At 43.6% G+C, this 71,897-nt stretch overlaps 1 protein-coding gene across 2 annotated transcripts; it reads right to left on the reverse strand.

Annotated features, from left to right (window-relative positions):
* Nucleotides 1-43,459: 43,459 nt before the first annotated feature.
* On the reverse strand, nt 43,460-53,916 carry LOC116243120 (maestro heat-like repeat-containing protein family member 2B). 2 transcript variants are annotated; one of them, XM_090125266.1, is made up of 31 exons: nt 53,837-53,916; nt 53,428-53,549; nt 53,166-53,288; nt 52,865-53,030; nt 52,611-52,709; nt 52,292-52,443; nt 51,810-51,953; nt 51,186-51,278; nt 50,829-50,898; nt 50,600-50,713; nt 50,441-50,514; nt 49,992-50,111; nt 49,765-49,872; nt 49,429-49,588; nt 49,261-49,301; nt 48,946-49,087; nt 48,501-48,553; nt 48,063-48,170; nt 47,667-47,786; nt 47,418-47,540; nt 47,149-47,304; nt 46,811-46,933; nt 46,432-46,511; nt 45,892-46,027; nt 45,684-45,776; nt 45,246-45,341; nt 44,950-45,073; nt 44,638-44,747; nt 44,154-44,306; nt 43,743-43,897; nt 43,460-43,617 (listed from the first exon to the last, which is right to left on the reverse strand). In XM_090125266.1, exons 1-31 carry the CDS (start codon nt 53,859-53,861, stop codon nt 43,566-43,568), a joined length of 3,435 nt encoding a protein of 1,144 aa, XP_089981392.1. In that variant the 5' UTR covers nt 53,862-53,916; the 3' UTR covers nt 43,460-43,565. The 2 variants fall into 2 exon arrangements, with proteins under 2 accessions (XP_089981392.1, XP_089981387.1); XM_090125261.1 differs by lacking the exon at nt 53,837-53,916 and having other exon boundaries at nt 53,428-53,818.
* Nucleotides 53,917-71,897: the final 17,981 nt, after the last annotated feature.

A 71,897-nucleotide genomic window follows, 5' to 3' on the forward strand; every position in this document is an offset into this window, starting at 1 on the left:
AACTCACTGGAGTGCCTCCCATTTCCAGGCCCTGAGCGGATGCAGCTGGCACAAAAACACTTGCAGACAGCAGGAGTATTATTTCTGATAGATGTAGATGATTAAGTTTTGATCACATCACCTCCTCATGTACTTCCTGCTGTTCCTCTGCTTGAGATTAATGCCTCAGTAACAGAGCTGCTTCACTCTGTGTAGCTCAGTGAGAGAGTTTATACCTGGAGCATATTGCTGCAGTGAAGACAACACAGCCCATAGCCTCACTCCTGAAAAACTGTTTTGTCTTCTGGGCTTGTGCTAGAGGAGGTGGGATTGGAAACTCCAGTCAGCCTTCAAGGTTACATCATTTTCTTTGAGACCATGAGGGCATTTAAAGATGGGGTTTTCTGTTTGTTAGTTTCCTCTAGAAGTGAATAATTATCCTATTTGCAATTATAGTGCAGATTCACTGCTATCATACTCAGCTTTGGCAGATTTGCCTCTGCAGCTGTTTTCCATTAACTCAGGAAACACTCTGTAACCAAGACTCCCTCTATGCAACTGACCTCTTAAAGCTTATCCGATAAGAAGTAGCAGTGTCACTTATCAGTGGGTGCCAGAGTCTTTAGACTTTCTGTTCATAAATTTACAAGGAAAACGTATCCCATTCAGGCAGAGAGAAGATTGCAGAAGTGGGTGTTTCTTGAACTCTTCATTTATATGGGCCATCTGATTTCCCTAAAATCCCGCAACAAGATTTGGAGTCTTGATCCAAGTTTTGCTTCCATCACTGGTCTCCCATGCCAGTGGGTTTCTCATTAATATTGAGGAGGAGAAGGTGTTTGGGAAGGGAAAGAGATAATATGGTGTCAGAGAAGATTTTAGCCTGTTTCCACTGTCAAACCTGCATACCTAATTTGTTCTGTTAATTGCATATTAGAAGTGTTGGCACACTGAAACATCTTTTTCCATGTGATCACTCTGCATATTCAGTGCCTACAATCTCAATGACACTTAAAATCACATGCCCTTAGCTTTACATATTTGTCATCAAGTCGCTACTCAGACTGGGAAAGCCTCTAATTATACCTGCTTCTTCGATATCAGCATTTCTCCCTAGCATACTGAGAGCTCAGCTGCCCACTGGCAATATGGAGCTGATCAGGTGTGCGAGCTGAGGCAGCCAGGGCCCTCTCAATCTCAGAAACGAGGAGGGTGAGGAGGCCTGGCATCTGAAAAGGCCACTTCTGTGCTTTCTGCTGGGCAGTGTCCCTGCAGCAAGGTGTCATATGTCTCAGGACCCTCAGAAAGGAGGGCTGTGAGGAGGAGGAAGGTAGAGAGACACAGCCTGCAGACCTTGGCATGGCGGCTGTTTCTGTGGTGACTGGGCAGGTCACTGTGGCCTGCTGGAGTAGAATGCAGTTCCCTCTCTGCCCTCAGAAACATTTTAGATCAAATTGGCGTTGCGAGTGAAAAAAAATGTCCTGGGGGCTGCTGTGCTGGTTAAAAACAACATTTGGGGGTTACTGTGTTGGGAAGGGCCTGACCTGGTTGTGCAGCTCGGAGCCCCCAGGTGGCACAGTGCTGCCTTTTCACCATCCCGGGGAGACAAAGCAAACAGAAGCAAGGCTGTCATAGCTTGTGAGAAAGTGACCAATTTCTCCCTATTTATTTTCATCCTACAGCGACAGCACAAGTCAAGGGATCCACATTAGTGCTTCTTACTGGTAATGCTGACAGAAAGCAGCTACATGAGCCTCTTGAAGATACCGTGCCATTGTTGCTGTGCCACAGTATGTTGCATCCCTCATCATGCAGCTGAAGGAAGGGCCATTTTAATGACATTTCAACACTGTGTGGCTGCCACAGCTCCCGTACCATCCAGCCACAGCCTCCCTGATCTATCCGGATGAGAACATGCCAGGTGTACACGTTCCCCGGCAGCACATTAATTAAGTATCAAGGGGCAGCAGTGGTTGATCGGTGAATGGAGAACACTAGAAGTCAAACCACAAATCCAAAACACTGCTTAAAAAAATGCTGCCTGAGTAAAAAGCTAAGGTTGTGACTCTTCAGAGTTTGCGTTTCATCTCTCCTCAGAAATCATGTCAGGCCAGCTGGGAAAGCAAAAAAGAGGCAGCTAGCCCTGTAGGATCCCACACATCTGACATGGGTACTCACTGGGTAGAGTTTTTCAAACACTGAAAAGTGTGTGGCTAGTTTCCTGAAGTGGACATATAATGTTCTGTTTATTTTTTGCAACATGATCAAATGATCCTGTGATCAAATAGCATGTCCAAAATATCCATTTTATTCTACATACAATTTTAAGAAGGATTCTGAGAGGATATTTTTGTAAAGCTATAAACCTAGGAATATTTCCTCTTGTTATTTATAGCAGGTATATAAATCAACGTAACAGTATAAATTATCTCAAAGCTACTCTACCCATATGCACCAGTACAGGTTAGGGGCTGACCAGCTGGAAAAGAGCTCTGCAGAGAAGGACTGGGGTTTCCTGGTAGACAACAGGGTGACCATGAGCCAGCAGTGTGCCCTTGTGGCCAAGAAGGCCAGTAGTATCCTGCAGTGCATTAAAAAGAGTGCAACAAGCAGAGTGAGGGAGGTGAGACCACATCTGGGATAACGTGTCCAGTTTGGGGCTGCCCAGTTTAAGAAAGAGAGAGATATCCTAGACAGTGTCCATTGGAGGGCCAGAAATATGATTAGAGGCCCCACACATCTCTCTTATGAGAAGGGCTGAGAGACCTGGGGCTGGACAAGAGAAGGCTGATGGGGAATCTTATCAATGCTTATAAATATCTAAAGGGGGGAATGGATATCAAGAGGATGAAGCCAGGCTCTTTTCAGTAGCGTTCAAGTGACAGGACAAGGGGCTATGGGCAATGGGCACAAACTAGGACACAGGAAGTTCCAGATGAACATGAAGAAAAGCTTTACTTTCAGGGTGACAGAGCACTGGAACGGGCTGCCCAGAGATGCTGTATGGAGTCTCCTCCTCTGAGGATGCTCCATTGCCTCCTGGACACTTTCCTGTGTTCCTGGGAAGCTGCTTTAGCAGGGGATTGAACTAGATGATCTCTTCCAATCCCTTCAATTCTGTGCTTCTAAAAAGATGCAATATCCTTAAATATTGTGGGAATTGTCACTGACAATTTTCCCTGCAGAACTCACACAAGGTTCAGAATTCATTAAATTTGTGTAAACCAGGTGAAACTATAACTCTACTTAGAACAGAGGCATCCCTGCTCCTGATTTGGGTAGTTCAGATATCATCCTAGCCTTGTGGTCAGACAAGCCAAGAAAGGCTCCAGTCCTTGGCATATCTATCTCAGCTATGCACTTCATATAATTACTTAAACTAATGCTTTTGAGTCAGAAAACTGCAGAGGATGCATTAGGAAAATGAGAAACCTATTCCAAATGATACAGAATAAAATACTCACTTTTGCAAAGATTTTTTTTTTTTTTTTTGAGTGACAAATATGAAAGTTCAACTTTTTTTTTCTTTTTTTAAACTAAATGATGAGCACATACAGATTTTGGCTGACATAGCTCTTTGCCTCTGCTGCCCTAACAGCTCTTCCCCAGATCCTTTTCTTTGTGGCAGTGTAACATGGTGGATGAAGTTAATCTCATGTATGTGGTGCCGATACGCACAGCTAAGCACCCTTTTCTCCTTTTACAGTCAACAGAAAGCAAACAATTCCTATTTCTCTCTGTTGATTCTTAAAGCAGACTACTGTGCCAGTCTCAGAGGCAGGCATCTATGCTTGCTGATATCAAAAGCTAAAATGTACTAACAATGCAATTATGGTGAAGTCACATGCAATGACAGTTGATAGTCAGCAGTGACTTTGCACTTTAAAAGTTTCTAGAATGCTGTTTGAAAAGATTTTGTGGTAGTAATCATCATTGTCATTTTGCAATATTGAACACGCTACCAGGAAACTGAAACAAAATGGCTTTGTGGGACAGTGGCCTGAAACCCATTTCTGAGCGGGTACACAAGTACCCAAAGCAACACAGAATATTGGATCCTACAATAATAGGTGATACACCAGAGAATAATAAAGATCATTTTCATGGAAAATGTCACAAAACCCTGTTTTCAGAGGAAGCCTTAATATATTTTGTCTGTTTGCATTCAATTCCCTGGAAAGATATTAACCTATTTCAAGCTCTGTTTCTTAGCAGTGAGGATAGAGCACAATACTGCACTGCAACACCAGGCAATTCTGAACTAACAGGAAAAATCAGATATTTAGCTGTGTTATCCATGATTTCATGCTTCTTGGTCAGAGGTAGATTAGAAAAGGATCCCAAAGACAACTAGTCTTGTTTTGAGATACTAATGTTATTAATTTGGTGGAGGCATGTGGTGAGGTTCAGCTATTCCCCATTTTCTCTCTGTCTTAGGTGTTACATTACCATTTGAGCTGTAGACAATGTCAATGCTGTTTATCCTGATGTAGGCTAGGATGTGTAAGGGAATTTGGGAGACCCTGTCATATTTATCCAAAGGAGCAGCTGCTAATGTGAGTCTACTAGAAATCTGGAAGCATAAGTCACTCACGGGCTTGTAAACACCTCATTTATCCCAGCACGGTGTCAGAGCACTCTACCTTTAACCCTTGTCTCTTAAAGCAGGATGTCACACTAGCTCAGCTAAATGCATGATAAGTTCATTCCTTGTTCCTTCTCTGTCACCAACTAATGTTTATTCCATTCTGTGCTTCTTTTCACAGACATCAATAAAATATTGATCATGGTAACTGTGAGAGTGAGGAAGGTATATTGTCCTGAGCCTTAAAGTGACACAACTGAGACGCAAAGCAAATGGGCAGTAGACATGAGTTCACTCTTTGAGATTAGGAAAGAACCTAAATCTCTAAACTTTTATTTCTGTAACTTTGTACATCTATTTTTTTACTCACATGACCTAACTGCAAGGTATTATCTAAAAGTTGAGAATCTAAAGGGACAATAGTCCTTCAATCCATAAGTTCTGAGTGCTTTGTGTTTGCTGTATCACATGAGGTACAAGGAGGTGGGCAGTTCATCTGCTCCTTCCTTCACTGTCATTTCTGCACACACACAACATTTGCAAAGCTCCTGGACTTGTAAGTGCTTGCAGAATCAAAAGTTTATCCTGCTTATAAGTAATGCACTGTTTACGTACTAAGTTCTGTGAGTAGGAATAAATTGAGAGGGATGGTATTTGTATGTTCTGCAGCTGAGAGGCTGAAAATTATGGACACGTTCATCAGAAAGACAAAGTCATGTGTCTGCAACTGAAGAGGCAATTCTCTTCTGCGGTTGTCATGACAACACTGGCTATATAAGGAGACATATCAGAAGAAAGATCATTTGCACTGTGCTCTATATTTCAGAGTAGCAATGTATCCTCTCTACAACAAAACTGTTTTGTTATAGACAAAGCTTATGTTTCTGAAGCAATAAGTAATGTGCCAGAAAGCTGCTTGCTAGAAAGAAACAGTTCATGGTGCAAAAAAAGCTGCAAAACAAATAAAACACCTCATTTGAAGACTATTCAATAATCTAAGGATCATGGGGACAAGTTCTAGTGAATGTGGAGGTGATTTAAAATGTTCAAATAAATTCTCATTGCATATATATCATCTAGTTTTATGAATAAAGACAAACTCAGGCTCAATAACATCACAGGATGTAATAAAGTACAAATAAATTGCTAGTCTCAAAATAACCAAAAAACTACATCACCTTAAAAATTTCAGCACATCTGTGTACGTGGCTAAAAGACAAAAAATACAGACCATATCCACTACTCAGCTAAAAACTTAAAGAAAATCAGCCTGTGATTCTGCAACCTATTCACCTGGACAAAAGATAAAATTAGCAAAACAGTTTAATGGTTGCATCTGATCTTGTTTTAGATCTAAGATCCTTTTAAAGGAAAGAGGCCTGGGGGGGGAGACGGGGGGGGGGGGGAAAGCAGTAAGCAACCATACTAAATCAATAATTCCTTCTCCTTCCAAAAATGATAATCTTCATTAATGGAGGAACCTTTCACCACAACCAAATAGTAATGCAGTATGAAGAATCACAAACATGTTAAGCTCCATACGAGCCAACAAGATTGCAAATGAATTGAAAGTTCACGTCCACCCGCATAGCTGGAACCATACATCTCCGAAAAAGTTTTTTTCAGATGTGCACTGTTCTTCTGAAATTCACCTAGCCAACTTTTGTAGCAAAGAATATTTCATGACACTTTCTGGTAAAAAGATGCCTATAATAATTGAACCTGTACAATTTCTCTGCTCTTATAAATCAGAGGGAGGGTATCTGGGACTCCAGTATGTTCTGAATTAAACCTTTATGCCTACTATCTACTATTTTTTGTTGAAATAATTTCATCCAACAACAGAAATAGAGTTCCTAGACTGTGTCCAGGCCTGGAGCCACCAACATAAGAAAGATGCAGAGCTGTTAGAGTGGATTCATAGCTATTGGAGAAGGACCACAAAGATAATCAGAAGGTTGGAGCACCTCTCTTATGAAGAAAGGCTGAAGGAGCTGGGCTTGTTCAGTCTAAAGAGAAGGCTCCAGGGCAACCCTACTGTGGCCTTCTAGTACTTCAGGGAAGATCATAAATAAGAGAGAGTCAGATTTTTTATACTGGTAAATAGTGATAGGATGAGGGGAATGACTTTAAACTAAAAGAGGGGACATTTAGGCTAGACATTAGGAGGAAATCCTTTACTCAGAGGGCAGTGAGATGCTGGCAAAACCACTCAGGGCCAGTTGGATGGGACCTTGGGCAGCTGGTGGGGGGCAGCCATGCCTACAGTAGGGGTTGGGGCTGGGTGGGCTTTGAGGTCCCTTCCAATCTAAGCCATTCTATGTATGTTGCTCCAAAAGTAATGCCTCCTGTTTTTTGGGGTGGAAAACAGATACAACAGATACAAAGAGCACAATAGCACTACTTGAGAAACAAATTCTGAGCTACAACACAGTATTTTTCAACATAGTCGCCATGATTAGCTGTTCATGTTTTCTAGTAACATACTAAAGCCTGCATGTCGCACTTGTAAAAATCTGCTTGGCCATCTGGAACTTGGCTTTCATGTTGTCATCACTGTTGAAAAACACCACTCCCCCTCACTGTGCACACTCACACTGTTTGGTCTCCATCCAGGTTCAGCAAGTGTCAGTGTCAAAGGGTGCATTTTTTTCTACACGGAGGAATTTATTGACACACACACTTAATTGGCACTTCCATGTCAGACACCATTTTGTCAGACTGCCCATCTGCTGCCACCTATCACACGGCAACAACATGTAACCAAACATTTGTGGTAAAGTTCAACCTCTACTGCCGTACCACCAACATTTGCCTCTGATGTCATGGATCAACATAATAAAATAGGAGGTATTACTTTTGGAGCAGCCCTCAAATGATTCTATGATATGATGATTCTCCTTCAAACCCTGTTTTTCATGTAACAACTGAGTCTTTGTACTCAGGATCTTTGTCCATATGAAAGATCCCAGCATCCTACTCCACAATGTCACTACTTACTCCCTTGTCATGCCTACTGTCCCACAAACTTCATCTCAGCCCTTTTCCGACCACACACATTTAGTCCCTTCTCCTGCCTCTCCCTCTGGTGACCTCCTAGTATGCTCCTTTCTCCACTTTTATTCCTGAAAAACTAGCAGAACAGAATGCCAAGCAAGGTTAGATTTCCCGTGAGACACAAAATAGGAGTCCACTGTCTTAGCTCATAAAAAGAAAATAGAGGAGTAATAACTGTGTTTGCAACAGAATTACATGATTGCTTTTAACTTGAGTGATTCAATTAACTCTTAAAATGAGAATTACCCAGCAGATTGCAGATGGAAAATTACTCAAGACTCAGTAGAGCAAGTTGTGTTTTTGAAGAGTGAAATTCATGGACTTACATCTATGTCACGTGTACTGTGCTCAGCAAACAAAGGGATATTTTACTTCTAAAGCTTTAATGTACACAACAATAAGATCTCTGAGACATGTTTAGCAGTTGACGGACCAAAGTGCCTTCAGTGTTCTCTCTTTTTTGCTACCTGTAATAACTCTCTTTGTCATATATAAGCACTTAAGAAAAATGCATGGCATTAACTGCACAGCATTCCTGTAAAAGCAAGCAGTATTAGCTGCCAGTTTTACAAAAATGGGAAATGAAGCACAATAAGTAAATGCTCCATCAAAAGGATTCTTTGAAAGGTATGTCCTCACAACAAATGAGAAATTAGGAAACCAAACGGGGTCCTAGGAAATTAGGAAACCAAACCTAAGAGTCTCTTCCAGTGTCATACAAGAAGCCCTCAGCAGTCCCAGTTTTGGGAACCTAAAGGTCTGACAGAGTTCTTAACCCAAACTCATCCTTCCCTAAAAAAAAACACACCTTCAAGGATTTCTTTTTACTCTTTTCCTTTTACTCTTTCTAACTCATATACTCTTCTCTGCTAACATTTCCCCCTTTCTATCCTGCAGGTACGGAAATGGAGATAAAATAGCCTATGTTTCTACTTTGAGGAGGGAGAAGGTTGTTGGAAGGAGATTTCCTGCCTGTCACCTCTGTAAAGCATCTTATCTCTGCATTAATAACCATGGGCTAAAATTTTAAAAAGTCACAAAATCTTTAACCAAAAAGTGAGGCTTGCCAGAAGCATTTCACACAGCTTGCACTTGAAGGATTTTAACCATTCATCAGAGAAAAATCTCAGACAAGTCTGTGGAGAGTTGTCTCTATCTAGCTTTCCCTCTCATTTGCCTTCAGTATGACTCACTCACTGTATTATCATAAATCATGCCATCAAGATGCGGGAAAAAGCATGTCTTATTCTAACAAGAAATATGGAGTTTAACATCTTCATTCACCTACATATCTCTGCCATTAGAAATAGTTAAAATGGAAAAGGAAGAAAGGAATTCAAAAACTAGTCTATGCCGAAGTTAGTAAAATTTGTTCCTCTTGTACAAAAATAAGATGTAGGCATAATGCAGTTGAGAAATACTATAGCCATAAATGTGAATTTATTCTCAAGTCAGGAAAATTTAGATATGGGGAAAAAAAAAGATAGAAGCTGTTATCGAATGTCCTGGGGACATAAAAAGTATCTCAGCCTCTCCGGAAATAAAATACCTCCAGGATTCAAATGTGCTTTGTTCTCATTACCTTGAACCTTTCATCTTCCATTAGACTTCTGCAAAGTGAAAGAAGAGTTTGAATGAACCTTTTAAATCAAAGCGGTAACCTTTTACATCCACTTGAAATAGCTATGAACACCTGCTAAATTACTGCAGACACTACTTTATTATTGCCACTAAGAAAATCACAGCAGTTTGCTGCATATGCAAATCAATTCAGCAATTATATTAGGAAATGAAATTCTGTTGTTTTCATAAATTTCCACACTATTTTAAAGCATCATTTCATTGCTTTCTAGACATTTCCAGAAGACATAAAAGTAAGAAACAACTCAGTCAATTAGACCTTTTTCCATCATTCTTGGAGTGAGTTATGGCACAGTTTACTGAGTTTAACAACAAAACAAATTCAGAAGTGCTGAAATGCTGTGGAAGGCTTTGCAGGTCATATCTGAGCTTGGAGACTTCATTGTGCATCAAAGTTTGTGATTTACTTGCACACTTTACATTGCTAAATGTCTTTCAGATGACCAAGCCTTTGCAAGATGACCTTATATACATACACATATGCTGTCTCTAAGCCCCCTACTTTGCAAATCCTCATGACGTTCCAAGATATAAGGGGCAATAGCAGCCATGATCATGTTAGTACCCAGCCAATTGCCAGTTGTACTACCTGCAGCCTCTGCTGCTGTCAGTGAGTAGATGAAGCCTGCCTCAGGCTCTCCACACTTGTATGATACGAGCACTGCATTATGAAGCAATGTGTTGACTCCTGAGCTACATGGAAAATAGCAGTCTGTTTTGCCCTTCTTACTTACTGTCCCAAACAGGTTGGTACCATCTGTAGGTTAAATGAGTATATTGTGTTTCATCATCTGGGACAGCAGAAAAATGCTAAATAGTACGAGATTCAAGACAGACCAAGATTAACCACTGCAGAACCTCCAAGCTATGGCTTCTCAGAGTACCTCTTTGAAAGTATGTGACACATGTGACCACAGGGGCTGCAGTGGTTTTCATATTTCATGTCTGGCAGATGGGATTTACTTGCCTTCTGTTGCTGTAACTGTGTCTGTGTCCCACCAGTGTCCCATCTCTGCATGCCATTTACAAGCATTGCCAAAGTGCCAGCCTGAGTGATATCATTCTCACAGAGTAGCGTTCCCTGGAATTCTAGAGTAGCTTTTTTAATATCTCTGATATTTTCCTTACTTAATGGCCATTTAAGTCATGGCACTGGAAAATCACACTTCTTTAACTCCATATTCTGTGGATATCTGTATTGCAATACCAGCTGTGCTTACAGTAGGATTAGCCAGTGATGCCAAAGTTTGCCTAGGGTTTATCCAAATCCCATACCATGTGCCCATCCATCTTTCTTCACACTTACCTCCTTGTACCTTGTACCTTGTACCTACCTGCACACAGTTGAAGAATGTTAAAATGAGCTCCACCAGTCCCTTGATTTGGAAAATCAGAGGACTAGGAGAACATGCCAGGAATCAAACCCTATGTGCCAGTTATACACAAAACAAAGAGTAAAAGAGCAATCTGCTCCCCTCATTTGTCTAAACAGTCTTCCATTAGTGCATTCTGTAGCACACTAGTAGGAGAGAAGGCTTTGTGTTGATAGTGTTCTTTTCTTGTTGTAATCAATTCACAGGTTTCACAGCCTATAATTTCATAATGTTTTCCTGCTGTTAGAAATTTTTTCAATTCAGGGCTTCTAACTTGAGGCTTAGTGCCAAAGATTTTTTGCTTTCTAAAAGCGTGTCGTCTGTAAGACAGCAGCTGACAGATATCCCCCAGGATAAAAAATGCCACAAATGGTCTCATCTGTTCCAAACCTTTTCCTGCAAGTCATTTATTTCAGACAATTCACTTTTCATCTCCTATAAAGCAAAGGCAGTCTCTGCATTTAAGGGTCAGTCAAAATAATGTTAAATTGGGTTTTTCAGCATTTATTGCTGTGTAATGTAGCAGAGAAATGTCTCTACTAGTCTCTGTTGGAAGTTAAAGCCCTGGAGGCACTTATGCAGATGAATGTAAAGACCCTTGATACAAATCATCAGTGAACCTGGATAGACAACATGGGCCAGTGATGGGTAGGAGGACAATGAATAGATAAAAATGAATATGGGAAAAGAATTAAACCTCAACTTGAACAAGCATCTGTACTAATCAGAACATATACAGAGCTAAGTGACAAAGAACCATAGAGAATCTTTTTTCTTTGCCTGTTTGTTCATTTTATTGTTTTTGTGGCAATTTTTTTGTTGTTGTTTCTGTATGTTTTTGTTGTATTTAGAGCTTGTAGTTTTTCCAGTATGTTTTTGTTTGTTTGTTTGTTTCCTTGTTTGTTTTGTTTGTTTTTACTAAAAGATTTGAGAACTGAAATTTCTTTTGCTGCATGGTAGGAGTTTGTGAACAGCTTACAGTAGGAGGGCTACAGAGTTCCTCTATCCTCCAGGGCTGGACACACTGACACTTCCACAAGAAACCTCAAAAGTAGCATTGGATCATCCAGATAGGTGACCAGAAGCTGTATGACCCCACTGGGCAGGGGCTACAGCTTTCTTCTTGCTGCCCTGTGCCTGTGTCATCCCCAGACAGGGAGATTAAATAGAACTTTGAAAACTCAGAATTCAGCAACTTTCAAGTTGTCTCTCAATTCCTTAAATTCTAATTGTCAGAGATAATTTCGTGTACTCTGATCCAACAGAGACTGAAAACAGGCTGAAGTTTAGGATGTTCATAAGAGAACCGAGACTTTCTCTAAACCCAGTTCCCACTTGATTGTTACTATTATGGGCCTACATTCGCATTTCTCACTAAAAATAAACATATTTGTTTTGCACTGAGAAAGCAGATGACATATTGAGAGGTAATTAGCGGTTCTATGCTTCTTAGTCGAATTGTTTTCATTTTATATATATTGGAAAAAAAGGCAATCAAAATCATCTTCATGAAAATCTGTTTGTCTCTCATCTGTCATATGATTTCATACTGAAATTACACCCCCAAGCAAAGTGCCTCATGGCAGAAAACTGAAAATCTAAGCTGTTAACACATATGTATGAATCTTGCAATAATCTTTCTGAATACAGCGAAAGACTCCAGAAGAGCTAAACTCCAGTCTTGAGTTGTTAGTCTGATTTGATATAAAATTTGGTCTGTTGCTGTAGCTTTCATATTTCTGTATAATTATTTTGCTAACTGTCCAAGGAAAGGTTATTCAAATTCCCTGAAACTTGTTCTGTTTAGCAGAAATGTCATGAATGAAAACACTAGCTAAAGCTCCATGAAAGCAAAAAATATCTTTTCTGCATTTCCTTGTACTTGCAGAGCTGGAGATGCACATACAGCTCAGTAAAATTAGTGAAAACCTACAAACATGTACTGCAGGCTCAGTCTCAAGAACAATTTTTATGCTGATATCTACAGATGAATATAAGCTTGTTTGCATTCCTGTGACAGAGAACTACTCTGTAGTAAGTCAAGTAACAAGTTACTGTAATGACCCATTACACACAGGGAAAATAATTTTTTCTTTCCAATTAAATTCAGACTTTTCTGCAGGGTGATAGTGTCAAGAAAACACCAGTCTTAAAACTGGTGTATGCTTCTAATTTCTCCATTGTGCAATGGAAGAAGAGTAGGATGTTTAGCATGTACCACACTAACTCATCTCACTGAAGCAATTATATTTTTGATGTTTAACTATGTTATCAGTACAAAGTAAGCTGCAACCCAGCTTCAAAGATTCATCATAAATCCTGTACATAAATGCTTGTAAAAATTTTTGTTCTGGTCTCTCTCTGTTTTGTCTCACTTCCAGTAAAACCATTGTATCTCTCTCTCTCTCTCTTTTTTTTTTTTTTTTTTTCCCCAAACTCTTTCTTCTATTTCTTCTCTCAGTAGTCTTTGCAATAGTAAATAGGACTTCAGTCTCACACTTCTCTTTCTTGGGGTCAGTATTACCACAGTGAGTTAAGCATCCATGTAGCTTTTCTTCTCAATAACAATTTTTTTTTTCCCTCACTCAATGGGAATTTTATCTCTCACCTCTGCATTTACACCCAGACCTAGCTGTGGCAAGAAGTAATTAATTTTAGAAAATAGGAAAGTTAGGTAAGTGAGAATGAGAGGTGCTTCTGGGTCTCTTGGCACTTGATATGCATATGTGCCAAGGTGATTCTCACTTGCCTGCACCAGCAGAGCAGACTCCCATACCATCTCCTTCTTTTTTCTGCTTTAAGTCTTTGTGTTTCTCCTCCCCAAGAGTGGCCAAATCCAAGCTTTTTTATATTCCCTCCCCATCTGGTTACCACTTGTATACTATCCACCTGACATAACTGCAGTGTCATTTCCTTACTTCAGAAAAATAGAAGAAATCAAGAGGTAGTGAGCCCCTGCTCATACCTCTTCCCACCCCATTCTCAAAGGGCTAACATAATCTGCAAGTAATGGTGAAGAACTTAGAATCAAGCTCAATGAATGATTGGCTGATTAGAAGAGATTTCCATTTAAAGTTGTGACATTTCAGAAGCACAAAAATCACAGGCCATATACATATAAAGTGCATTCTAAGACTAAAACAACTTAGAGTTTTCACATAACAGAACTGAAAAGACAGTTATGGCATATTTTGTATACGCACAAAAAGAAGGAGATTAAAGTAACTGGAGGGCAGCAATTATGCTCTTTGAAACTTATCTAACTGATGAGCTGAAATTCTCATCTGTAGCAAACTCTGTGCCAGTCTGGGTGTCTTGCTACAATGATGTGTAATAACAGTATCACCATAACGAAGGGCAGTTAACTAAGACACACCAAGTGAGTTGCTGGTACATGACTCATTATGTTGTGACTAGAGAAGCCTGTGAACATCTTGTATTAATTTTAGCAATTCAGAATTTTCTTTCATTAAAAAAAAAAAAGAAAAAAGAAAAAGGAAATTCTGAGGACAATTATGAGCTAATGACACTTTCACTAATTTTTGGATTTGCTTAAAAGCCTTGTTCAGCTCCTCTGTATTTCAAAGGCTACATGTGTTTAATTGAATGTGAAGCTGACAGCAAGATCTTGAGAAGAAATCATAGCTTTGATGTGTAAGTAAGTGAAACAAAATGAAACTCAGTGAAATTATTTCTCATTTACATCTGCTTTAATGTGCTCAGTATTAGTCCCATTGTCCTCAAAAATTAACATGAGAAAGTAAAAAGAGTCAAGCACTGAAAAAAAAAACCAACACAATTTAATTGGAAACAATAAGGCTGTGCCTTAAGTTCAACCTTCCATCAGTATCAGGTCCCTGATTTTGCATCTCAGTGTGCTTGCCTAGATAGATGATGTGTGTATAAGCAGGCGTCATTTGTCCTTAAATAAATGCAACAGGCTAAAATTAATAGGCATCAATAGGAATAATCACTCTTACCTTCCATCTTGGGGATTGTTTCATGTCCAGTTCAACATCAGAAGACTGCATAAAACCCATCCTTAAGTTTGCATGTAATTACAGTCCCAGTTCCAAGTCAAATTTTTGTGACTGAAAGTCACCAATACTGATGCCAAGGTTTGGGACAAGGCTGTTTCCCTCCTCATCCTGTCAAGGAGCTTACTTCCACTCATATTTATAACGTGGACATTCTGCTGTAATTAAATAACTACAGCAGCTCCAACTCAGAAGACCAAGAGGATATTCTGTCTCAGTAGAGGCACCAGTTCCATTTCATAGAATCACAGAATGGCCTGGGTTGAAAGGGACCACAATGATCAACTAGTTTCAACCCCCCTGCTATGTGCAGGGTCGCCAACCACCAGACCAGGCTGCCCAGAGCCACATCCAGCCTGGCCTTGAATGCCTCCAGGAATGGGGCATCCATAACCTCCTTGGGCATTTGAACTTCCATTTGATATGTCCAGTGCTATATGAGACATCCACATGAGACCAAATTTGATACAGGATCTCTGGGAGACCTGGACCTTTCTGCTCTGCTACATGAGATGTAACATTTGATATAGTATCAGAAACTTACATTAAGGAAACTGAATTGCATTCACAGAGTAATAATGAATTATATTTTCCTTTCATTATGCAGTGGATAACGTATCCAGTATGTCTGAGAAACTTGAATAGAATTCCTCTTCTATTAGAGAGGATTTAAACTCATTTTTCACATTCTAGTACTTTAAGCACTAGGATATATCATTGTCTAATCAAGATTAATCTCGAAATTCCTCCAAGAAGTTATTGCATCTTACTTTGTTGGGCCAGTGAGAGATTGTAAGCGTACATGATTGTACCTGCAGTGCAATATGTCCCAGTAGCATGTAGCTTGTTGCAATCAAATCTTTATCTTGTACTCTGGCTTTCTGCTAGAGGAAGTTCTCTGCGACCTGCTCCTTCTTAAAAAAATGCACATTGGTTTTTGGTGTGGAATTAGTGTATAAGGCAGCTGATGAAGAAAAGAGATGTTAAGACAATTAATGTTCTCTGTTCTACCAGCAATTTAATAATAAAATACATGAGGTCTCTGGAAGAAGAGACTGAGGTAATGATTCTAAAAACCTCACTGCTGCATTTCACAGTCAGAGATGTAGGTGACAGAGAATGTTCAATCTTCTGAAGGAAAGGTTGGACAAGAGCTCTTCTATGTTACTGCAAAAGTGAATGTTCTCATTTCACTGATGAAAAATAGCCTATTATGAAATCTCACCTTTCTGGCTTTCTTCTAAGAGTAATTGGGAGAGCAAACAGATATTAACAATCAGTGAAAGGTGATTTAGGAAGTTATTGTCTTGAAGCCAAGATGGCAACTGTGAGGAGTAATATAAATAGTGCTATCATGTCATATGTGATATGCTGCCAACCATCCCATGAATGCAATGAGCAGCGTATTTTCGTGATGAATGTGAAGATTAATCTAACTCACCAGCTCATCTTCTGTTACCGGAAGTGCTTGTATGGATCAGTGTACTAAAACCACATCTGAACTTCCAGTGAAAGATGCCTTGCTGTTTTAAGAAATCAGAAAAAAGGAAAAGTTATATTGCTTATGTAGACATTTCATATAGTATAATTTCATATCATAAATCACAAATCAGTAGTTCACCAGGGGGAGGTCATGCTTGACCAACCTGGTAGCCTTCTACGATGTTGTCACTGGCTGGGTGGATAGGGGGTGAGCAGTGGATGTAGTCTATCTTGATTTCAGCAAGGCATTTGATACTGTCTCCCACAACATCCTTATAACAAAACTGAGGAAGTGTGGGATAGATGAGTGGACAGTGAGGTGGGTTGAGAACTGGCTGACTGGCAGAGCACAGAGGGTTGTTGTTGGCGGTGCAGAGTCTGGTTGGAGGCCTGTAACTAGCGACGTTCTTCAGGGGTCGGTGCTGGGTCTGGTCTTGTTCAACATCTTCATCAATGACCTTGATGAGGGGATAGTGGCCATCCTCAGCAAGTTTGCTGATGATACGAAGTTGGGAGGATTGGCTGACACGCCTGAAGACTGTGCTGCCATTCAGCGAGACCTGGACAGGCTGGAGAGCTGGGCAGTAAGAAACCAGATGATGTTTAACAAAAGCAAGTGTAGAGTCTCGCATCTGGGAAGGAATAATTGCATGCACTGGTACAGGTTGGGGGATGACCTGCTGGAGAGGAGCTCTGCGGAGAGGGACCTGGGTGTCCTGGTGGGCGACAGGTTGGCCATGAGCCAGCAGTGTGCCCTTGTGGCCAAAAAGGCCAATGGCATTCTGGAGTGCATTAAAAAGAGCGTGGCCAGCAGGTCGAGGGAAGTGATCCTCCCCCTCTACTCTGCCCTGGTAAGGCCTCATCTGGAGTACTGTGTCCAGTTCTGGGCTCCCCGGTACAAAAAAGACAGGGATCTCTTGGAAAGAGTCCAGCGGAGAGCCACAAAGATGGTGAAGGGCCTGGAGCATCTCTCCTATGAGGAAAGGCTGAGTGAGCTGGGTCTGTTTAGCCTTGAGAAAAGAAGACTGAGAGGGGGCCTGATCCAAGTCTATAAGTATCTAAGGTGTGGGGGGCAGAGTGGCGAGGCCAGACTCTTTTCAGCAGTGTGTGGAGACAGGACAAGGGGAAACAGCCAGAACCTCCAGCATAGGAAGTTCTGCACAAATGTGCGCAAGAGCTTCTTTACGGTGAGGGTGACGGAGCACTGGAACAGGCTGCCCAGGGAGGTTGTAGAGTCTCCTTCTCTGGAGATATTCAAGACCTGTCTGGACACCTACTTGTGCGACCTGGTGTAGGGATCCTGCTTTGGCAGGGGGGTTGGACTCGATGATCTCCTGAGGTCCCTTCCAACCCCTACGATTCTGTGATTCTGTGATTCTGTGATTCTGTGATTTAGACACATGTATCATATCCATGTGACTGTGGATGTAAGAGCACATAATGAAAGGCTAGGAAGGTAATCTTCAGTGTTAGAAGTGTAAAACAGATTAATCTTGCTTCTTAGATACTGTGCTGTATGTACCCCCACAGTTTGTTACCTCAAAACCTAAGTATGGTATATTGATGTCACAATTTGTGTGTACTGTTTATTATCTATACTTCCATAGCACTTATAAACCTCCCTCCATGCTTGCATAAGACTTCAGTAAGATGTTAAATCGTGCTCAAACACAACAGACTGGCCTTTTTCTCAAAACTATTTATCTAATATAGTGTGTGGCCTAGTTTCATTCCATTTAATTAAAGGCACAAAGACAAATCTCCTTCATCTTCCTCCATTCAGTTGGAAGACTAACATACATCAAAGAAGTGCACTCACATACAAATACCCAAACTCAGTCCTACCAGTTTCCAGCACTCCAACAAGTCTGTTTCTATACTTGAGCATCTAGTGCAATCAAGCAGATGAAATCTTCCAGTGAAGATGCCTACACTGATAGCAGAGCTATCAGAGCTCTGACACACCACCTTCAAGTTCTTGCCTTGCACATTTTTTATTCATTCAAATGTGGAATGAAATGAATGGTGAAATTTCATTCTCTTCCATTAGTATAAGTTTCTCGTTTTTGTCCAGGTTTAGGGGAATGCAGGAAATGGCTGACTTAAAAATCTAGTGCCCTTGAAAAAGGAGATGAATAGGTGTTTTACTGGTTTGGACAGAGAGGGAAAGGATGAATTTCAGGGATTGGAAAGGAGGAGGGAGATGACAAATGACAGGGAAGTAAAAAACCTCCTCAGCATTTTTTTTTATGCCAACAAAGAACAAAAGTAGCCAGTAGCATTTTGTGCAGCACAAATTTGCAAGCAGTAAGGTCAGCAATAAGACCGAGTGGCTCCTGAGGCTAAATATCAATACCTTTTTTTCCTCAGCTCTACCATAACTTGAGCAGAGAAAAAATCCTTTTCTTTGAGCTGTAAATGAGTTTTTGCTGTTGTTTTTTTCCTCAGGATCTGGGTACAGCTTATGTGAAGGTTTGAAACAATAGAAACCATTAGGTGAATTACAAAAACAAAGAAACAAGCAAAATCTTACTCTTCTCATGCCAAACAGCAAGACTTGTGGTTGTAAGTAATCTCCCAAGCAGTAAATGCACATCTTCTGCTATGTGTAGAGTCTCAAAGGTGTAGGTAACTCTTGCATGGACACAAAGCTTGCCATCCATCCACACAGCAGACACATAAAGCCCTAAAGTGTTTTCTGGAAACCAGAAAATCTGCTGACATGTAGAGGCTATAACTCCATCCAGAGTAATAGCTATAGTATTAAAACTGGTCTCTGGACATCTTCCACTTTGAAATGTCAATGCAGCATGAATCTAAATTGAATGCAAAATTTAGTAAAAAAAAAAGAACAGAATAAAAGTATAAGTTTCTGATGATATTTTGCTTTTGGCAATGAAAACAGTTTCACAGTGACAGTAGTGTCAAAGCACAAAGTAAATTACAACAGATGGCAGTTTCCTAGATTAAGATATCATCATTATAATAGTTCTGACCAAAATTCAGTTTCTTTTTCTTAAAAAAAAAAAAAAAAAAAAAAAACAATATAAATATTTTAAATGCCATTTAAGTAGACTAAAAAGTACCTGTTTTTATTATTATGTTAAGTTGGGACAGGAGGGCCTGAAAATGAAAATGAGAGCTAGCAAAGTATATGTTACAGATGAAATGGAGATAGCTCGAATAGAAGACATGAGGCCATGATTTCTGCATGCATGTTTTGGACTATGAGATGTTCATTTTCTGAATTTTCTGACTTTTCCACAGAGCAAATCCTCTCTGGCAAGTGACTCCTCCTAATATTTGCAGCTGATGAAAATAAATGAACAAGTACAAGTCTCCAACATACTGATGAGCATGATTTGATTGGTGTGGCACAGCAGGTTGCAGAGGAGCACTGTGCTGCTCAGAGTAATGCTCTGCATCCATGTTTCCTTTTGCAGTGCTGTGGAGGTCAAGAACTCTTTCTTTCCTTTGTATTTTTTTTTTTTTTAATTATTTTTCCTTCGAAGTTCCAGTTTCCATTTGAGTTAGTGCCAGCACTGTTGCACTCATTATTCATGTGTTCAGCCATAAGGTGTTGGTGAGCAAAAACCAGGTCTTTCTGCAGTTCCAGAATGTATATTTCTTCATCTGGAAACTTATACCACCAATACACAACTTTGCTCTACTTACTGCTCCCTCTTCTCCTTCCCAGAAGATCTCCAGTCAGTTGGTAGGGAAAAGAAAAAAATCCTGTAGCAAAGTGACATGAGAGAAGAGACAAAGTAAAGATTTTGCAGACACCCTGAAGGATGATACTTGTTCATGCAAATATTACCTGCAGAGACACCTCTAGCAGAAAAAGGATTACAGTAGAGGAAAAGGAAGATAATTTCCATTGTGCAACCAAGTGTGTGCTGACTGATAACATTTTCTCTCTGAGAGCAGTACTGGGGGTATAATCCAATTGTCCACACATGCCATGCTGTTTGAAATGCCCTGGAGTCTACCATATCTGCTACAGCTCTCCTTGTAGAGGATCATGGATCCTCCATAGGTCCAGTGACAATCCTGCCAGCTTGTTCATGTGTCTCAGACACTCAGGGACATCTTAGATGACATCATATCTTGCTTGGAAATAGCTGGTTTACTCCTCTGGCCCTACTAGGCACTGGCTTAGCTGAATGTCTCACTCTACTCCTGCTGTGCTCTGTGCCCAGGAAACAATATAGCAATGAAACGTAGATATCCAGAGTCTCCAGAGTTGCTCTAAGCTATCACAGAGAGGTAGGTCTGTCAGCAGGGGAGACTTGTGCCATTATAGAGGCTCAGGCAGAAATGACCAACTGACCCCTACTGACCAACTAGCTCTAGAGAATTACATTCAAATTATTCCCCATTAACTAAAATGGAAGCTTAGACACAAAACTCATGACATATGTAGGTATACATATTTAGTTTCTTTAAGTACAAGTCAAATCCCACTCACTGTGTCTTACAGATCCCAGGTTTCTTTATCACCCTTCCTCCCGTTTGACCAGAGGAGTGTGTTACACAGGCAGGACTGATCATCTATTCATCAGCCCGGCCTCTTGCCTTGCTCTGCTACGAGAACACTGAGTCCCTGACACTGTGGCACACAGACTACAAGACAACTGATCTAAATGCCAGTATCTTGTTTATAGTTCCTGGCCTCAATTTAGGAAAACAAAAGACAGTGGGTAGGCAAAGTGTCCTGGTGGCAGCTAATATGTTCCTGGTTTACCCTTCCTGCAACAACCACTGTAAATGACTAACACAGCTGTCCTGCAATATTCACAGAAACAAAGCAGGTCACAGCTAGACCTCCAGGACTGTGCACCCCCACTGTGAGCATTTATTCAATTTATGACTGCCTTAGTGCAAATGTGAAGTAAAAGTGTCGCTGCTTGCACCCATTCTTGGAGACTTGGAGACACTTATCAAAGTCCCTGGAAGAGTATTTCTATCTTTATTTTACTTCTGTAAGAGAGATCCCAGTATCAGATGCCAGTTTGTAATTTGCCACAGAAAGGTGTACACAAGAGAACAAACAGAAAACTGGGAAATGAGAAAAATTAAGATGTGGCCTTGACATGTCTTTCACTGTCTAATATAAAAACAGGTGCTCTGGAATGAACTCAGGCTTTTCCCTTATGCACAAAAGTACACATGAAGTTAATGCAAAGAAGACATGTTAGCAGTGAAGATTTTAACTTTTTCCCTGGTGAAACTCCTTCATAAGCATACTGATTGTTCATGGTCAACTTGATCTCCACAAGGTCCCCCAGAGCCTTTTTCTGCAAAGCCGCATTGTAGGTGATAAGTGTTTAGCATGTGCCTGGGGTATTTCTCCCTGGGTGCAGGACTTGCCATTTACCTTTGCTGAATTTCACAAGTCTTCACTGGTCAGTCCTTCAGCCTGTCAAGGTCCATTTGAATGGTAGCACTCCCAGCTGGTGGATTGAATACTCCTCACCATTTTGTACCATCTGCAAACTTGCTGAGGGTCCTCTGTGTTCCAGGTCTGTCCCAGATTAACTGTCTCTGTTAATCTAGGTCATTAACGAAGATATGAAATAATGTAGTGTAGGCTCCAGTAGCAACCCCTGGGAAGTACCAGCAGTTACTGAACTGTGTTTGGACAGTGTGCCTCTGATCACAAACCTCATAGCTCTGTAAGTCAGCCAGTTTTCAGTCTGCCTCACTGCCTGTTTATCTAGTCTGTACTTCACTGGTTTGCCTACGAAGATGTTACAGGAAACAGTGCTGAAAGCCTTGCTAGATCAATATAAACAGGGTCCCTTTATCCCTGTACTCCCTTCATCCACAAAACTATAGACATTTTGTCATATAAGTTTATGGTCATATAAGGCATGATTTTCCTTTCATAAATCCATACTAACTACTCCCAGTCACCTTCTTGACCTTCAAATTTTGGAAATAGTTTTGAAATGCACCTACAGTTGCAGAAAGAAATGGTTCCGCATCCAGCAATTTTGCCTGGAGGAGTGGGATTAAAGAAACAGAATTACAAACCTGATTTTGCCAAGTGCACTACAACTGCCACGGAGTTATGGGTATTCATAGGACCATAGAATCAGATTCATAGATTCATAGAGTCACAGAATGGCCTGCCATGGGCAGGCTCACCAACCACTAGACCAGGCTGCCCAGAACCACATCCAGCCTGGCATTGAATGCCTCCAGGGATGTGCCATTCATAGTTTTTGACTCACAAGAAGTCAGTCCTCATCCAAGACTTGCAACAACATTTCATATTTTCTGTTGCAAAGCCATCAAGTAGATTTTGAAAACTAGCTGGAAAATCTTGCAGATGCAGATGCTTCCGAGTTTCCTTGTGGAACATATGAAATAGGACTAACAGTCAGACTATATTTAATATGAAAGCTTGTCAAGGCCAACCCAAGATGTGAGGTAGCAGTTAGTGCTTCAGCAGCCCAGGCAACACAGAAAGCCAATGCAAGAAATGCAGTAGCACTTGCTAGGCAGGCTTCTTGATCTGTTCAGCATTAGCAAAAGTATACCTGCCTCCCACAGCCTCCCGAGTGATTTTATCTTCTGTAGCTGACTCTGAATGACTTTTAATTATAGTGGATGCTTAGTTTCCTCATATAAAGTGTGGTGCAGACTGTTGGCAGACAGACATGCCTTCAGTGTAAGAGGGTATGATTTGCTGTGTTTAAATGGGCATAAGTAAACAGCATGAGCTAGGCCTTGAATGATAGCAGAGAAACAAGGATGCACAGACTTTCTTGCTATTGAGTTTATTTTTGATCAGAGAAACAGCACTGATGACCCAATATATACAGTCAAAAGTCATTAATGTCAATACAGAAAGAATAGCAATTTAAATCTGTCACTGACAACTGCCCATTTTCAGCTCCAGCCAACAGTGTAACTTAGGAAAGAAGAAATGCAGGTTCATATTGACATGAAAGGAGACAGCTTTTGTAAATTCATGGCAACCACCTGTCCCCTCACTATAATTGACCAGCATTAGCTTTCAGATACAAATGTTCACCTCTTCAGTGACTAATGTAGATTTCATCACTTTCCTTACAGTAAGTGGTTTTATTTTCCTTGCATGGCCAACACTAATGAGTTTATTTAATAACAGGAAGAACAAAATGGAATAACTTTGCATAGTTTATACGTCTAACTGACTTGAGTTTGCTGACAGAAGAATTGGTAGGAAACTGCCACTTTCACTGGATAAATATTAAACTTATGTTGGCTAAAGTATCTTTGCTCAGCCATCAGTTCTGTGACTACAGCTGGCACAATCATACCAGAGCTAACAGTTACCTCTGCTAAAGTCAGGTGAAGACAATGTGTAGACCTTGGCATGGACTAGTTGCAAGCAGCAGGGCTTCGTTTCATGCCTGTTATATCTCCATGATTCTTAATTCAATTTATGCTGTGTTTTTTTTGCAGTTATTCCAGACAATAGAGACAGGTACACAGGGCACAGAGGAAGTACAGGAGCAAGTATTTAGATTAAGTCTCAACCTAGAAGCAATTTCCAACCTTCATGTTCACTCAGTCCTGTCCTCATAGGGTAAGTTGTTCCAGCCTCAGTGAAATCTGGGTAAGTTTTACACAGTGATTTGTGAATTATTTAGGAATCAAACTTACTTTATGGTGATAACAGATTCTCAACAAAAATATTTTCAACTCCGTTGCAAATATTGCAAATATTTCTTAACAGAACTCTTCAGAGAAAAGCTTTTTGGAAGAGCAGCCTATTGCCTATACAGGCCTGAAGACAGTATCAAAAACGCACAAGCTGGTATGCATGTTACTGGCTATGGGAAGTACATCAGTTCCTATAGATCTGACATATGCTTCACTTTCTACATGCGTGATATGGTATGCTGCTGCAGTGCTACGGATACTGTAAGCTGCACAATGTTAAAACACAGAGCCAAGTGAGCTCTTACACACAAGGTGGTGCTGCTGGGCTGCACAGTGCCTCTTCTGCTACTTCAATGTACAGACCATTTTGTGAGAGAGTCTCGCTCATGAAAAGCTTTCTTTTTTGATTTTTCACTTTCCGAATACTCCACCCTTCCAGTTTGAGCCGGTTAGGAAATAACAGTCCTGCTTGTCAGAGATGATGTGAGCCTGACTTTTGTCTTTGTGGAACTCTTTAGGATTTGTGACACTATTTTCAATTCTGTCCTACGCACCTTTTTCACTAGACTTCAAATGCCACACAGGTCTGTCAGCAAAATAACCTGAGGGAAAATTTTCAAAGTGACTACATGGAATGTCACAATACACGTCCCAAAGTTCCAAATCTTTTTTTTTTTTTTTTTTTAGATGAGTGAGATATTAATTCATAATACAGATATGTTTCCACATTTGTTTCAGTCTCTAATTCAAATGAAATCAAAACAAGAGACACTTTACAACAACACTTCTGCTACCAAGAGTGAAATTCATGCCTCTGTTTTAATAATCACTGACATAACATGCAATGAGCTTTAGGTAGGTTAAAAGATTGAAGAAGTAGTACATGTATCTGATACATAACGTTAATATTTGCAAATAAGGAAATGTAAGGCCTGACATTCCAACCATTTATGGAAATAATATGTGCGCACACTCCTGAATTGGTTCCATCAAATAATACCAGTTGGTGGCAGCTGAATTAATTGCCATAAATTTTCAGATGATAACTGTTGAAATCTATACATTTATGTTGATGTGAGCTGGAATAATTCTGGAAATCACTGAAGATCACACCAGCAACATACAGAAGATGGACCAAATTATTTTGTTAGCCATTAAAAATGAAAGAACACTGAGAATTAGAGTAGCAATGAACGTGAGCAGAATTTTCTCACTAGTGTGCAGAATGCCTCACTGTCCCCAAGAGAGTTCTTAACAAAATCTTAAGTACAGAGTGAATCGCAAAACATTCATTATTTCCTCTAAAGTATAGGTTTTCCTGCATTATGATGTACTCTGCCTGATTTCATACTATTGCTGAATCTGGCCAGAGAAACTCTTAACATCTCTTTTGAGGATAATGAGTTTCTAGATAATCAGAAAGAAGTAAAAGTTTGCCATGTTTTGCCTAATGATCAGGGTAGTTATTTGTTATGCTTTGAAGAGAAGGAGGTTGCTTACAGACTGATTGCATTCACTGGTAAAGTTAAATAGAAATTCCTTTGCTAGAGTACAAGCTCTGCATTGTCGATGATAACCTGAAACAACTTGTCTGAAAACTTTATCACAAGGATTCTCTTCCTTAATGAGTCCAGTATGGCTGGGCAGTATGCTCACTGCAGTTATGAAGAGAAGCAGGACTTCCAACTTTCTTGTTTCTAAGGGCAGATTTTAAAATGAGTGGTCAATTTGTGATCTCAGAAGTGTTGGCATGGAAATCTGCAATAGCTCTTCAGCATCATCAGGGTTTATTATTTAAACCACTGTTGTTATTTCCATGTCACACTGTTGATGATAAAATCAAAATGTGGTGCCTAGTAATAGTATCCTAAATTCTGGTCTTCTTGTCTTTTTTTTTTTCTTTTCTTGAAAAAAATAATACTTTCCTTCCCACGTTTTCCTTCTAAAGCAGATCCATCTCTATTTTCATTTGTGCTAGCAAGGTATCTTTCACCAGACAGTCATGTCTGGTCTAATGCTACAAGCTCCCCCACTCGAGTGAACTCCCACACACAGACAATGTGTAATAAAAACAAAATAGTATAGCACCTAGTAAAGCAGTGTGCAACATAAAGAAGATAAAAATTCCTGCTGCATTTTTTAAGGAGCAGTCACTTTTGCTTTATGGACTACATTTCTGTTTTACAGAGATACTCCACAGTAACTTACTTGCATCTCTGGAAAGTGCCTGCCCTTTCATTTGTTGTGCTTTAACACCTCTTGTTTTCTTTACAGTGTGCTGACTGCTAAATTGTCTGATGATCCTCATTTTAAAATAATGGCACCTCCATTTTATTCCTGAAGGAAGGAAATAATAACGATAATAAAGCCCATTTTATTCTCCCGACCCGTGCATTTTTCCTCTGCCAGTGGGCCTTTTTCTGCAATTCCTACTGTAAATTTCCATTGTAAACCCAACCACATACTGTAGATGGAGCTTTAAGTTTTGCCAGGAAGAATCCACTAGATAGCCATAAGCCATAGAGATTCCCCAGTAACAAAAGTATGGAGGGTGTCACATGAAAGACAGGATAGGGAGTGGGATTATGCCAGATGTGTTTGTGGTTTGGATTCATTCCTTTGCATTTGTGTCTTACAGATTAGCATGCAGGAAAAAACAGACCCAAGAAAATCTGGTCTCCAGCCCCTCTGGAATCCTCAGAAAATAATGGGAAGCCCTTAGAGCAGGAACCCAAGTGTATCTCACAAAAATTTGAGGCAACTTTTCAACTGTTTTATTGAAGAAAACAGTGCAACAATCACTAAGCAAAAGAATTACTATGAAATCAGCGGAAAAGATTCCTGCAGACCATAGTCTACACACAAATGAAAGGTCAATGGCAAATTCTAATTAGCATAACATTTTTAATGGGATTAATCTTACCCATGTGTATCAGCAGCAGATGCCGGCTTACAAAAGAAAAACTGTGAGTGGGAAAGAGGTTAATTATGTAGGGAGGCATTACAGGACCACTTATAACAAGATTCAGAAAAATGTGTTTGTGAAAAAGTGGAATTGTCTTATTCATTTCGAAGTATACTTTTCCAGATACTCTCTCCTCATTAGAAGAAGTGTTTCTAAACATGCTTACCTAAGCTTTGCTGGAAAGCTGGAGAATCAGGGATTGCTTTTTTTTTTCAGGGAGATATAATGCTGATCCAGGCTGACACAGCCTGCTTTTCGCTGTCTGCATTCCACTGCCCTCTCTCCCCCATGTACACACATCCATCTCTACTTGCCCTGTAACTCGCAAACCTGCCCTGTAATATGTTTGGAAACTTTTTTTTTGCTCAAATACACTTGCTAAATTATCTTTATCCCAAAAGAGTTGGAGGAGAGTCTTTAGCATTCTTTATTTGAATAAAGGGAGAGTTTACTGGGTCCATTTCCCAGAAGGGTGTCTCAGTTTGTCAGAGATTACAGCCTCTTTTTTATCCCTACTTCCCAGCTTCAATGTCACTCCTTTCCTCACTGGCTGAAGTTCTTGGACATTACAGACTTACCGGTCCGCCTAATAAATGTATATCACCACCTTGTGTATCATGCATTGCATGTGTAATTAATGCTAACATTATATTGCCCAGGGTGGAGAAGCTAATATTAATTAGCCTGTTAAGCCTGTGCAGTAAATCTAAAGTTTCTAAGTTTTAGTTATCCATTGACCACTGTAACTTCTTTCCGTTTCAGCTGGTTCTTCTTCCTGATATGCCTTATTTATTTGGTGAGAGTTTCAACTAGTTCTTCTTTCTGATAAGCCATATTTGGTGAGAGTTTACAAAGTTAGTACAATTGTCAAGCAGAGAGGAATTTGCAAGCCTCTGCACAACTTGTTTGCAAGGACGCCTTGTTTGCAAGCCTCTTCTATCTCAAACGTGTAGGAAAGGAGTACAATTTTAGGACAAGGGAACTGGATTTAATCTAGAGAAGTGATTTCATGTCAAACAGCACTACTGCCGAGCTGATGTGGTAGTCAGGGGGTTGAACCAGATGACCTTCATCATTGCCTTCCAACCTCAGCCACACTGTGTCTATACAGGCACCTCAGCATGGAGGTGGGCAGAGTAGAGTTGCAGGGTGCTTCTCTGTAAAATGTAGCTGAAAACACTTAGGAATACCAGTCTTACCTAACTAGGGTGCCCAGATGAAGATATTAAGCTCTGAATTAAAATGTTTGCCAAAGCGATAGACAGCTAAGTCTTTATTTTTATCTATCTATCTATCTATCTATCTATCTATCTATCTATCTATCTATCTATCTATCTATCTATCTATTAAATTAGAAGAACAGTCCTTGCATTTTGCAAATAGCCTGTGAGGTAGTGTCCTTGCATACACCAGGAAAACTGGTTTAAGTTTTGTATTAACCCTCAGGCAATACACATCCCTATCTCCTATCTGCAGAGGAGGAACAAGCTGGAGATTATCTGGGGATGAGTGCACACTCCCTGTCTCCTACTAAACCAAGTGAGAAACGCACCCTGTGCAGTGCCTGGGTCACAGGGAGGAAGAACAGGTCTTTGCATTAATGGTGAAGGGATTGACTGAATTCCTTCCTGTCACAGCTCCATGAATTGTCCATGATATTTTTCTTCACAAAAACACTGTGTCAGTGTTTTATTATCACTTAAAGTCAGTGCTTCTCTTCAGCCTCACTGCAGAGAAGGGCCATGAAAGACCCTTGTGTGCATATAGCTGAGCTATACAGCCTGTTCTTCCAATAATGCACCCGTGATCACCATCCACTTTTACAGCAGCAGCCCTGGCACCTCTGTCAGCAAATGTGGCTTTTACACCCAGCTCACGCTGAGATGATCTAAACATACATCCCAATCTCTGTAGGGAATGCCTTACTCACCTGGAATATATAAATTTAGCTTGCATCTATCTCTATTATTAATAGACATTTTAATAAATTGCTGTAGCCAGCTAGAGTAAGTCCACCAGGTGAACAGGCTGTCTGAAACAATAGCTCATCCCCACCCACTGCCTTCTGTTGGGGTGCTTGTATCTACCTATTTATGTCTGTAATATGCTGGTAACATTAATTAACCCTCCATAAACTATTTATAGGTGTTCCTTCTATGTAAAATTGTCATCTGAAATGCAAACACAGGTTTATCACCCTCCACTGCACTCCCAGCTTGCAACAACCCATGCCTCAAAGTTTGGATTGACTGATGGCCTCCTTCTAAGCATACTGGGGACTTTCCCTTCCTCTTAAGATCACTAAGATCACTTGCCACAGAGTTTTCAAACCAATTCCATGAGGCTCAGCATCAAAGTGATGGTTTGCGTGTGCAATAGCAACATTCATTAAGCAAGTCAGTGTATAATGAAGTTAGAATAGTGGGAACACTACATTAGGAAAAGGATCCATATAATTACAACCACTGCATAATTCTAAATGCACTTTTGCCTGGAAAACCACTACTCTCTGATTGTGTAATGTCATTACCGCTGCCTATTTCATTTTAAATTACAATTATCACAATTTTTTATTCCAACTCTTCAGAAATAGAAAAAAATCCCACAGGATAGAAGCAGTGCAATTTCTGCCAGTGAAATCAGATCTGTCTTTCTGTTACATGTAGAGTCTATGATGAAAACGGATCTTTTCCCCATAGCCCAAATAAAATGTAGTATCAATTCATTTGTTATCTATTAGGTGTGTACATAGTGTAGTATCTTACCAATGATCCACTTTAAAGCAGTCTCATCTTCTAAAATCCTCTTTATTCTGATTATTAGACAAGCACAAGAGAAAATAGGAGAAAGTCATTCTGAAATCCTTCTTTGATCTATTTACAAAACCAATTTCCAACAAGGTAGCTCCAAATTGATTTCAGGATTTAATCATCACGGAGACAAACAACATCAATCAATATTAAGTGTTACAAAAACTCCCAAATCTAATGGCTAAAAAGATTAAGAGTTCAGAAATATTCTCATTTCTTTACTATTTGACATTACGGATCATAAATCATAATAATCAACTATAAATCCTAATTTCACACTGTAAAAAGGAGACTATTTCATTACAAGATTTTTAAGGCAGCTTGCAAAACTTTGAGTATACCAGAAAATGTCCAGTTTTCTTTTCTAAAAATAACTCATCTGGTTCTCTTTTGTTTCTCTTCTCCTATGGTGTTACTTACAGTCAGCCTCTCCTCTTGACAACACAGTCAGTCTGCTATATGGCATTATGTGTCCAAAACTTGTAAATGTAATGACATCAGCTACCATCAAATCATTTTGTACAAATTTTGACAGTGCTTGACATATGTTTAGATTATGTTTGTTTTATGAGCAGGTTTTGTGACTCTACGGTGTTTAAATGTACCAGTAGTATCTTACATAATGAAGAGTTATCTTAACATTTTAACAACAGAATATGCATCAGAGTAATGCGACATAATGTCAAGATAATGAGATGTCAAAGACTCCATCCAGCCACCTCAGCATTGTACCAGTGAACTCCCAGATTTAAGCATCAGTCAAGATTTCAGTGTCCATCTGCAAGACTATTTCCTTGGCTCGGTTTTTAAAAAGGTAAGTTTTTTTTTCCTCTACCTGTGGTCTGCTTTATTCTCTGCTGCACTGGTAGGCCAGAAGTGTTCTGTCTGAACTGCAGTGACTCTCTCTGGCCTACAAAAATGATAAAGTCCTGCAATGTCATGACTATGCAGAATGATTTATAGCAGCCTGTACTAATTATTTTTATGCAGGAGGTGAAGTAGAAAGAAACATTTGCATTGCACACCAAGCACAGACTAGACTCTTCCATGCCAAATATCCATGTGCTTCTTACCAAGGAAACCAAGAGGAAGTTCCATATTTCATGATTCTATGTTGATACAGCGTGTTCACAGTAATCTCTTATGCCTGGGATACTAGAGCACCTACGCATGACCGTGCTCATCGTGAAACTTCCCAACACTGCCTATCTCCATATCTCCAGGAGCCCTCAGCCTGGGTGTACAGATTTCACAGACAAAGCATGGGTGTACCTGGTATGATCAGTCTTATCTAGCAGCTAATGAAATAAATGGCAAAACTGACTGAAACAGGAAAAGTTGCAGGGAGGGACGTATCTCCCAGGGCTTGGTGTCCAGCTATGGGAATTCATGTCCTTGTAACTCAGCAGAAATCTGCACACTATTGAGATCCTATTCACAACACACAGCTGAAGGAAAAGGATACGTCATGACACAAAGTCAAGACATGAGAGATCGAGCGGGATGTCTGAAAGCAGCAGGATCAGAACCTTGCCCTTATCTATAAGAAAATGCAGGGGTGACTTAACCCATGAAGATATGCCTAACATGGCATGGCACAACTCCTGATGTCATAGCCACACTGTCTAACATTTCCAAAGATGAGATACCACTTCCAAACTGCCCATGGAAGATGACTTTGAAGGGTGTTAACCTAAACTGTGCCAAGATATTACCGAGGTCTGTGCTGGCTGACCCTGGCCAAAACCAGGAGTATGCTGACCATTAAGCCCACTTAATGGTCCATGTTTATTTTGTCAGTATAGCTACATTCTAAGAGGCCAGGTATTCCAAGTGGTCTAGTCCGAAACTTTCCATGCTAATGTGAAATCAATGCTGTGGAAATAGTTAACTGTTCTATAGAGAAGAAGAGTCCAGACCCTGAAGTCTGATTGCTTGATGACTTACATGAGAGACCTGTTTTAAAGTCCCTCTATCCTTTAAAGACTGTATTATTAAGATATTATTAATAAATATGACCCTTTCTTATTAAATATTTATCTTAGGCAGGTTTGGACCTGAGATCTCACCTCTCCTAGATGGGTACTCCTACTATCATTACTGTATGCCTTGATAATAAAAGAGGAGAGATCAGACATGGGAAATTTCATGCATTAAACATGTAAACTCTGTAGGGCTGCTGAATATATACGGTACCTTTGAGGCACCTGTGAGTCTCCGGTGGGGGAATGAAAGTTTAAATCACATAAATCTAGGAAGTAGATAGGCATTAATAGAACTTACCACCACTGCCATTTCTGTAATAATAGAGTGGTTAATGAACAGCCTTGTGCCTTACAGAAGGTGAATATATTGGCATGACCTCTCAAATAGCCTCAGTCTTCCAAGGGATTACCTTATACTGATTCCAAGTTCCTTCCCTGTGCATGTTCCCTCTAAACCTGTACCACTGACACCATGCAAGCACTCACTCTCCAGTAAGAATGTTCTTTCTTGACACTGTATTTTGTCATGCTTTAAAAAGTTTTGCCTATGCCCAAGAAACCTATACCTGATGAAGGAAAAGCAACAAAACATCAAAGTTAAGAGTCAAGTCTTCATAAAAGAGCAGCATTTGTTACCTGCATATGCTACATTAACTCAGTCAAATGATGAAATTGTAGCTCTCATGGCTTCATACCTAGGAAATGCAAAGCTACAGAATGCAGAAAACCTATTATTTTTTTGCATATATACGTACGGCACATTTTTTGATAACTAGATTTTATTGCAACCTTCTATGGAAAAACAAGTAACTGTACGTCTCCTTTATAGTTCCCGATCTTTCATGCAGATACTAGAACATCTTTTCCTGAAGGTAGCTTACAAGTGGGAGGCACAGAGCTCAGATAATCACTCGTGGCTATCTGCTTCTGATTAGATAACCAGTACAGTGTCAAAATTTACGATGGGATTTGATTTGTAAGGTCACACCTTGCAGATGTTCATTAAGGCCTCTTCTTCCACACCATAAGCACGTGATGGGGCTCAGAAAGGATTTGCAAATAAAACCTCTCATCTCACTGCTCTTTGGGAAGTGGAGTCCCTGGCACTTTTCTGAAAGGGAGAAAATGTCTTGTCCTGTGTTTTTCTGGTGAACGAGTCGTTGTGTTCAAAAAGTGCTTTGTTGGAGCTTCATTTCCTTGCCTGTAAATACAAAGTGTGTGTTGCAGTTAATGAAAAAAGAATCCTTCACTGCCACAACATAAAAGACAGCAGCATGGCACGACACAACACTTCTGCCATAACCTTCTGCATGGTGGCCGTTTTCCGGTTGATAACATTAAAGAGATCATCCTCATGTTAATGAGGCAATACCCCCTAACACTGACACATTTTTGTATACTTATTCTAAGTACAATTTGGGATGCTGGTCTTTCATTTGACTTTTATAAAGGAAGTGCTTTGGAAATTTTCAAGCAAGCATTTCAGTTATATCACCCTATGTTTTAGGGACACACTCATCTGTTAAACTACAAATTATTATTAAATCACAGTCATTCATTTCTTAATGTCCATTTAAATACCCTCTAATGCTGCCTTTACCTTAGAAAAATCAATAGTGGTCTCCACTAGTTCCTACTGTGATGGGCTTCATTGAAAGAGCTACTCCTACCTGTGGCAGTATTTTATTTCATGGCACGTATCTAACCTTCATTTCTCAACAGGAAGGTTTGTGTGAGGCAGGAGTCTGTGAGATTTACATTCTTATGATCAACTTATTCAGCTCATTGGATATTCTACCAGGTTTCAAATAGGAGCTCTAGGAAATAATGAAACAATAGTACGCTGGTTTGCACTTAGTAGGTGTCATACAAGGTCCCTAATTGCTTCTGGTTTAGCCTCTGGAAAATTGCAGATATTAACACTCTTTATAAGCTCTCTATTGCAACTCAAAGTGATGAAAATGGGTAAGATAATTTTTCTCATTGAATCTAGTAAATGTAATTTTGGCTACAGAGTTACTAAGGGAATTAACCAGAAGGAATACGATTCTTCTTTCCTAATGTGCTTTCTAACACATTCAGTACATCTGAGAAGATCCAGACAAGATTCTCAGAAGATATTTATACCCTAAATTCCATTGCTTTAATCAAAGAACAGAGAATGAAATCGGAGTCCACTACTCGTATTTTTATGGATCTGAATTCTAGACCTGGGTATTTGAGGAGAAGAGTGTAGAGGCAAAGGGGAAATATACATCCTACGGTGTCCAGAGTTAGACATGAAAGATACCATTAGCATGGTAAGTCTTCATCTCAGATTTCTCTAACATCAAAGTCCAAAACCATTCTCTTCTCAGTCAGCTCCACAAGCTTTGTTCCTACAGGTGCTGTTATTTCTTACCACATAAAAGGCAGTGCTGATAATTTAAGTCACTAGGAGGACTGCCACACAGAGGTAATTGCTATTACCTTACCATAAGCTTGCCAATGATCTGTGTCTCTTAACAGTTCTTAGCACTAGTGAATCTGAAGTTGGTCTTAGAGACTGCACTTTGGTTAGACTTTACCTTGCAAAACATACCTTCAAAACTTGATTAGCTGCAATAGAAAATTTCAGGTTCCTGTTTCTCAGGCACAGTGAATACTGGGACATTGATGTCATGACAAAACACAAATTCTAATCACAAAGATTTCAGAAGACAGTTGTGCATGACATTCCTCTACTGTTGTGTCTATAAGAAATCAGCTAGATTTATACTGCACTCCTGAAACTCTCCATGAATCAGTGTGCTTTTCCAGCCTGAAAAATTAGAAACATCAACTTCTGACCAGCCTATGCCAGCTGAACTCAAAATAGCACTTAAAAACACATTTCTCTAATTAGAATGTCTCCTAATTAAACCTTAAATATTTGCAGGTCTTATCAGACTCTAGTATAAATATTAATGAGGTATAGCTTGTGAATGCACAGAATTTTAGAGAGCAGTTGTGACTTTCAAATTACCCAGTGCACTATCTGGTACACAGTATTGATGTGCTACTCATCTGCAAAGTTTGCAAAGTTATTTCTGTCACTGATAAACCTTTAGAGTCTTGGACTGTATGAGCTCTGCAGCTTATGTTACATAAATCTTCCACTTTCTTGTTCAGCTTCACCTTGAGCCCATTACTATGGTGAAAAGCTACTGCTCTATCTCAAGACTACTATTCGTGATTTATCAAAGTAAAATGCAAAATCTAAGCTAAAAGGAAGCTAAAAAAATCCTAATTACATCTGGGTGAACCCTGCAGCACTTAACTTAAAATTAAAAACACCAAAATATATAAAATCATATTCTCTGTGTTCACTAACTTGCCAGGTTCCTAGGGCACCTTATATCAACCATCATTTTTCCTACTACTATAAACATGATAAAGGGAAATGAAATTTAATAAAAGCACAGAAGTCTGGCCCATGAGAAAGCCCTTCCATTTGAATGCACTGTTTATTTTACCCCCTTTTCCTGGTGCAGAACTGGGTAAGTCCAACCTAAATATGCAGGTTTAGCCATGTTCACCATGCACAAATGGAGTTGCAGTTATGACATTTGGCACCCAATGGCAGGCAATTCATCCAGCTCCACCCTTCAAGCATTTCTTTCTAGGGTCTCCTCCACATCTCACTCCCTTAACCTTGTATCCTCTCCTGCAGGGAAGTCCCTTGAGTCTCTCTGCTATCCCAGACAAGCATCTGGGACAGTTTCAACTTGCCCAGTTGATTTCTGCTATCCTTATACATAGGTTAAGTAAGGCAAGGTCATCAGAAACAGAGGATCAACATCCAGACCCATTCACCCTAAGTTTGGCACTTCTGTTAAAAAGGTCTCTGTAACCAGCAGAGAGAAACAGGCAGCCCTAGAGGTTAAATTAATTGACATGATAAAGAGGAAGCCTGAATTTAAACAGAGATGAACCATCTGTTCTGTGCAGGAATTTGTCTTTAGACATATGCTATAGGAATGATTAAATAAATTTCTTATAAGATCAATTTATTTTTATCCTTAGCCTGAAAAGATTAAAAATAATAATACATAGTAAAATTATTCTAACAGTCCATTCATGGGGGATTTCTCTGGGATAACACAGCACAGAATACCTAGAGACTGATCTTTGGACATTAAAAAAAATAAATAAATCATACAAATGGAGAGAAATGAATGGAAATTGTTGACATGAATGTTGGAATTAAGTATAAAAATGTCCAGAACTCTGCTTTATTTCACATTGTTTAACTCCCAACCAATGAATGATTTATATCTACTTTATAGAACAGGATGAATCCTGTTATCCTGTACAGAATATAATGCCTACAGTCAACTGTTAAGCACTGTAGAGTGAAAATGACTCTTCAAGCAAGTTAGCCAGCAACATCTACAGACAGTAGTAGTATGACAACAGTATGGAGATTATATGAAAAATAAAACCACATACAAAGTCTGCCACAAGTTTCTAAGATCCAAACATTCTTATCAAAATATAAAAAAATAAAAACCCAATATAGAAGAAACTTGCTTTAAAATAATTTTGCAAAGACGCCAGCTCATCTCAAAAGGATGTAAGAAAGTATGAAAATTAGACTCAAACTCTCAAACTTCACACTTGTCATACAAACCACTTCAACTGGGAGAACTCTTCTTCATACTCCATGTCCAAAGCCAAAGCCTTGATCTTGTTTAACCTCCTTTGAAAAGTTTTTTCTCCAATTGCTGGACGTTTTCCCCGAGCTCACAGTACGCACACAGAAATACACTGTGGTTAGATGTGTGCACAGTAACTTCATATTTGGAAGTTAGAAAATACATAGATCTTTTTATGGCAATTTTGTATCCTTGGTGAACTTTTCACAGCTCCCCAGCAGTGTCTAAATTCATAGAATCATGGAATATGTTGTGTTCAAAGGAACTTTTAAAAGTAACCTAATTTCTCTACCATGGGCAAGGACACCTTCCACTAGTACATGTTTCCCAGGGCCCCATCCAACCTGTCTTTAAACACTTCCAGGGATGGGGTATTCAAAAGTTTCTCTCAACTTCTTTGATAATCTCATGTTTCCAATGGTCTAAAACTAGAAACCTGCTCAGAAATAGCTTGCTGGCTGCAAACAGTGACTGGGCACAGTAACATACCACTCCCTACAGCAGCTGTGATTTCTGTTCAGCACCATCTTCCTTCAAGCAAGATGTCACTGCTGTCAAGGGATGTTTCTCCAGAGAAAGCAAAGTCGAAATAATTCAGCTGAGCCAAGAACAAACCACAAACATGTTAAAAAGCAGATACAAACAAGAAATATCCAGCTGTCATTGGACATGGTTCAATTTCTGCTGGGATATTTATCTGGTCAGTGCTTCAGGCCCAAGTCTACCTGAGCTCACTGATGAGCATGTCTGTAGTGAAGAGGGAGTGGAAACTTGGGTTTGTCTGAATAAATGTTAAGCCTTCCATACCAGGTGCATCTGTAGCCCAGCTGTGAATGTTTAGAAGTGTAGTTGCTGCTGTGCAAAGAGAAGGTGATAAATTAGAACAGCAGCAAATGCAAGGATACCTTTGGCTTTCCAGTTCAAAGCCATGCACACATTCATCACTTTTTCTGCCATATTTTCTTCCCCAGGCACAACAAGGGTGAGGAGCTGAGGCAGTCAGAAATCCTGTAATGATTTCCTGGTACCTGTGGACACAGAAGATGACTGCTCTGTGCCTCAGCTCTGCCTGGAATCTGAGGCTGCTGGAGAAGGAAAATGAGGGATTATGGTAGTAGCCAGTTAAAAAAAGGTCCCCTTGGAAAGCCCAGGGCTTTTCCTTCTTATAATGGCAGGAGAAAGAGCCTGCAGCAGGTATTTGATGTTCAGTAGCAAGAAACAAGTATTTTAATAAAGATAGTGTAAAAAGCCTTTTAATACTAATAGCCAAGCAAGTTAACTCAGTGCTGTTCGGAGCAGACCTCATGAAAACCCATGCCTCTCCAGATACCCATCCATGTCTGGCAGCAGCTCACCTCTCCCAGGTGTCCTCTCTTCCCCAGCAGTGCTAATGACCCTTGCCACATGTCCAGAATCCACAGGGCCTGATTGTGCCAGGAAGCTTGGCCTGCCTGGGAACCCAAAGCAGCCATTGGCAAGGAGATTTACATTTTACCAAGGGTTTCCTTAGTTGCTTACTCTTGGAGATTTGTCTACAGGGCCTTAATCTGAAACAAGAGGGATCGTTTCAGGCTTTTCTCAGTTTCTAGCTAGCCTTTATTTAGGGATGAATTCCTATCAAGGAAATGAATAACAGAGTGAGACGATGTGTTTCACTGACATTTTCATGAGCCAGCAAGAGAGTATCTAAAGACTTTAAATATTTATAATCCTCCAGATCTTCAAACCTGATTTTCCCCTAAAACCCGCATCAGCTCCTTAATCAAACCTATGTAACCTATTAGCACCTTATTTTAAGCCGAATGCTATAATAAATACTGTATATAAAGACTATAGAATGATTGCGAAGCCCCAAGACAGTAATTCCAGAATATAGTAGAGTATGCAATTACCTTTAAAGATCTCTCATTACTGCACTGCTCTGCTACAGCATGCATCTGGATTTCACACCACAAGGAATTTTAAAGTGAACTGACTGAATTAACATCAAGATAGAATTATCAATGAAGTAATACAGTGGGTTAATGCAGCCAACAATGGACCTGTGTGCCATTCACAGCCAGGAACACCAGCATTTGACTTCCAGACTAACTTTCCCTGTACAAAAATCATGCAGACCTGGTCAGTGGAGGTGGTGAACAGGAGATCTTCTGGCAGTTCTCAAGTATATCCTTCTGTGACCAGATCTCTGAATAGCTGTGCAAAATAATCCTTGCAGTATTCCTCTGTAATATTTCTTCCCCAGCCACATTTTTAGGCCATAAAGAAACTTAAGGAGAACTTTTCCAAAGTGCCTTAAGATTGGTTTCTATTGAGGGTTGTCTAGCAAAGGGATAAATTTTTAAGTAGGAACCAGACAGTGTTTTCCAAAAGTGCCCATGCTTCTGACTCCTCAAGATGGCCATGTAAGATAGGCATCCAAGGATTTGAACTTTTGCAAAATGGGGCTTTGATTGAAAACAGATACTTTTAAATACATTTTGTCCCATTACTCTACTCCAGCCTCTAGCCTCCAAATGGCTCCAAAGCACTCCTTGGCACAAGGTATTTAGAAATGTAGTATTTCTAATTAAGTTCCAGAAAGGCAACTGATGTAATCTCCTTTTCGGTGACACCTTTGGTTAATCCATCCTTTATCATCTGTAATTTTTGGCTTGTTTCTCTGTAAGTGAAATCTCATCTTCACTGTACTCAATTATGACATTTTCAGTGCCTTGTAGACATTAGAATTTCTTCCAATGTATTTACTTGACATTTGACTCAGTCTCAGCTCTTCTTCCCAAGTGCTATCAGTGTTTTCAGCTACTGCACCATGATTATCTTGAAGAAAAGTAGGAGTATGAGTAAGAAGTATATAAAACTCCATAGTTGTGTCATTTTGAAGAATCACAGGCATATAAACCACGTCTGAACATTACCTGTTTGAAATGGGAAAGCTGACAGTCAGAGCTGGATCACTGAGGATGACTTGCTTGTATTTCAAGCTTTCATTCAAAAAGCTCTTTGCTAGAATTTGCAACAAAGCATTATTTATTTATATACCCTATATGTTTAAGACCACTAATCAAAGAGGAAGCCTCTACAGATAAATGCTATACAAAAAAAGAAAAGTGCTGAGATCTAGCCCAGTGACTTGGTAATGCGGGACAAGTGATAATACAGAAATGTAGATAGTCTGGAGAATACTAAGGTAAAGTAAATCAATATTGGTCAGCATATCACACAGTAATGCTGACATGCTGGTAATCCAAAATCCATCAAACACTTCTGTATTCATCAAGTTCAAGAGAAAATTAAGGAGGAATTTTTAGGAGAATATGGTGTAACTTTGTGCAGAGAGAGCATCCCAAGTATGGAAGGTCATGTAGGCAAAGAACATCATTTGAAAGAATAAGGACTGAAATAAAGAAGTTTCTGAATTCTCAGTGAGAGGTAATGCAGGAGTGAAGTTGTCCCTGGAGGTGTTCAAGGCCAGATTGGATGGGGCCCTGGGCAGCCTGGTCTAGCATTAGGTGGGATGGTTGGTGGCCCTGCGTGTGGCAGGGGGGTTGGAGATTCATGATCCTTGAGGTCCCTTCCAACCCTGGCAATTCTGTGATTCTGTAATTCTGTGATTCTGTGAAGTAGGCCAAAAGAAACCTTGAACAGTGGTTTAAAATGCCATTCTCTACCTTTGGGTATGGCCCCTTGTTCAGGGGCTGCATTTCAGCTTCAGACAATTCCCAAACCTGGGGCAGCAGCACGATGTCCCAGCCTCACCTTGGGGCTCTGCAACCTGGCAGACGCAAGTGATAGGTAACAACATTAAGCATGGGAAAAATTATTTTTGCAACAGCATTTCTATGTGTATACAGTCGCAGCAAGACTGGGAGTGCAAGAGTAAAAGGAGCGTTATTGTAGGTGCTGAGAAAGAAGAGCAGGAGCCAGAGGAGGAGAGATTCTGCAGCAGATCTGAACAGAGCCCGTGATTTTGAAATAAAACTGGGAGAGCCTCAAGTAAGAAAGTGGCTTAGAGCAGTTTGCAAGTAATAGGACTATCAGCCATCCACATGCTATCTGAAAAAAAGGACTCATGGAGGAGGAAGACAGAGGCTGATCTTAGACATGTTAAGCAAAAGATCATAGTAGGACTTCCAAAGGACTGCTGAGAGACAAACTAACACTGGAGGTGTTAGTTGGGCTTGTGAGTTTGGAGATGAGGGCTAGTGAGGAGACTACAGGCCAACTACAAAACAATTTTTATCTAGAAAAAGTTTTTGAAAAATTAGTAATTATAGAAATTCAATAATTTCTTTATTCGCTGGAAGTAAATTATCTTGCTGGACTTAATTTTCTGTATTGACTGTTTTTCTTTCTAACAATAGAAATACACATATTTAAGCAGTTTTTATTCTTATGAAAATTACGTCCTATACATAAGTGTTGCCAATTCCTGCCTCAACACTTCTTCATCTGATCCTCATTTCTTTATTTTCCTAAATTCAATAAGCAATCAGAGAGGATCAAACATCTTGTATTTGATCAGTAGAACTCTGCATGACAGAAGAAAGTCAGATTATGTCTTGTTTATCAGACTTTGATTCAAAATGAAGAGTCTTTTTGTATCTTTAGATTTAATAGATACACTGCTGTGGACTTAATTTTCTTTGAGTTAGTATCTAGATTTTATAAGGAAGGAAAAAAAAAAACAAAAAAACTTCCCCACTTATATTCGTGCACTTCAGAAATAAGAAATTTATAGCTATCATGTTCTTACCATGTTCTTCTTTTATTTCATGCCTAAAGAGGCTGTGGATGCCCCATCCCTGGAGGCATTCAAGGCCAGGCTGGATGTGGCTCTGGGCAGCCTGGTCTAGTAGCATGTGACCCTACCAACAGCAGGGGAGTTGTAACCAGGTGATCTCTGAGGTCCTTTTCAACCCAGGCCATTCTACGATTCTGAGCAGCCCTTAGAAATTGCATTATATAATATAATAAGTAACACAACTTATTTTAATTTTTTACTTTTTCTTGTTTAATAAAGAGATCAGACAAGATTGCAGCTCTACATGCTCCATTTGAAAATTGGCCAGTAGTGCACTTACGTCAATGGAAAATGGATCCACAAAGAAACAAAAAAGTGAATTAATTTTTGGCAGTCTTGAAACATATTCTCTAATTTCTGTATCAAAACAAAAAACACAGCTGCGTATTTTTTGCACCAAGGGCTGACTTGCAGGAGAGGATCTCTGCAGAGAAGGACCTGAGTGCCCCAGTAGACAGCAGGCTTTCCCTTTCCCTTTCCCTTTCCCTTTCCCTTTCCCTTTCCCTTTCCCTTTCCCTTTCCCTTTCCCTTTCCCTTTCCCTTTCCCTTTCCCTTTCCCTTTCCCTTTCTCCTTTCTCCTTTCTCCTTTCTCTTTTCCCTCTCCCTCTCCCATGTGGAATCACCCAACTGCATGTTGGCATCAAAAGAGCATGGCCAGCGTGTCGAGGGAAGTGATCCTCCCCCTCTAGTCTGTACTGGTGAGGCCACATTTACAGGACTGTGTCCAGTTCTGGGCACCCCAGTTAAGTTAAAAGACAGGGACTTCCTAGAAGGAGTCCAGCAGAGGACGACCACAAGGATGATTGGGGGCCACCCATGTGAGGAAAGACTGAGTAACTGTGCTCTGTTCAGCCAGGGGAAAAGGACACTGAGAGGGCATCTGGTAAATATTTATAAATATCTAAAGGAAGGTGGGAGGCAAATGCATGAGGCCAGGCTTTTCTCGATGGTGTGTAGCAATAGCACAAGGAGTAATGGCCTAAAACTTGTACATGGGAATTTTCGTACTAACATGCAGAAGAACTTCTTTATGGTAAGGGTGATGGAGCACAGGAACAGGTTGCCTGGAGAGGTTGTGGGTTCTCCTTCTCTGGAGACATTATTCAAAACCTGCCTGGATGCATTCCCGTGTGACCTAATCTAGATGTTCCTGCTAAGGTAGGGGGGTTGCACTAGATGAGCAATTCCAGATTCCTTCCAATCCCTGACATTCAGTGATTCTGTGATTCTGTAATTGGTATGGAGAAGAGACAGCAGCTATAAAAATGAAGACTTGATAAAAAAAAAAATACCCTTTTCACATCTTAGCCAGGATTCTGGCATTTAATTTTTTTTTAAATAAATAATACATTTTCTTTTAACTCCTTCTCTTCTCTTCTCTTCTCTTCTCTTCTCTTCTCTTCTCTTCTCTTCTCTTCTCTTCTCTTCTCTTCTCTTCTCTTCTCTTCTCTTCTCTTCTCTTCTCTTCTCTTCTCTTCTCTTCTCTTCTCTTCTCTTCTCTTCTCTTCTCTCTCCTCTTCTCTCTCCTCTCTCCTCTTCTCCTCTCTCCTTTTCTCTCCTCTTCTCTCCTCTTCTCTCCTCTTCTCTCCTCTTCTCTCTCCTCTTCTCTTCTTTCTCCTCTTCTCTCTCTTCTTCTCTTCTCCTCTCTCTTCTCCTCTCTCCTCTTCTCTCCTCTTCTCTCCTCTTCTCTTCTCTCTCCTCTTCTCTCCTCTTCTCTTCTCTCTCCTCTTCTCCTCTCTCCTCTTCTCCTCTCTCCTCTTCTCTCCTCTTCTCTCCTCTTCTCTCCTCCTCTCTCCTCCTCTCTCCTCTTCTCTCCTCTTCTCTCCTCTTCTCTCCTCTTCTCTTCCCTTCTCTCTCTTCCCTTCCATTCTCTTCTCTCCTTTCCTACCCTTCCCTTTTTCCTTCCCTTTTTCCTTCCCTTCCCCTCCCCCTTTCCCTCCCCTTTCCCTCCCCTTTCCCTTCCCTTTCCCTCTCCTCTCCTCTCCTCTCCTCTCCTCTCCTCTCCTCTCCTCTCCTCTCCTCTCCTCTCCTCTCCTCTCCTCTCCTCTCCTCTCCTCTCCTCTCCTCTCCTCTCCTCGCCTCCCATTTTAAATTTCTCAATTTTATTCCCTTTTTCCTTCCATCCCCATTCCCTCCCCTTTCCATTTCCTCTTTTCCCTTTTCCTTTTTCCCTTTTGCCTTTCCTTTCTTTCTTCCCTTTTTTTTTTCTTTTTCTTTTCCTTTTTCTTTTTCTTTCCTTCCCTTCCCTTCCCTTTCTTTCCCTTCCCCTACCCCTTACCCCTTCCCCTTCTCCTTTTTTATCCTTCTTCTTCCCCTCCCCTCCCCTCCCCTCTCCTTTTTCTCCTCTCCTCTCCTCTCCTCTCCTCTCCTCTCCTCTCCTCTCCTCTCCTCTCCTCTCCTCTCCTCTCCTCTCCTCTCCTCTCCTCTCCTCTCCTCTCCTCTTCTCTCCTCTCCTCTCTTCTCCTCTCCCCTCCTCTTCTCTCTTCTCTTCAGTTCTCCTCTCTTCTTTCTTCTATGGGCTCCACCGCTGGAGACAAAACTCTCTTATTCTCTTCCACGTCTCACTAGAAAAAGGAGAGTCTCAAGTTGTGACTGAGGAAAAAGAAAAGCTGCTTCCTCCCTGGATCCCTCTGGCAGAGGCAAGCTACAACCGTAACTGCAGCAACTGCAAAGGCAAGAGTGCCAGTACCTGTCTGTGGGCCCAAGCAGCCGGGAGAAGTTGTCAATCATGAACTCCTTGTGACTGCGGGTCAGGATGACCACTGCCTGGCACAGGAAGGGCACAAACGTGCTCTGCTGCGCAGACGATGTGCAGCTGCGCAGGATGTAGAGAATCGGTGGCACCTTAAAGAAGAAGGGAAGAAAGAATGACTTGCTGCATCCTGGGCTCTACAGAGCCTAACCATGGACATTCAGCGCATGAGCAGTGCCTGCTCCCTTGACATGCTGTCAAGGCCTAAGCCTAAATTTCATGCCAGCCACCCTGTCCAAGCCCTGCCTCTGCACTCAGGCTGTGCTTCTTTAGCACAAGAGGCAAACGGCACAATGCGTACTGCAACAGCCAGAAAAAGTCCAAGACATATGGAAGAAAATCTCTTACGTTGCAACAGATGTCCTTCCCGTGCATCTGCAGAAAGGTGGTCATCCACTTCCCAGCAGCACGCACACGCACTCCGTTGGCTTTTCGGAAGGTCTCCTTAATAGCCGTCATGAAGTCAACGGTGCGTTCGAGGGGGAGGTTTCTGCACACGATCTGCAGAGAAATGAGAAGATCCCATCACTGCTCTGCGGCAGCCGTTCAAAACATAAAGCAGTCTTGAGGGTGTTCATGCAAAGCCTACCTCCCAGCAGCCACAGTCACACATGCACACAAACATACATACACACATAAGTACATCATGGCATCAGCTCCTTGCACTGGGCACGTGAAGGTCAGACATAGCTGAGAGTAATAGTACTTGCTAAGAAAAGCAGTCTCAGGGTAACAGCTCATTTTGGAAATGGTGTGAGAGGCTGGGGGCAGCATAGGGTCATGCAGAATTCTACTCACAGAGATCCCACCACCCCTTTTTGGGTCCACTTACTCTTGCTATTTTGGACGAGGTCTGGAGCTGAGAGATGACACTGCAGGCATGCAGCCCCTCACACAGGCTCCTGATGTCACCCGTCTCGATTACTCTGTTGCTCACTTTGGCTGGAAAGAGCACAGGGAGAAAAGGGAAGTCATGCTTCTGGAAATGGAACTGCTTTCTACGGGGGAGAGACAGAGGACAGGGTGGGGACAAGAAGAGAGCTGCGCATGGTGCCTCTCCCTCCTGTAAACAGGGCCCAGCCTGTGGGGCTCTCGTAGTACTGCGGAGGAGAGCAGAGGGCTGGCACACGCCTGCTCTACTCACCTTGGATTCGGAGAAGGGCACTTAGACAGGTGACAGCCAGCTGGCGGGATGCGGGCATGGGGTCACAAGTCAGAGGCGCCAGCAATCCCACCAAGGAGCCAAAGTGCTCGCAGGCATCTCCTCTCTGCAGGGGTGAGAGGCAGGAAGAAAGCTGTAGACCCCCAGGTCTCTCTAGCATCTCCCACCTGTGCCTTCCCCATTCCATGACACAGCATGCACAGCTTGGTGGAGCTCATCTTCCAGCTCAGGGGCACTGGGGAGGGAGCAGGGGGCATGAAATGGGGCTCTTTACTTACTTGAAGCTCTTCACAAACAGCCAGCAGCTGGGAGCAGGTCTGCAGGGCCCTCTTGCGCTCCCACACGTTCTTCGATATCATAGATCTCTGCAGGACCTGGGGTAGAGCATCTGTCTCACTGAGGATGTCTTTTCTTTCCCTTCCTGCCACCCCTCTCCCTGTTCCTCCTTTCCCAGCACTTTCCCTCAAGGCCTCCCGCCTCACTGAGCACTGGCACTGCTGCCCCCGCTCTCTGCAGACACTCCTGACTCCTAACCCAAGAGCTTTTCCTTGGCTGTGGCCTGCGAGGGGCCCATTTCTCTGCCCATTTCTGAGCTCACAGTGATCTGGCATGTCAGCAGGAGATTTCTCCCCCTCTGATTGTCCTCTCAGTCCCCAGATCTCTGCCCCCACTATTGACAGGCACCATGCTTTCTCCCTTGCCCCACACATACTCACATGGACTATATTTTGGAAGAAGCCACGCGTGGGCTCTGTCTCAAGCAGAACCGCCATGAGCCGGCCCAGAGCTTTCAGTGATCTTTGCTGAAGCTGAAAGCAGAAGAGGGGATTGAGGTGTAGCATCACGGCTGCTGCCAGAGCATAGGTTGTGTGTGCTGAGGTAGGGTTTGAGCAAGAGGTGGCCGGGAAAGTTACGGGAGGTTACCTGCAGGTACTGCGCTGCTTGCTGTGACTTCCTGATCTTCACCATCACCTCTGCTGAAGGGTGTGTCACAATGTTTTTGCAGCACAGGACCAACATCTCACGCATGTCCTTGCTTTCGAATGAGGGCTTCAGCTTGCTGACAGAAGGAAAAAAGGAAGAGAAAGCAGAAAGGCCATTTAACAGAGCTCCAGACTGGTTCAGACAACATCTGAGTTTCTCCTAACCAACAGCTACAAAGCCAATACTCCCAGCTCATGCTGCTGAGCACTGTCTTCAGTTCCAGCAGCGCCTGCCTCCTCCCCGGCAGCAGTGAACCACCTCCTGCTGTGAAGGGAAGGACACCCCGGCTCTCCCTTCTCTTCCCTGCCAGGGGACAGGAACACCAGGGCCTTTCTGCCTGCCCAGAACCTCAGCTTCGCCACGCACAACAGCCCAGCCATCTCTCCTGTAGATGCGGCTCCTCACCCCCCGCCCCCTCCAGGCCTTCAGGAGCTACCCAAAATGGGGACCACCATCCTGCCTTGCAACCCCAGACCTTACCTCAACTGCTCCAGGGCCAGAACCACCTTGAAGGGCACCGGGGAGACAGGGATGCCCGAGTAATACTTCTTCAGCAAGTCCTGCAAGTCCCAGAGAGACACTGTCAAGGTGGGCACGAGGCATACGAGAACTGTTCCACCCAGTCCCGAGACTGCCACACACTGGCCCCATCACTCCCACAATTCCCATGGAAGTACAGCAGTACACCAGCTCCACAGCTGGTGCACCTAGCCCACTGCCCAGCCGCTGCCTGCCAGCACCCAAGGTCCCCACCAGCTGGAGACATGTAGCTGATGGAGACCTGGATGCCCCCAGGGAAGCGAGCCTCGTGGCACAGCCCAGAACTCCTCTGCAGACAGCCCTGTCTCTAGGCACTCACCATCAGGATCTCCAGCAGCTTGCTCTTCAAGGAGGGGTTAAAGCAGGAGGAGTCACCCACAGCCTGGAAGGCAGAGCTGAAGTTGGTGATGCTCTGCACCAGCGCAAGGTTGTTCTGCAAGTCCTGAAGCCCAAGAGAGAAGAAACATTCTTTGAACTGCAGGAAGGGACAAGGGCTGCAAGGGGGACATGTGGGGGCAACACTAAGGAAAGGGCTTGGATCTTCATCTGGGCACAAACCAAGGGACCTTTGGAAAGGGAAGGCCTATCTCAGCATCCCCCCATGTGGATGGGCTGCAGCTGGGTGCTCAGACACCCTGGCACACTTTGAGCTCTCACCCGGCAGCTGCAGCTGTACAGCATCAGGATGTTGCCCACGATGTCTCCCTCCAGGTGGGCAAGCAGCTGTTCCTTCGTGGCACGCAGTGCCAAGCTGCCGTGGGCGAGCATGAGAGCGCTGCGTGTGGCATGAGCTCTCCTGCTGTCCAGCTCCATCTGTGTGGGGAGAAATGCCTTGAGACACTTGCGATGCACCTGAGCTCCCAAGGCAGGAGCTGCTGTGAAAATAAGACAGAAGAATGCCAAGATGGAAACCCGTAACGCTTTACCTTCTTGCGCCTGGAAATCCTTGCACTGTGGCCTTTGCACAGCCTGGACGCAAACATGGTGAGCGTGGCCAGGACTGTTTGGAAGTTGCTCTCAGCAGCATGGCTGAGAAGAGAGATCACTCCCTGCACAAAAGAACAAGGGGCAGTTGGCACAGGCCTGAATCTACAGGTCCTCACCTGAGGAAAATGGCAGCAGGGAGGAGATGGAAAGGCCCGGAGCAGGGCCAGGAGAAGGAGAGGAGAGCTCACCTGGGCCTCAGATGGCTCCTCCATGTTTGCTTCCTCCAGGTGCAGCAGCAGCTTCTCCTGGACGTGGAGGACTCCCTTACAGGCTCCCAGCACTGTCCCCAGAGCCTTATACAGGAAAGACTGCATGGGAAGGGAAGGAAGAAGCTGAGATGTGGCAGCAGCTGACCTGCTGGCAGAGGGCCAGGTGGGAAGGACCCACGCTCATTGGGAGTTGCTGAGAGCAGCTGCAGGGCTGAGCTTTAGCCATCCCTGGGCAGATTGCAGGGAAAGGCCCTCTGGGGGGCACGGGTCGGGGAAGCAGCATCAGCATCTCGCGTGGGCAGAGCACCTGATGCAGCCCCGGCCCCAGTAGGGCACCTGCAGCTGCACCGCTGGGTAGAGCCGGGGGGAACTCACCTTTTCTCCAGAGCTGCTGGCAGAGCTGCTCAGCCGCTGGCTCAGCTCGCAGCTCAGGGCCTCAGTCCAGGCCTCATCCCCTATGGTGTCCAGCGACGCCCTCAGGAACTGTTGGAAAACAGGAGAAGACAATGTTCCCTTGCCCTTTGCCTCTTCCCTCACTCCCAAGTGGCTGCAGCCTTCTGGGAAGAGGTGCCTGGAAGAACAGTCCCTCTCCCAGCTCCCCCAGCATTCCCTCCATTAAAGCCGCCTGCCGCTCTTCTCCTAAGACCCCCCTGGGCTTGGGACAGAGCGGAAGAGGCAGCGCCACAAAGGCATGCGGCCGCTCCGCAGCAGCGTTGGAGAGGCTGTTCCTGTCCCACAGTGGCTCATATGGGAGTGGGGCTACTTGGGGCAGGCAAGCACTTCTCTGCACCACGCCTCCCAGCAATGCTGTACCTTTAGCAGACGGTGCTCGAACTCTGCAGTGTCTGGGAAGCTCTCCTCTTTCCCTGCACAGCAAAAGACCGTTACTTGGGATCAAGCCACAGAAGAAGAGCTGCTGCAAACCTGGCTTGGCCTGGGCACTTGACACTGCCAAGCTGGGACCCGTAGCCCCTCCAAATGACCTGTCCCTCCCCACAAACACTGTCCCCGCAGGAACACAGAACTAACTGCTCCAGGACTGCTGTCTGAGGGGATGTAAAGGGCCCATCTGTGTCCTGGAATGGGCAGATCCCTGGGGGAGAGGTCCCCGGGCCTCAGTGCTGTCTCCCGGGAATGGGAACAGCAGCAGAGCAAGCACTGGGCTGCAGACAATGCTTCCCCTCTGCCACACTGCAGAGATGCATTTTCAGTCCACCCCTTCCCTGCCTCTGCCTCTCCCTCCCCACCAGCGCTTTACCTTCAAGGCACTGCAGCAGCAGGGGGATCTCAGTAGCCCACATGGCCCCCACAGCTCCGTGGAACCTGCTGTGGAGGTTTTTCATCAGCAGTAAGGCAGCGGCTTGGAGTTCGCTGCCTGCAACAGGACTCCCTGCCACCACCTGAGTGAGAGCAAGAAGAAAAGTCACCTCTGCAGCAAGAGCAGCTGCTTCTCCCCAGGAGGGAAGCAGCTTGGCTCTGCTCTGGCAGGCAAGGAGCAGCCAACAGCTTTGCCCATGGCTGTGCTGCTTCCTCCTAGGGGCTCGTGGCACCGGCCTCTGGAGCATCTACTCACCAGCAGGCGCGCCAGTAGTGTTTGAGGAGTCAGCATTGGGCCTGCGAGGAGAAAAAAGTGCTGAGTAAGACTCCAAGACACTCCGTGCCCAGCCACGCGCACCTCTGCTGTCCCTTCTAGGTGATAACACAGGTCAGCAGAGCTCTCTGGGGGAGTTTCTGCACCTACCTTGAAACACAGAGCTGATAAAATGAGGATCCAGATCTTCTATCCGCCGTCCTGTCAGGTCCTCTCTCTTAGACAGGGCTTGGACACAGCGGGAGATCGGGATCAGCATGCCAGTGTACTGAGCTGGCACCACAAACAGTAGCAGCCGCGGCCACAGGAGCTGTAAGGAACAAGGCGATTGAGCAAGTCAGCATTCCTGCCTCCGCTCAGAGATGAAGAGGACTCTGTCAATTTCCCTGAGTCTTCTGTGCTTCAGAGAGACCTGGGGTGTTGGAATGGGATGAGGAATGTGTGGTGCGAAGACAAGGAGCAGCAGCAGGGCAGAGTGTGACTTACTTTGGACATCCCTCTCACAGAGACATCCAGTGACCCCAGGATGTCCATGCATAGCTCCTGCAGAGCTCCTTCTTCCTGGGCTTCCCGGGTAGAAAGGTCTCCGGCTGCCTGTACAACAGTGGTGTTGAAATGCTGGTTATGCTCCGTTCTCATGAGCCTCTCAGGTTCTGTGCCACCCTCTGAGCAGCACAGGTCTTCCAAAAGAAGATGCTGCCCACTGTCCTTACCCTTCTTCCTGCAGTGCGGCTGAACTCACTGAAAATGTGCCCCACCACATCCCAAGCTGAGCAGCTCCGGGTGTTAGCATTCAGCAGATCATTAACGAAATGCAGAATGGCCCTCCTCACCTGCCAGGGGTCAATTGTGGGTGTGATTTTTCTGGTCAGAAGGCAAAGGGAAGCCACCTGCTCTTTGGGGCAGCCCTTTGGGCATAAGCAGAGACAAGAGCAGAGGAGAAGCTTTGGCTTCTGAGGTGAGGGCCAGGCCTTAGCACCAGGCTGTGTGCTTTCCATGCACAGCACAGGGACCTGCCTGCTCCACTCTGCCTGCTCTCCCCACAGGAACCATCACGACAGTGTGGTCAATGCCCCAGCACCTCCCTGGTCACCCCAGCCCTGTCCATGCTGACAGCAGCATCACCACCCCTACAGCACTTTCCGTTCCCAAACCAGCTCACCCGGATCCTGGAGTCGCTGCGCAAACGCTGCACAGCCTCAACAACCTGGGGCAGCTTCTCCATCATCATGGGCTCTGCAAGAGATGTGCAGAAGCATGAGTGGAGCCACAGCCCAGATGGCAGAAGGGATCCCTGGAAGTCCTGAGCTGTGGTACTGACCATCAGAGCGAGCCAGAGCACCTAGCAGATCCAGGGCTGCCACACATCCAGTCTCCCAGTCATCTTCCAGCTGTGACTGCAGAAACAGGATCGTTTCCTCGGGGCAGATCCGGGCTGCAGGGAGGAAATCCCACGCTTTGTTAGCAAGCAATTCATGCCCATTCCTGAATATTGTGAGAGAGGTTTTGGCCAGGGCACCGCCAAGCATTGCCAAAGCTCTTCTCCTTACCCTGCAGCATGATGCAGTGAGTCAGCTCTGCATGATCAGCTTCGCTGTGCTGTTTGGTGTCGTCATAGAGCTGTGGGAACAAGGTCCATTTGAGAAAATCAGATCAGCATTGAGGACGGAAAAGACACTGTGATGCCCACTCTCATCTCCCTGGGCACTCACGGGAAGAGGACAGGCAGACAAAACACAGCCCGCCCCACAGTATCCCCAGGGGCACACGCACGGCTCTTGTGACCCCTCATTAGCATGCAGGAGCTAAGGCTGGGCCGCCTTAGTCAGGGGCTTGGAGCTTTGCAGTTCTCCGGAGACTTAGCCAAGAGGGAAACTGCTGTGGGCACAAGGATAGGCTCCCCTTACCTGGTAGAACACGGCACTGGCGATGTCCTTAAACTTGTCCTTGGGGATGACACACTCAATGCCCTCTAAGGCCTCCAGGAAGATTGCGAGGCTCTGCAAGAGACCAGGAGAGGAAGAAAGGGATGAAGCCACATCTAGCCACTTGGGAGTGGAGAAACTGCTTCCTAATGGTTTGTCCACTGGAAGAAGCTCCCACACAGGCTTTCTTGTTTGTCCCCCACCTTCCAACAGCATCAAGAGAGTCTCTCTGCTCTCAACCAAGCTCTGTTTGGACATCGTTTGCAGGCATTTCCCACCCAGCAGCCCTCTTCTCTCCCATCAGATGCAACTGGACGTGATCCCTCCAGTTCTTAACACAGAGCTCCTCAGGCACTCAGCGCCCCACATTGGTGGTGGTAAAACCTCCCATCCCCAGGAAATGAGCCCCAGTGACTCTTGGCTCCCTCCTGGCTCCTGTCTGGGTTGTTCATTCTTTGACTGAAGAGCTCAGGAAGCTTCAGACCTCCCTTGAACACCTGTTCCTTCTTTCTCCAAGGGCTCCCCACCTCCTCTCTGCATCCCCCTGACCCCTCGTGGCACTTGCACGGGCCCCACATCCACCCTGAGCCATGCGCAGCATCTCACCTTGGCCACCCTGCAGGTGTCTTGGATCTCCTGACATGGGTGAACGAGCCAGAGGAGCTGCTCCCAGACTTGCTCTTGATGCAGCTCCTCTTGCAGGAGAACATCCAACATGGCAGCCACAGCCCCAAGGACAGCCTGTTTGTCCTGGAGAGGATGACAGAGGCCCGCCATCAAAGACTGAAGGTCTGCCCTTCCAACAGAGAGGGCTTTCTTTTTCCCTTCCCTTTCCCCATACTCCCATGCCCAGCAGAAGATGGGCTCCCTCTGGAGGGCAGGCAGATTTTCCCCATACCCTCATCCCCAGCTCTTCCTGCCACAATACTGTGACATGCATTCCTGGCAAAGAGCCAGTTTGGGACCCTTTGCAGAGCCAGCCCACTCCCTCTTGTCACCCCTCGGCTCTCAGCCTGCTGGGCACAGACAGAGGTGCCGACATGGGTGCCCCCGCTGCCATCCTGGTCTGGGAGTGCAGCAATGCTCACCTCCTCCTCCTGGCAGTCCTGCCAGTTCTGCACCACAGAGAAGAGCAGCTCAAGAAGATTCTCAATGATTTGCTCTTTCTCTATGACAGGCCAGGGGCATTGGGTTCCAGAGGACAAGTGAATCTTGACACCATCCAGCCACTGTTTCACAACTGAAAAAACAAAAAAAAAAAAAAAAAAAAAAAAAAGAATAATTTTTTTTTTTTTTTTTTTTTTTTTTTTTTTAAGAGAGTGAAAGAAAAGGGAGCCAGTGAGAGTCTGCAGCAGGGCGAGGTGCAAGGGCTGTCCCGAGGCCCCCTGCTTTGGGGCCAGCATTCACCAGCACAAGTGATGCGCAGGATCCGGCCACTCTTCACCTGGCCCACCACACTGCGCAGGCCGGCCAGCATCAGCCACACGAAGGGGATGCACTGTGGAGCTGCAGAGAGGAAGGAGAGGGCCACAGTCAGAGTCTTAGCAGCGAGGAAGGAGGGGCTGCAGCCCTGCATCCCCCAGCTCAACGCAGATCACGCGCGGAGGGGAGAGTCCCCTTTCCCGGTTGTTATAGATGTCAGGAGGCTGAGGGCACTCTACCATATGTGCTGAAGAGTTTGCTCAGGGTGATGAGCACAAACTCCTTGGACATCTCCCCTGTGGCCTTCAGGAGGCTCTGGAGCTCAGCCATCACCAAGGTGAAGTGCATCCGAGCCAGAGCCACCAGGACATTGCTGGCAGCTGTCCTCACATTGGCTGTCACGCCCTGAAAAAGAGTCTCTGGTGACACACGGCACAGGAGACTGCCTGAGGCCCTTGGAAGGCCTAAGCCACCATGATCCACCAGCAGAACACCAGCGTGGGCAGGCGGCTCCTTTTGCCTTTGGGAGTGACCCCTCACCTGGGCTGCTGTCAGGTCCTGGGACACCTCTGCCAGCAGCCGGTTCACCACTCCGCAGGGCGGGCGGCTGTCGGCTTCCCTCAGGGCGCTCTCCAGCTCACAGTACGCCTGCACTCGGTCACCCTGGGGACAAGGATCAGTCACATTTGCTTTGCCCGCTGTCACCCATCGCTATGTGGATGTGCTGCCGGGGCCTGGCATGCACAGGATCGTGGCACTGGGCCAGAGGGCAAGGATTGATGGTTGGATGTCCCCAACTCACCTCCTGATCTTGCAGGCGCTGCAGCATCAAAGTCACGGCGCAGGTAGGGACAGGGCTTGACACCCTGCTTCTCTCCCTGCGACGTGTACGCCTGGGCATGCAGCCCACACAGGCAAAGAGACCTGGAAGGAAAGAGCAGAGCAGCTGCCGCTGGTGTTGCTTGGAGCCAGGGCTGAGCATCCGACCAGCTCTGGGAGGAATGTTCCTTCAGCCCCACAGCGTGGGGATGAGTGTGGTTTGTGGGGAGGGGGGAGAGAGCCTTCCCGTTGCTGGGGTACTGGGGAAACCACCGTGGGCAGCTGCACTCAGCAGAGTAAGGACAGTGCTGCTGGCACATCCTAAATAGACATTGGAGGCACACATGTGCTCGGGCAGCGTCACGGTGTCCAGAGAGGTGGAGGGAGCTCACCTCGAAGGGCTCTCAGCCGCTCCATCGCAGCAGGATATGTCCAGACAGACACAACGCTCTCTCTGGCTCCTCTTCCTGCGGGTCCCACAAGCGGACTGAGCCACCGCTCCCACCGCTGCCACAAGGGTGTATGAGGTAGCCACTGTGACATCACACCGCAGAGTGTCACCTCACAGAGAATGATGTGTCCTGGGCTGGGGACCAGACAGCATGCAGGGAAACCCCACAGGCCCTCAAACACAATGTGTTTTTGTGACACAATCAGCTCTGGGGTTCCAGTTCCATGCTGATGCAGGGAATCACCTCAGTGGGTGAGGGAGAGCCCCTGCCAGGGAGCAGCTGCTGGGCACCGTTGCCTGGCATTGTCTTAGTGATTGGGGTCTCCATGCTGGGAGGCACTGAGGCCCCCATCTGCTGCCCAGACAACCTCTCCAGAGAGCTTTGCTGTCTTAAAAGGGCACGTGTCAGAGACGTTAAGGAGACTCCACCGCATCTGACCAAACAAGAACATCACTATCCTCTTGTTGTCATTCAAGTAGGGTCATGGGAGGCTGCCACGAGGAAATGGCAGAACATCAGAAAGGGACTTTGCATCCCTTGGAAAGACGCTAAAGGGATTGGGAGCACCAGGAGTGTTCTCCTCTGTCCTTCTGACTGGAGGCTGAGTCCCAAAAGAAAGGAGGAGAGTAGAGGTGGTAAATTACTGGCTGATTACTGGGATGGTGTTGGGATTGAGGCTTTGTGTACCTTGATCTTGGGCACGCATTTGAGAGAACAGGTGTGTGGGCATGAGATGGAACACGACTGAGCAATTGGGGCCAAAGTGTTCTGGGGAGCAAGCTGGTTGGATTGATTACCAGAGTGTTAAACAAGATTTGATGGAGGAAGGGCATGGAGTTCCTTGTGAAATGAGGAAAATAAGTTAGGTTAAAAGTTACTTCATGAGGTGCTGAATTGGCAGCTATGGTTCTGACCTTTCTAAGCCAGGTTTTCGCTTCCGATAATGGATGCTTTTCTACAGACCTAGAGAGTTAGTGTGGACAGCGAGTCTCCTGTTTCTCCAAATAACACTGTTAGCTATCCTATCTCTGGAATGCAAGGCAGCAGGCTGAGGCAGTAAACCACAAATTAACAAAGAAGCAGTGGATTGGTGGACGGAGTTGACGCTGATAAAAGGACCAGCCAGAGCCAGTCAAGCGTCCTCCAACTCCACCCAGGTCAAAGAGTACACAGCCAGGAAGATGATGGCCTTCATCAGAAAGACCACCAGATGACCAGTGAGAAATGCCACGCATGTATAAATGAACTGAGACTCGAGGCGGGGAAAAATGTCAATCGTTCTGGGGACTCACTGTAATAAAACAACCTTTTCTTGGACATCCAATGTGTATGTAAGCAGCTTGTTCTTTAAGCATGTGCCTTTCTTGACCTCTGGTATGCAGGCTAGGAGGGAATACTCCCCTGCATCCAGCATAGGTGCTCAGCACTGAGTAAACATGCCTGCTTTATGACTGCTCCGTGGTTATAGAGTTTGATTCCGCATGTCGCTTGTGACAAAGAAGGGCCTGGGAATGCTGTTTTCTTAGTAAACTGTGGAGAGAAACCTCCCCGTTGTCCAGTAGGATCTTGTGAGGACTCCTCAGGGAAGACAATACTGCCAAGGGCCCAGCTTAAATCTTCCTGCATCCCTCTGCTTCCTTACGGTGCCTGTATAGCAATGCATAATAATAAACAGGAAGAACTAGAGATCTGTGCGTGCTTACAGGGGTGTGATGTCATTGCAATCACGGAGACATGGTTGGACAGCTCACATGACTGCCATGCTGTTGTAGATGGCAAGATGAGTCAAGGTGTTTGAGTTGTTCTTTATGTGAGAGCGCAGCTATAGTGCACTGAACTGCACTGTTTTGGGGGGGGGGGGGGGGATGATGAACAAGTGGATCAGTGCATCCCTAGAAGTAAGTAACTGGGGAAGGGTGGCAAGAGGTCTGCAGGGATGAGCAAGGAACTCATGGATAAACTAAAAGTAAAGAAGAATGTCCATGAACAGTGGAAGAAGAGCCTGTTCTCCTTGGGAAAAATATAGAAACACTGTCAGTACCTGTAGAGACGCAACAAGGAAGGCTAAGGCCCCCTCAGTATTAAACCTTCCAAAGGAGGTAAAGGATAACAGTTTTTTAAATGTATGTCAACAGAGAAAGGAAGTTTAGGGAAAATGTGGGACCCCTTCTAAAGGTGTGGGTTCCTGGGTAACAGGGAATACTGAGAAGGCAGAGATTTTGGACGCCTTCTTTGCTTCAGTCTTTAATGCTAAGACTAGCCCTCAGGAACCCCCGACCCTGTAGGTAAGAGAGAGAGAGTCTGGGGAAGTGAAGGCTTCCCCTTGGTCGAGGAGGTTTGGGACAGAGAACATCTATCCAAAATTAATGCACAGAAATCCATGGGCCTCAGTAAGATGCACCCACATGTGCTGAGAGAACTGGCAGAGGTGATTGCTGAACTGCTCTCTATCATTTTTGGAAGGTCTTGGCAAATGGCCTGAAGACTGAAGAGATGCCTGAAGACTGGAAGATAGTAAGTGTCAGTCCAGTTTTTAAAAAGGGCAAGAAGGCAGATCTGAGAAACAACCTAGTCAGCCTCACCTCCATCTCTGGAAAGGTGATGAAACAACTTGTTCTGGATACCCTCTCCAAGCAATTGGAAGAGAAGAATGTTATTGGGCATAGTCAATGTGGATCCACCAAGGGGAAGTTATGCTTGACCAACCTGATAGCCTTCCATGATGTCATCACTGCCTGGGTAAATGGGGGGAGAGCAGTGGATGTTGTGTGCCTTGACTTCGGTAAGGCATTTGACACCATATTCCACACCATCCATGTTATAAGACTTAGAAAGTGTGGGGATAGATGAGTGGATGGTGAGGTGGATTGACAGCTGGTCAACTGGCAGAGTTCAGATGGTTGTCGTCAGTGGCACAGAGACTGGTTGAAGGCCTGTAACATCTGGTGTTCTCCAGGGGTTGGTACTGGATCTGGTCTTGTTCAACATCTTCATCAATGACCCTAGATGAAGGGATAGAGTCCACCCTCAGCAAGTTTGCTGAGAATATAGAGTTAGGAGGAGTGGCTGACACATTGGAAGGCTTTGCTTCCATTCAACAAGACCTGATGAGATTTAACAAGAGCAGGTGTAGAGTCTTGTGCCTGGGGATGAATAACCACACGCATCAGTACCTGCTGGAGATAAGCTCTTCAGAGAAGGACCTGGGTGTTCTGGTGAACAACAAGTTGGCCATGAGCCAGCAGCATGCCCTTGTGGCCAAGAAGGCCAATGGCATTCTGGGGTGCATGAAAAACTGCATGGCCAGCAGGTTGAAGGAGGAGATCCTCTACTCTGCCTTGGTGAAGCCACATTTAGACTACAAAGGGGATTATTTAAAGGAGGAGAATCAACTTTTTACAAGGATAGTGAGTGATTGGACGAGAGAGCATGGTTTTAAGCTCAAGAAGTGAAGGTTTAGACTGGATGCCAGGGGGAAGTCCTTTACAGAAATAGTGGTGAGGTGCTGGAACAGGCTGCCCATAAAGATTGTGGGTGCTCCATCCCTGGAGGTGTTCCAGACAGGGTTGGATGGGACCCTGGGCAACCTAGTCTAGTGTCTGGTCTGGAGGTTAGTGTCCCTGCCTGGGACAGGGTGGTTGGAACTTGATAATCCTTGCGGTCCCTTCCAACCCAATCCATTCTGTGATTCTATGGCTCTATGAAAGGCTGAGTAACCTGGGTCTGTTCATCCTGGGGAAAAGAGGACCAAGGGGGGATCATGTAAATGTTTATGAATACTTTGGACGTGGACAAGAAGCTGGATATGAGCCAGTAGTTTATGCTTGTAACCCGGAAGGCCAACTATATCCTGAGCTGCATTAAAAAAGGGGTGGCCAGCAGGGAGTGAGAGGTGATTGTCTCCCTCTACTTAGCTCTTGTGAGGCCCCATCTGGAGTACTGCATCCAGGCCTGGGACCCCCAGTATAAGAAAGATGCAGAGCTCTTGGATTGGATCCAGAGGAGGGCCACTAAGATGATCAGAGGGCTGGAGCATCTCTCCCGTGAAGAAAGGTTGAGGGAAGTGGGCTTGTTAAGCTAGGAGAAGGCTCTGGGGAGACATCATTGTGCCCATCCAGTACTTGAAGGGAGTATATAAACAGGAGGGGTAACAGCTGTTTACATGTGTTGATAGTGATAGGAGAGGGGGGAGGGAGGGGGGGAAGGGGGTGGTTTTCAACTAAGACAAAGGAGATTTAGGTTAGATATTAGGTGGAAGTTTTTCACTCAGAGGTTGGTGATGCACTGGAACAGGTTGTCCATAGAGTTGTAGATGCCCCATCCCTGGAGGCATTCAAGACCAGGCTGGATATGGCTCTGGGCAGCCTGGTGTAGTAGTTGATGACCCTGCACCATTCTATGTTTCTATGATTTTAGGAAATTAAATGTTTCACCTAGGCATTTTATACTTAACAGCTTTATCCAGGAAAAACAAAAAGAAGAAAAAAAAGGAAAATCACTGTATGACTCTCGAGAGAGCTTCATGTTCTCAAGTGGGTGAACAATCGTTTGAGTTGTCTTGTTATTCCTATTGGGCAGTCTTTTTACTGAATCCATGCAGTTGCCTCAGAAGTATCCATAGGCATTTTCTCTATTTCATGAACAGATCTGACTCTAGATCTTAATTGTTAGCATCTGCTAGTAGATAATCACCTTGAAATTTCACTGTTAACACACGTAAAGCAAGTGTGAAACTATCACCTGAGCCTGCTCTCTCTCTCAAAATACCAAGTAGATAAATATTTTCTAGGTAACTATTCACAAGCAATGTGATACCAAAATCTATCTCAGCTAGCAAACAAGGTCGAAGGGTGAGTTTTCCCTAAGTATTTTACCACTTGAGCACTGCAGTCACCAAATAGTGCTTTACTGAGGGCAAATGCCAAATCTCAGAATGCCTGCTCCTTTCTAATCCCTCAAAGAACAGCTGACTGAGCCCTTTTCAGCAACACGTTTGTGCTTTGCATCTGTGCATGCTGATGACCAAGTTGGTATGTGGTGAGTAACAGAGAGGCTGTCTGCTGCCACTGCTCAACTGAGCTGATTAATATGGAGCAGAGTGGGATACTGCTGATGCCAATAGGTTATGACAAACAAGAAACTGAATCAAGTCAGCTCTGCAGATGGCCATATATGTTTTTGCAGTTTAACAGAAATATCATCTCATACAGTTCTAGGAGTAGCAAAAATAAAAAGGAGGATATGGGTGGTTATGTAGGTAGGTAGGCATTTAAGACCTCAGTATGCAGTAAATCATCAAGCTCTCAGTGAAATCATTCAGAATATATACAACAGTTTCACTGAATGTAAGTCTGGGTGTGAATAAATAAACCATAAAATTACAGAAAGATTAATTTTGGAAGGAGCCTCTCAAGCTGAACAAGTCCAACTGCCTACTTTATGCAGGGCCAGCTTCAAAGCTATACTGGGCTGCTCAGGGCCTTGTCCAAAGGAGGTTTCCAGATCTCGAGGAATGGAGATAACACAGCCTCCTCCATAGGCTGTTGCAGTGCTAAGCTACTGTAAAGCCCTACTTTTCTTATATCTGAGCAGGGCTTTCTCTTGCTATAACTGTCCAACAGTTTCCTTTTGACTGTGCAAAGCCATCATTTCCCTTCCAGAGGCAGAAAACTGCAACTAGTTCTCTCAGACCACTCTTTTTCAGGCTATACAAACCTATTTCTCTCAGCCTCTTCTTACACCCATCATGTCTCCAGTCTTTGCCTAGCTTGATGCTGGACTCCACCCTGTTGCCAACATGCCAACATATTGTACAGAAAGTCACTGGGGAGCTGGATTCCTGCTGCTGTACTAAAAAACCTCTTCTTGTTATTTGCTGCCAATGGCACAGTTGTGTTAATGCCTTTTTCTTTGTCTAGCTGCCTGGATATAGGAAACTTGGGTAGTAACTGTGGTGCTATTTGTGGCTAGAAGGGTAAAAGTTCTGCAGCAGTGAGCTGGCATGAGGCACAGTATTTGTGTCTGCTTTACCACCATCACTGATGCACTGTGAAAAGTGTGTCCCTCATCCCCTAATGTTGTCCTAATCACAGCATCCAGACTACTATGGATTCCACAGTCTGTCATTTACTGAGCACAACAGGTGGCTGATCTGAAACAGCCTATCTGATGAGACATAACATCCTGTGTCAGCTAAAACTAAATCTAATGCTGTTAATACCAAACAGATTAATTCAGTTTAATGATATGCTGATTTTTTTTTTACCTCTTCAAAGGAATGTAAAGTGAATCTAATTATGTTTCCTATACAGGCCAGCTGTAGTGACTCAGAGTTCCTCCTAGTCCAGACCAGGATTTGTAGTTTTTTGAAGAGGGGAAGAAAGGGAAAACTATTAATTGCTGATAGAAGAATATACAGAGAGCCATCGTATTATTAAGATATTTCAGGTCTTTGAACAAACCAGAAAGGGTTTTTTTTTTCTCTGCTAAGCTGAACATCATCATTAAAGCATCCATCTGCCAGACCTGTGCTCAAAATAAACTCCCTCCTCAAAAATTTAACATGGGAATTAACCCACAGTGAAATCAAGCTCTGACTATAGTATTATCAAGGGTATGGAAAAACTTAAAACCTTCCTGACATGTCTTCTTTGGCCATTTATTTGGGCTTGCTATGCTTCCTTGTAATTCCAAAAAACGTGTCCCAGTTCTGTAACGTAAGAGTGAATTGGGTGATAACTTCTCTTCAACTGGAAAAGCCAATCCTTTATGGATCAGTCCAGCCTCTGTACATGGTACCTACCTCATAGGTGCTACCTAACCTATCCTATGCTCAGGTTGGATGTCCAGCATGTTCTGGAAGCTGCTGCAGCAGCCAGAGGCCAGTCAAGATATCCTGCATCACTTCAGCTGAAATTAGGCACTTTGGTACAGGCAGCTGAATCTCACCTTGAGTGACATACAACTCATGGATTGCAGCACTTATATGTGGATATCTACACACAGGTGCCACATGTGAGTAGGTATCCACAGTGAAACACATGGACAGCCAACACTGGCTCAAGTGTGACCAAATTGAACCCAGGATGTCCCACATTTAGGCAGCTGAAGGCAAGTAAGTCATGCTATGTTAGTACTGACCACGCCAGAGAGACGTCAGGACTGACACATCCTCTGACTGGACTCCAATTCCTTCCAGTAGGGAAGCAGCCACTGTCTCCTGCACCAGGGCCTGAAAGATACATTACTGTCTGTGTCTCTGTGACAACGGACACTTGCCAGAGATGCCAAGTAATCTCTGACTTATTCAGAATGAATCTCAGCTGAAAGACAGAGAGAAGAAAGTCTTTGCCGCTGATGTGAATTTTCTGTGACTCCTGATCTTCACAGACAGCTTCAAAGCTTGACACTGCCTGAACATATCTGGTTTGTTGCCAGTATTGAATTGACAATTCTTGACCTTCTTTAATCCTTTAGGTTTAACTTTATTTATACTTCATTTAAATTTAATAGCTTGAGGCAACCATGGGCAATCATGCCTTTCTCTTTACAGTTTTTGTTTTGTGCAAGGACTCTCCTTCCATTGTTATCATCCTCCCAGTCCCAAAGGCTGCTCAGAAGGATCATGAGTTCTGATTTCAGTCAGAGCAACTCATTTTAACCGCATTCTGGAAAACCACAAAGTGCCAACCAATTGAGCCTGCATGGATCTGCATTTGTTTTTTTTTAATGGACTCTCAGGCTTGACTAGTCATCCTTCTCATTGACTACACATGAATAATGCATCTTGCTTGAACTAGGTAAGATGAATTCCCAGCTGCATTCAGTCATCATCTACCTGCTTAATGCCTCTGGAATATAAAAGATGCCCATCTATTTTTAACTATTCAAGACCAAGAATGATAAATATATTCATGTAGAGACTCATGACTCATTTGTTGTGATTGCTTATACTAAAGCAAGGGGGACTGCAACTACTAAATAAAATGATGTTGAGTGAGAAGAAAGTCAATATCAAAAACATCTTGTGTTGATAGCAAACAAAGTACTCACACTAAGCTTTTGATCCTTCAGCAAATAAGAGCCTGTGGGCAGAGTTCTTGCTCTGAGCCATCCTGGGATGGCAGATACTTCAGCAGCACCAGGGCCCAGGTCCTGGGAAGAAATCCCTTGTGCCCTTCCTCGGGTGTATATGATTTGGAGTATTGTCTGCATACCATATTGAACACCACATGCTATCTATATGTGTGCGTGTATATAGAGGTATAATCTTCCAGTGTGAGTGGATCCATAGGCTATTGAAGGGAATTCAAGAGCAGTACCAAAAAACATTCCCCTCTGACAGACAAAAAAAGGAGCTACAGTGCATCTGTCTTTTTGGGAAGGGGTAATGGAAACTCAGAAACCACCTATCCTTTCAGCTTCTCTACAGTTTCCTGTTTTCTTTTTGTTGCATAAACAACAAGGGTGTTTTCAGGACAAGAAGGCCTTTTCCTTTATAGGCCTTCCGCATTTTTCCATTACTGAGTAGCTAGCATTAGGTTCACACTATATTTGATCTGACAGCACATGGACTGGAGACTGTAAAAATATTGTAAAACCTTTGGTTTATCCCAGGGTAAACTCTTCCAGTGCAGCGACTGCAAAAGATGCCAGTAAATCTGCCTTCACAAGTTATCCTTGCAGACCACACAGTGGGGTTGGGGCCTCCATCAGGTTAGAAGAAAGGAGTAACAGCTTACAGGATCCTGGAGGTTACCAAAACAATGCCAAGAGAAAACCTATTATTGTCAAAGAGTGGGTAACAAATCTGGCTCCAGCTTTGTCTTTTTTTTTTTGCTCATATTCATGAACAGCAAGTTCTGTGCTGGGCACATCAGAGGAAAGCAAAAAGATCGTAAATAAAGGATTATGATGACAGAGGAGAAGTAAATAAAAGGAATGGATGCATTTTCAGAAAAATGTTTCCGATTATGTGACAATAAAAGACTGCTGTGGACACAAACATTTCTGTGACATACAGTTCTCCCAGGTCTGGAGAGGACTTCCTATGGTAATAACAGTGAAAGAGAGGAAAACCAAGATTGTTTCATTGGAAGTATGATGATTTGAATTTTCATTGTAAGTAGTTTCCAGTAACACAACACTGTTTCCAGGCACAGCTTTGTTAAGAGCTTTGGGAGTCCCACAACGAGTGGGATGTAGGCACCATGCATCACTTTTCTAGGTGGGAACACAGCAATCAGTCTGTCTTGCTCCTCACCCTGGGCTGTATTTGTCTTTGTTAGCCAGCAGCTGGGAGGTGAGATGGAGAGGGATATAATTCAGCCAATGATTTGATGTAGACCTCAGAACAGTAGTGCCAGTCCTGTATCCCTCAGTTCCATTCCCAGTGCAGCAAAGCATGCCCAGAAGGTGAACCCTCCCATCCTTGAGTACTCTGTGCCCTCAGCATGCTGCACAGCAGTGCTCTTCTGGAATCATACAGCTGGTCCTGCCTACATTAATTTCTATCAACATCACTCCCTGTGAGGAGCAGCAGCTGCCATGAGGCCTCCTCTCAGCTCCTCTCTGTGCGCTAAGCAAACCTAGGGGCCTCAGCTGCTCCTCCTACAACTTGCCTGCTACGACCTCCACCATCTCCTTTAGACACCCTTATTGCAGACCAAACACATCCAGGAGAATTAGAAGGCAAATTCTGGAACCTCAGTCCCCTGTGAGATGCCACTTTGGTTTTCTGCTCCCTCCTCAGCCTGCCTCCCATTGACTCTGACATCCCCACCATCCCAAGTGTTTGCAGAGAGGTCCTTTCTGCCTACCCTTTGTGCTAACTTTTCCCCATCTTCTCAAAAGATACTTCATGTTGGAACTCGCAGAAGTTGTTGGAGGCATTTGCTTGAACTTTTTGGATGCTATAGTTAATCATTCACTTCAACCTGTAATCTCTTTTCTGTGTCTGGATGCAAGTGATCATTATTTTTATAGACTGTGACTGTTATCTAGCAGCAGAGAGCTCTTTCATCTTTGAAGATCTCATTTTGTTGTATGATCAAAGGTATTTCAACTTCAAATTAAGAACATTCATTACAAACACCCTCTAACTCAAGTCACATAGGTCCAGCAGAGCTTTTTGCAGGGAAAAAAAAAATAAATTGAATGGTTTATGTATTTTACTGCTGCACAAGAGGATTCACCCAATGTTAACATGCCTCTAAAACCTCAGAGTTTGACTTATCTAATCTATCTGTATCTAGTTTTACACAAGAAAAATGCTGTTTTGAGTTATGCTTGCAGGCAGTTTCTATAGTATTGCTGGGGGTATAATGCAGTTGGTGCTGGGAAGTTCTGGCTCTATAAGCATCTAAATTTCAGCATAAATTTATGCGATTTCTACAATAACAGCTAATGAGATCTGACAAAGCAGAACCAAAATGAACTGTGAAAGGCAGATGACAGGAAAAAAGTATCTCTGAAGTAAACTTTAGTGCAACATGCACCTGCTTGCTCAGTAATTTGTGCTGCACTGTTTGTTCCAATGGCTAAGCTGCTGTACTGGACATAGCTGACACGTAACTACTCTAGCTACCTGTACACTGCACAGCAGCATTCAAGATAAATGGATTCATAAAAGAAATTCAGTTAGATAAAATTAAATTTAGCATATGCAGAGTCCTACCGAAAAAAATATTTATAGGATAATTTTATTAAAAAAAAAATCCACAACAAAACAACAACAAAACCCCACAAACAGCATTTGCATTTTCCTGTACAGTATATAACGAACTGGTTTCTATACTCTTGTGTGTGAGTGTAACATCAGCAAATGTTGGCCAAGAAGTATATGCGACTTCTCTCCTTTTTGGAGTGAACATATAATGAGTGAGAAAATGCACTTTTGGTTATTGCAAGATTTTATTAGACCTACAGGAAAAGAGAAAAAAAAAAAAAAAAGAAGAAGAAAAATAGAAGAGGTAAAACCGGTACTTGCTGAGTAGTAAACTTAGTTTCTAACTCTGTCACAAGATCAGAATAGTAAAAGGTCTTTCTTTTTTGCTTAAAAATCAGCAGACAATTATTTTGGCAGTATGTTACCTGTTAAAATGCAAGAAAAGAATATTTTTAATGCTATCAAGTTTCTTGGAGGAATAATAGGCAAACTGCTGGTTTCTGTCTGCTTTGTGCTTAAATGACATCTGTATAGAAGTCTCACGAACAAGGATGAGTATTTGCCCCAGAGAATGGGGATAGTAATTCAGATCATTTGAGTCCTAGTTCAGGCTGTGCCACAGGATTTCTCCTTGCCCCTGTCCCAACCTTTATCTTCTTGCATTCTATCTTCATTTCACCTCCAGCAGGGATTTCCTCTGGGTAGGAACTGACTCTGACATGTCAGTTCAGTGTTCAGCAAAAAGAACCTTCCAGCCCCAGGGACCCAGATCCGTTCAAGTATTACAGAAGTACATCGTATCTGACTACTGAGGCACACCTCCATACCTGCTGCCACGTGCCCTGACAGCCTGAGGACCAGGGCTCTCAGCTTCCTTCTTCATTCTCCTGACAGACACAAGCTTGTGTTGACAGACCTGTTTCATGTTTTCCATTTTGCACAGGAACCAAGAAGTCTCTATGCCCAGGAAACTACTACCATAGCAGAGCTTAGGATCTGCTCATCATTGGTAAAGGCTTGGAAAGCTTTTGCTTCCATGGAAATTAGTGCTCTCTGATTTGCACACAGCAGAAATACAGACATTCTTTCCACCAGCTCAAAAACTCCACAGGTGGTCAGAAGCCTTTGTACTTGGAGGAGTCTTTTTTAACCCAGATGTGCTAGAAGCCTCAGCTAAGCAGTCTTCATATGTACCCATCAGTAATAGGAATGTGGAGCATCTGGATACTCCATCTAATTGAAGTTATCCAGGGAAGCAGTGCACCTCAGTGGTACATCTTTCTTCTAAAGTAGTCAAGGAACCACACACCATTTATGGACACCTCAGCACTTTTTACAGATATGGCTTGTGAGTAGTTAGCCTAATTTATTACATTTCCACAGCTGCCTTATTAGGAGGCTGAGGATCCATATCTTGCATTCAACTTGTATTAAAGATGCCTTTATCTCCATCCCTTGTTAGCCTTAGGAGTAATGCCACAGAAGTCAACTAAACTGCATCTGCGTAAAGCCAGCATGAGCAAAATCAAACTCAGAATGCAAAATAGCCTGATTCACCAACTGAGGGAGCAGACAGATGAGTCAGGTGTAAAAACTAGTAAGGAACTCAGTGCAATGCAGAGAAACCCAGGAAGGATGGGATGGTGGGAGCTGCTCCTCCTAGCAGAGCAAATTGGCCAGAAGGGACCTTGCTGAGAGCCAGCTGGGAGATCTCCTTACTTGGCACTGTCACTGCACCAGTGTCTGATGGAAAGGGAACTTCTCTCTGAGCTGGGATTCAAGGCTTAATTATTATATTTTTCTTCCTTTTTTTATGTATGAATATGGAGTGAATAATAATTTAAAGCAAGTTAGTCTTTAGGGCATGTGTTTTAAAGCATCTGCCCAAATTTCTTCTGACCTGGAAAGTAAAAAAAAAAAAAAGAATAAAAAAGAACTAATAATTCCCACAACACAGAGCTGAAATTTTCTATGTTCTCAGGCATTCAGATGAAGATAATAACATGTGAAATAAGAGAAATAGAGAATGCAGCTTTTCACATCTGTCACTATATGAAGCTCTGACATTTTCTTCGACTTTTTTAATTATCTGTTTTGAAATATTTATGATTACCTTTAATGCCAGATCTGGATTTTGAAATAGCTCATTTTCAAATGAATTTGAAATTACCTCATAAAATAAATATATATATATATACACACGTGTATAATTTGAACTCTGCATCTCTCTGATTTTTTTTTTTTTTAATAATTTCAGCAAACTGCACAATTTCTCGCAAAATGCAAAATTGATTTGCTTCTGGAAGGCAGAAATCCTCTCTGCTTATTCAGGAACTATGTAGAAACACTTTTGACAGTGCATGTGTCCCAGTGATGGATTATGCAGCAACACCAGGGCATTATCAGACCCATGGCATTCTGATAATGGATTAGTACTGCAAGTCACTGGTGCTTAAGAGCAGATTTTTCATTATGAAAATGAAGGTGTGATATATTACTCCAAAATACAGTACCAGGATGTGAAAGTTGCAAGTGAAAGTATGGGAGGAAGAAAAACGCTCACACCATGCTGATATCTTCTGATATATATTTAAAGCAAGCTTCCATTTTTAGTAAATCTCCAGAAGCTGCCAGCTTCCCTGAAGGTACAATTTTTGTACACCAAAGCAGAGTCAGGGAAGATACATGTTATTGCCCTCAGCTGGCATTGTTCTCATTTTTTTTTTATAGCAAACTAAGGAGTTAAGATACAGAACCACTGCCTACACGCACATATTAAAAAAATCTATTTATTTACTTAGAATCAGTTCATCGTGATCAATTTTGCTGATTTGTAATTGTGTCCTCAAATAAAACCCCATTTGCAGGACAGGGAACTCCAGGAATACATGGTGGCTGAGCCCAGTAGATGGCAAAGCAGCACAGCCTGCAGCAATAACACCTTAGCATGCCATAGGCTTCTTGACCAGCCACATGAACCTTTCTGCTATGCTGTTTACAATAAGTATTAGACTTCCAGTTTCAGAGCCCTTAATCTCAAGGAAGAATTGAGTAGCTATGTTTTCTGGGTTCATTTGCATCAAACGTCCAAATTCACCTGTTTTACAGTGAGGAGTTGAGCAGGACAGCACCTCTAACTTTGCTAAACTAAGTATATTCATAGGAGGATTCTTCATGAAGAGTTAGCACAGAAACATCATAAAGGAGACTGCTCAGCTGCCCAACGAGTTGTGTTAGTGGCTGACTAAGACACACAATGGGTTGCTGGGAAGTTATCCATACATAGCCTGTATTGGATTATATGCTGATCTCATGCTGCTGAGGAATAACCTGAGGAACAGCACAGGGAGTTAGGCTCAGACTTACTTTCTCAAAAAGACAATAAGATGCCTCTGCAAGGCTCAAGTCAGGCCCTCTTCCTTCATGTTGGAGGTGATTTTCAAGGCCCATGTTCCCTGAGGTTTGGGACATGACAAGTGCCTTTTTGCTAGGAGGAAGCAACAAAAAAGATGCTAGGATTACAGAATCACAGAATCGTAGGGGTTGGAAGGGACCTCCAGAGATCATCGAGTCCAACCCCCCTGCCAAAGCAGGATCCCTACACCAGGTCGCACAGGTAGGCGTCCAGGCGGGTCTTGAATATCTCCAGAGAAGGAGACTCCACCACCTCCCTGGGCAGCCCGTTCCAGTGCTCCGTCACCCTCACCGTAAAGAAGTTCTTGCGCACATTGGTGCGGAACTTCCTATGCTCCAGCTTCTGGCCGTTTCCCCTTGTCCTGTCTCCGCACACTGCTGAAAACAGTCTGGCCTCGCCACTTTGCCCCCCACACCTTAGATATTTATAGACCTGGATCAGGTCCCCTCTCAGTCTTCTCTTCTCAAGGCTAAACAGACCCAGATCACTTAGCCTTTCCTCATAGGGGAGATGCTCCAGGCCCTTCACCATCTTTGTGGCTCTCCGCTGGACTCTTTCCAAGATATCCCTGTCTTTTTTGTACTGGGGAGCCCAGAACTGGACACAGTACTCCAGATGAGGCCTTACCAGGGCAGAGTAGAGGGGGAGGATCACCTCCCTCGACCTGCTGGCCACGCTCCTTTTAATGCACCCCAGAATGCCATTGGCCTTTTTGGCCACAAGGGCACACTGCTGGCTCATGGCCAACCTGTCGCCCACCAGGACACCCAGGTCCCTCTCCACAGAGCTCCTCTCCAGCAGGTCATCCCCCAACCTGTACCGGTGCATGTAATTATTCCTCCCTAGGTGCAAGACTCTACACTTGCTTTTGTTAAACCTCATCTGGTTCCTTACTGCCCAGCTCTCCAGCCTGTCCAGGTCTCGCTGAATGGCAGCACAGCCTTCGGGCGTGTCAGCCAATCCTCCCAACTTCGTATCATCAGCAAACTTGCTGAGGGTGGCCACTACCCCCTCATCAAGGTCATTGATGAAGATGTTGAACAGGACCGGTCCCAGCACCGACCCCTGGGGAACACCGCTGGTTACAGGTCTCCAACCAGACTCTGCACTGCCAATGACAACCCTCTGTGCTCTGCCAGTCAGCCAGTTCTCAACCCACCTCACTGTCCACTCATCTATCCCACACTTCCTCAGCTTCGTTATAAGGATGTCGTGGGAGACAGTGTCAAATGCCTTGCTGAAATCAAGGTAGACTACATCCACTGCTCTCCCCCCATCCACCCAGCCAGTGACAACATCATAGAAGGCTACCAGGTTGGTCATGCACAACCTCCCCCTGGTGAACCCGTGCTGACTACTCCTGATAACCTCCTTTTCTTCCAGTTGTCTGGAGATGGCATCCAGCACAATCTGTTCCATCACCTTTCCAGGGACAGAGGTGAGGCTGACTGGCCTGTAATTACCTGGATCTTCCTTCTTGCCCTTTTTGAAGACCGGAGTGACATTGGCTATCCTCCAGTCTTCAGGCACCTCCCCCATTCTCCAACACCTCTCAAAGATGATAGAGAGCGGTTCAGCAATCACCTCTGCCAGCTCCCTCAGCACCCGTGGATGCACCCCATCGGGTCCCATGGATTTATGAACATTGGTGTTGCCTAGGCGCTCTCGGACCGCCTCTTCCCTGACTAAAGGGAAGTCTTCCATTCCCCAGACCTTCTCACTAACCACCAGGGCCTGGGATTCCCGAGGGGGAGCTTTTTCACTGAAGACAGAAGCAAAGAAGGCGTTCAGTATCTCCGCCTTCTCAGCATCCCCCGTTACCAGAACACCCCCCTCACTTAGTAGGGGACCTACATTCTCCCTAGTCTTCCTTTTACTGTTAACATACTTAAAAAAACCTTTTTTATTATCCTTTACCACCTTTGCTAGATTCAATTCCAGGTGGGCTTTAGCCTTCCTCGTCGCATCCCTGCAGGCCCTGACAACATTTCTATATTCTTCCCGAGTGGTCAGACCCTTTTTCCACATTTCATGGACCTTCTTTTTCCCTTTGAGTTTGTGCATGAGCTCCTTGCTCATCCACACAGGTCTCCTGCCACCCTTTCCTGATTTCTTGCTCACAGGGACGCACCGATCCTGGGCTTGGAAGAAGAGCTGTTTAAATGCCAACCAGCTCTCACAGGCCCCCTTACCTTCTAACACCCTAGCCCACGGGATAGCTCCAAGTAGGTCCCGGAAGAGATCAAAGTTGGCTCTCCTAAAGTCCAGGGTAGCAATCCTACTTTTTGCTTTGCTCCTTCCACTCAAGATCTTGAACTCCACCATCTCGTGGTCACTACAACCCAAGCTACCCCCAACTTTTACTTCCTTAACAAACCCGTCCTTATTTGTGAGAATAAGGTCCAGTAACACCCCTCCCCTCATTGGTTCCTCCACCATCTGCATCAGAAAGTTGTCTTCGACACATTGCAGGAACCGTCTGGACCGCGCATGCCTGGCCACGTTGCTTTTCCAGCAAATATTTGCTCACATGTATGCAACAGCTGCCTGGCCGATGGCTGGTACGTGTTTTTTTTTTTTTTTTTTTTTTTTTTACCAGAGGGAGGAAAGGAGAATAATTCCATCACTAGCCCCATTTATCAGCTTACACTGTATCTTCGAGTTTTTGTTCTTGGAAAGGCAATAGACATGCTCCAAGACTCCAAATCATAACTGGTCAATGGTATGTTGGAAGAATACAAAGCAGCTGTGGCTTCAGAGTCCAATTTAACCACCACTTACGGTTGAAGGCAATGTCCAAACAGACAGTCAGCCAAGGTGTCTTCATTGTTGAAGAAGGAGCTTCACAACACATATATCCAGGCTGATGGACCCTGTTTTTGACAACATGTGATTGCTCAAATAAAGCAGTATGGAAATTATGAAGGCTTTAGCCAAAGACAGCTGTGTATTTCCATCCTTGTCCTATAGTGGGCCTTAGACAGAAGATGATGGAAGCTTTCTTGCTGGCTGAATTCATGATATATATATTTTTTCCATTATGGATTCTGAAAGGAAGAAGACCACTGCAGCTATATAGGTGCAAGCACAAAGTGCCTTGGGGAAAAGAGATGGAACTTCCTTCAGCATCAGCTGCAAGTTTAGGTTTGGGAACTGAGTGGATAAAGTCATGTGCAAGGAACTCAGAGGGTAAGCAAGAATTGATGGGTGTACCCAAACGGAATGGGATGGCAGAGCTCTTCCAAGCACTAGCTGCAAAAGCTGACTTAGAACTGGGGATCAAGGAAACCATCCCTGCATTATTCTGTTATACTCAAGGGAGAGGATAGTTTTTGCTAACTAACATACTTCCTCAAAGAAATACTAGACCACTAGCACTTTTCCAAGACAGTCCCCCATTACACATGTACTGAATAACCAAAAAATTAAAAAGCAACAGCATCATAGCAATTGACAAAGTTTGTGAATGCTGGCAGCTCTTACAATGCCAGCTTCTGCTTTCCCTACACTTGTCTTTGTCTCCACAGCTTCTGAAATCACCAAAGCACCAGCTGCCATGATTACAGACATTCTTAGACCTTTATGCAACTTGACAAAGAGCCACGGTGTCAGGTTTTAGTTTGTATAAATCGACTTCTCTCTATTAAAATTAATGGAGCTGCACCACTTTGCAGCAGCTGAAGATGTAGCCCATTAATTTCAGTTTCTAAACAGAGGGAGCAATGCTGTGATACAAAAACTGTCAGCCATGGGCTTTTTACTTATTGATTTTTAGTATTTTAGGAGAATATAATCAGGAAAATTTTTTTTATAGAATAGCCAGAATTATTTCTGTACTTTAGCATTAAACAATGTGAAAATACTGAACAATATGTTTTTCTTCTTGTAGTAATCAAAATAGCTATCTAAAATTTAAGGAA

The sequence above is a fragment of the Phasianus colchicus genome, chromosome 1, assembly GCF_987193195.1.
Source record: "Phasianus colchicus chromosome 1, bPhaCol1.hap1.1, whole genome shotgun sequence".
NCBI lineage: Eukaryota > Metazoa > Chordata > Aves > Galliformes > Phasianidae > Phasianus > Phasianus colchicus.

Bases quoted from the DNA above. Each gene is read 5' to 3' on its own strand.
- LOC116243120 (XM_090125261.1), bottom strand. From the start codon at position 53,607: ATGCTCAGCCCTGGCTCCAAGCAACACCAGCGGCAGCTGCTCTGCTCT. The intron at 50,714-50,828 runs GTAAGGAGAAGA...TCCTCCCTGCAG, and splicing joins TCACTGCATCATGCTGCAGG to CCCGGATCTGCCCCGAGGAA. The intron at 44,748-44,949 runs GTGAGTAGAGCA...TGCTCTTTCCAG, and splicing joins TGCCCTTCTCCGAATCCAAG to CCAAAGTGAGCAACAGAGTA.